The sequence below is a fragment of the Rhipicephalus microplus genome, chromosome X, assembly GCF_043290135.1.
Source record: "Rhipicephalus microplus isolate Deutch F79 chromosome X, USDA_Rmic, whole genome shotgun sequence".
Classification (NCBI taxonomy): Eukaryota; Metazoa; Arthropoda; class Arachnida; order Ixodida; family Ixodidae; genus Rhipicephalus; species Rhipicephalus microplus.
Window position 1 is genome coordinate 172,586,199 of NC_134710.1, and position 72,089 is coordinate 172,658,287.

The following is a 72,089-nucleotide window of genomic DNA, read 5'->3' on the forward strand; positions in this document are numbered from 1 at the left end:
ACCTCCGCTGGGAAACCTTGCGAAGTGATTGAGAGAGCTCATTCAGGTTTCGTCAAATTTGCGGCATAAACGATTTCCTGTTTCTGTTAGGAGTGGCGTCCAGCTCCAGGCTTATACACTTTGCAACATGGAATGGTTACAACAATGTACAACTGATGCTAACATGGCTGGTATACACTGGGGCATGCGAAAAACGTGCATAATTGCTGCGATACGTACGTGCACCGCAAACTTACATATGCTCGGGATCTGTTAGAATGACATCTATCCATGCCGTTGAATCAAGCGCTTCATATTCAACGACACCGAAACATAAATGTGCACGCTGCGCTGGTAGAAACAGTGCATGCTCCAGTATTCGCCAGCACTTGCCAGTGAAAATATCAGCGCTTCCCAGTAGTGTGCACAAACATCACACCGGTTAAGCCAGTGCCTTTACCAGTGCGACACAGCTCATTCCCAGTGCGCCTAGCGAAGCACCAGTAAATACCATCGTGTACCGGTGTCTCCAGTGTGTACCAGTGCCAAAAAACCTACTGGCATCACGCTGGGGGTGCTGTTTTTTTGCAGTGGGGAAAACTTGCAGCAAGCTGTATACCACAATTATTATACGGTGGTCCTTAGCTTGAACGCCGCTAACGCCACCCATAAAAGATGACCCTTTTTCGGGGTGACTTGTTACCATCGTGAACATTGGTGTAGCAAGAGTGGGATGTAGGCGGGGGGGGGGGGGGGATCAAGCTCTCCAGATATTTTTCTGCCGCATGCGTAAAGTATATATACATGCACTCATACATACACAGGCTGGAACATACATCGCGGGATCGAATCCCGGCTGCTGTGACTGCATTTTCGATGGAGGAGAAAATGCTGTAGGCTCTTGTGTTCAGATTTGAGTGCACGTTAGAAACCCCGGGTGGACAAAATTTCCGGAACCTTGCGATATGCCACTCATATCGAAAGGTTAGAACGGGTACAAAGGAAGGCCATATGGTTTATCTACAACAAGTATAAACGCACCGACTCGCCCACTAACCTTTTAGAATCTTGTGGTCTTCTTTCGCTAGGAACAAGAGCAAAACTGGCACGATTAAAATTTTTGCACAACCTACTTCATAACCGCAGCCGCATCGATGCATCAAAATACATCTCCCTACCAGAATCTAGATAACTAAGACACAAACATGCGTTCACCATTACAGAATACACCTTGAACAACGATTGCTTCAAGCATTCATTCTTTCCCCTGTCAATAAGAGAATGAAATAGTCTAGATGCCTCGATTATCAGTATACAATCATTGTCAGATTTCAACTAAAAAATCGAGGACATGTTCTACAAATAATTTTCCAGTTACCTTTTTCTCTTTTGATGAGCCGTATATCGTTTTTTCTAGCGGTTATTTTTGTGGAATAAATGTTCGCGTTCAATTGCGCGTAAACAAATTTGTTTTGCTGGGTGCAGTAACTGGTTCAAAGTTACCTAAGTGTGTATTTTTCTGGTGTATTGTTCCCAGTGCTCTTGTGTTTGTGTACAACTAGTGTTGTATTGTCTACTAGATAAGAGCTGTCTTCTATGCCGTCTCTAAGTATGTACCGATTGCTCAGTCTTTGTATACATTTAACGCCATTTTTTTAAGAATGTACTTATTGAATTTTGCCTTGAGGCCGGTACAGGCATTTCTGCGTCCAGCCACTCTTAGACGTTCTGACAAATATGCCGCTGTATAAACGTGAAACTGAAAACTGTATAGTGTATCCAAGAACTGATGCCCTTCTGCTTTGGTCTCGTATGAGACTGGCAGTATCGAAAATAAATAAATAAATAAATATTCATATGGTGGTTTTTGCGATGTAACCCCCCCCCCTATCAATCAAATAAACGTACACACTTATGACACCAAGATAAGGCCTTCCTGGCAACCCTTCCAGGTTTCTTTCAGCTGCGTGGTGAGAATTCATAAGCAAAAAAAAATAGTTACAGTAAGGAGGAACATCGTCAGAACCAAACATGCCAATGTAAATCATATATCACAACAAAACTTTCAAGGATCCAGCTGTTGCCGAAGCACATTCTCCAACTTCTGCACTGCATCATTTAACACAAGCAGCTGAAAAGGCAGCTTATATTACAATCATCCACATTTTTGAAGGGGATGAACTAGACTGACAAAATAAAATTATAAATGATGATGTTTCAAGTTTCAAGTTTCATTATTTCCAAAAACAAGGTACAAAATCTAAGATATACAGACGAGGGTCCCAGAGCCAGAGACTTTAGTGGGACCCTCGGTTTGTCGATACCAATCGACGGTAAAATTTATACAGAGCAACAAAAAATTCTTACAATATACGGACATCAAAATGCACTTTTATATCACAAATCAAGCCAAAACACGCAACATGGTATAAAAAACGAAGAACAAACGAGTCAAACAGGGAAACGATCACAAGTAAGGTTACTCGAGAAAATGATTTTTGACGGATTTTTTAAACAAAGGAATTGAAGTGCAATGCTTAATGCTAGAAGGTAACGCATTCCAAAAGAATATCGCACTGAAAGCGGAAGTTTTTTGCCCATAATTAGTATGAGCGGGTGGTAACAGGAAATTTTTATCAGCCGCAAACCTGGTCACATTATTATTCTGCAAACGATCAGATGTAATAAATGGGAATACGAGTTGGTTATACAGCAGTTTGTGGAATAAGGTCACAAGATTTAACGGGAACAAAAGATTTACTGGCAAGGTATTGTAAGAGCGTAGTAATGTGTAAACGTTCGATTGCGAAGAACTAGAAGTGACAATGCGGATTGACTGATCTTGAATGTGCTGTATTGATGATAAATGACAAGCATAAGTGTTGCCCCATGAGACTACCCCGTAAGTAATATGACGATGAATTAACGCAAAATACAGTGCCAGTAGAGCTTTACGGGAAAAGAAAGGGCGAGCTTTGATTAATGCGCGGATACCAAACGCCGTCTTCTGCTTTAGATGGTTAAAGGAACTGCGAAAGGTAAGGCATGGGTTAAAATGTATGCCAAGAAAGATGACATCAGAACAAGCAGAAATAGAATGAATACCAAGTTGTATTAAGGCAATAGCAGATAATGACCTCTGAGGGCTTTTAAACACCATAAATTTAGTTTTTGTGGGGTTCATAACTAAGTGATTACTGCTTCACCAATTCATAAGGGCACTTAATGTAAGATTTAACTTTGAAACGAAACTTTCAAACGAAAGAGTTCCTCACAATCATTTTAAAGGACTGTGGCTTTGGGGTCTGCACATTAAATTTGAAGTATTAGTTCAGAAGAGCTCATTTAGGATCTAGTCTATTTTTGGAAATGGCACACACATGTCCTCAAAAATTTTAAAACATGTACACTAAATAATTCAAAATATGGAGTTCATACCTTATTGGGCAGAGTCTCAAGGTTGTGGTGACTTCCACGGAAAAATATGCTTAAGGTTGACACGTCTACGTCAGAAGGTTTGCGTTCACCCTTCAGACCTGGCATGTGAACCAGAGAAGACTGGAGCTATTATCAATCACATCCATTTGAAAGTTTCATGCAGTACCTTGCATACTAACTTGCAAGCATTTAAGAACTTTATTATACAAAGTACAGTACACAAAGTACAGTAGACACAAGTAAGGGGCAGGATTGGCAAAAAGGCAAATTAATGCCTGACAAGGTGCCGTAACCCGTCCCAGACTATAAAGCGCAAAAAAGTAGTAATGTACACATAATTAAAATGTTTTAACAAAGGAGCAGCCGCATTTAAAAGTTTTTTGTAAGAACCTATAGAAAACGTTAGATGAACATTTTATTAAGTACAGACCTGTCTGCAAGACTGAGTTTATAGCAAACAAAGCAAGAAATATGTGAAGAAACCCAAATTTATCGAATAATAAACCAATTTATTAGAACTCAATAATGAAAATGTCGCGAGTGTATACACTTCAATTATAAATACAACCTGTGTGATACCGCAGAAAGAGGAAAAATTATTCTTGGAGCCCTACTAGATATGTGTGTATCTTTTTTTTTTAAATGAAATAATGAGCGGCTCTCTTGCACTATGGCGGTAATTGCGGGATGCGCATTTAATAGTTTAGGGATCATATGCGCTAGCTTTTGCGAGCCGTAGTTAGTCCTTATTCTTTCGCTGCAGTATGTTATGCGTCTAAATCTGTTTGTATGTTGACTTTGCGAATATGCATCATGAAAAGCGACTGGGTCAGATTTCAATTTATCCCATATGATTATGGCTATTTTTTTTATTTAGGATGTTTTGAAACTTTAATATGTCATGTTTGTTGAAAAGTGGAGTGCAATGTGTTCTAGGCCGAACCCCCTTCAATTATCCGAACTATTCTTTTCTGTAGTTTATAAACACATTCTTTGTTTGTGTTTGTAGTGTTACCCCATAATAATAAACAGTAATTTATACGTGAGTAAACTAAGGAATAGTACAGTTGCTTCGTTATCCAAATTGGCAAAAAACATCTGATTTTCCCAATTACACCAATATAGCGCGAAAGATTGGTGCGAACTTTGTTTATGTGATATGTCCAGTCGAGTGTTTCATAAAAAATGATACCGAGAAATTTTTGGGATGTGGCCTACTCAATCGATTCCCCTCTAAACTTCACTTGGATGTCACGGAGTATAGTTTAATTTTTTTGGGCAAAAAATAACATATTTTGTTTTTTTTTGGTGTTTAGCTCAATCTTATTTGCTATCAACCATATTGATAAGTGCTTAAGCCATTTGTTTGCTTGTTCCTCTAAGCTGTTGATGTCTTTGCCAGGGGAAAAAAAAACGTTCGTGTCATCTGCGTATAGAACCATGTCCGGGGTTAGTGACATATTAACAATATCATTAATATATAAGAGGAACAGGAGTGGGCCTAATATAGATCCTTGAGGGACACCGTACTTAATTTTATCCATTTTAGATACTGCACGATGCGTATCACAATACTGAAATTGATTTGTTAAGTAACTGTCTAATAATTTGAGTGAAACACCCCTTATGCCGTATTTGTTTAATTTGATCCATGCTTTAGCCTCCTACTCCTCATCCTGCCGTGTTTGAAATCCTTGCACATGCCGTTGACGCAGCAATTTACCCCAGCTTCCTTTTTTACGGCAAATTTTCTTCGCCACCGTTGGCATGTTACAATGTCACTTTAGATAGCGATTCGCCAATCCAGGCGTAGCTTCCCTATGACTATCGGATACGTAGGTACAGTATCAATTATTATGAAAGCGTACACGGGAGCGCGTGGCCTTCGCACTCTGGCGGCGGCTGGCAGCGCGTTCAAGCGAGAGTGATAGCAACTGCGGTCTTTTTTCGCATCATCTCGCGGCAAGCAAACCAACCATTCGTTACTGATATGGAACCAGTAGCAAGATTGCGACCCCCTCTCCCTTCAAGGCAATTACGCGAGAGCTGGTAATCACCTTGAAAGGGGAGGGGTTGTTCTATATCAGCAAAGAATGCTTGTTTTGCTCGCCGCAAGATCTGGTATAACGAAATCTGGTATAAATAACTTCTAGTGACCATGTTGCGCATCACTGTTTATTCCAGCAGCATCCTAGATGTGCGAAATCTCAGAATTTAGTCAAGAGTTTATTTTATTATGCAAACAAAGGTTTCTAAAGCTTATTGCTGTCGCGTAAGTCGTATCAGGCAAAATCGGGATACGTGGACCGCTAAAAGATACGGTGGCTAGTGCATCCGCCATCTCATTGAGATATATGGCAAGATGGCCTGTAACTACAACAACGCAAGTTTTTTAAGTTTGTAGGTATGAGTTGTCAAAACATATGCACAAGTGTTAAGTTGGCTGCCGAAGACGGTGCCACACATATCAAAAAAGAATCTGCAATTATGGCTGCTTACGATTCCCCCGAAGGAAGTTTCCGCAGTGCCGGTACAATAGCAAATAATTCTGCTATGAATACTGGTGCATAATCTGGAAGCCTAATTGAAAAGGACCAGTCAAGAGAATGCGAGAAGATACTACCCCAGCCTTTTTATTTCATACGGATGCATCAGTCGTAATTATGTTGTTCATGTTCACATGTGCCGAGTAATCTTGTAGTCGATCAATTAAATATTGAAATGGCATTTGCTTCGCGTTAGAGGGGTAAATATCCTCAAATTATATTTGAAGGCCTAAACTAAGCTTTCTTGTTGAGAAAATATGTTTGATTTTGACGTTCAGTGGTTCTAGCAGTGTTTGAACGAACATAATCGGGGGGTGTGGAATCGCGACCACTGAGTTTCAAAAAATAAGCTTGGCTCTTTAATAAACGCATAAAATGATTCTCTCTGGGGCGAAGCGCATAGCTTCAAAATATTTGGACTGTAAGTATTTAAAATAGATTTAACAATGAAGGCAGTCTCGCTTCCATGTAGAGCACATTGTTGGCAACAAACTTGGGCAGTCCAAGGCACAAACGCAAAGCTTCCCTTTCTAACTGTAGTAGTGGTCTCACTTTTATAAGTCACACTTCTAGAAAATAACGCACAGCCGAATTCCATGATAGGCCATATGTACACTTTATAGATCATTACCAAAGTTTGCCTTCGCAAACCTGTTTTTGTATTGCTGAGCTTGCGTAACCACACCATGGCTCGTGTTGCCTTGGACCATATTTGGTTAATGTGACTTCTCCAATTTAACGAGCAGTTATATATGATGCCCAACTGTTTGAGTGAATCCACGTGGGGAATAAGCTCTGTGCCGTACATCAGGAAGATGTTGACGGGATGCTTGAACGAGGGGAGTGCGCTTTTGTTAACGTTTAAAGGCATTCGAATCTTTTTAGGTCATTCCTCAACCATGTTTAGGTAATTCTGGAATGTCTGGTAAAGCAATTGCAGATCCCTGTTTGCTGCAAAGAAGGAAATGTCGTCTGCATACACATATAAATGATTATCGCTTTGTGTTTGAATCGAGCTGAGGAAGATGTTAAACAACACCGGTGAGAGCACTGGCCCGTGCACAGTGGTACGCCGGGCTACTGCTGATATCTGTTGGAAAAACAACCCTTTTGAAAGCAATAAAACTTTCTCTCCCTTAAAAACTCTGCCACCCATGCTGTCATGTAGTTTGGTAAGCGATACATTTCCATTTGCTGAATTAGTATTTTATGCACCACTTTGTCATATGCCTTGGCCAAATCTAGAGTAACTAATGCACAATACTCTCGTCTACGCCGAGCCAACTGTATACGACTCTCCAAATCCACGTGCACACACCAGATAGAACATCCTGATCGAAAGCCAATTTGACTAGGGTTCAGTATTCCCTTCTCCTCAAGGTATTTCATTATACGTGCATTTAAAACTCTTTCAATTAGCCTAACCAAATTAGATGTAGTGAAAATTGGCCTGACATTGTCAAGGGTAAACCCAAGTTCCTGTTTTTTAAGTATCAGAATTATTTTGGAAAGTTTCCAATCCATGGGTATCCAAGAAATTCTCAAATAGTAATTAACCATATTATGTAGTTCATGTGGGGAAATGTCGTGTAGTAATTCATCATATGAGGTTACCTCGTCTGATCCAGGTGCTGCAGGAGGTAAATGCCTCCCTACATCTGCTAGTTCCACTCATATCACTTCATTGAAAGCGTCCCCAGCAATCGCTTTAATTATGTGTTTTGGCATTATTGATATAAATCTTTCTTTTAACCCTTTAGCAACGTTTTATAATTATTTGGTGAATTCACGAGGCGATGGAATTAGAGAATCAATGTTCTCTGATGGCAGTATCATTTTTCTTGAACGCAAAATTCTGAAAAGTGGTTTTCTATTGTTTGATTTTGAAGGATCGCTGATTTTGTTAGTGTCATAGTCATCTTTTGCTTTGCATACTGTACATTTAAAATCTGCAGCCATGTATTTATATTCACACCAGTTGTTTGGGCATTGGTTGTGAATAAGTCCCTTCTACGTCACATTTTGTTTTCTATACCCCCTCAGACATTCAGCAGTCCACCGTGGGCTAAACAATCCTTCTGTGTCTGAACTTATTGTAGAAGTTGACTTTTTTAATGCTCTTTTCAATACAGCACACAGACTCATATCCTGAACGTCTTCCTGCATGTCCTTGCGAACAAAGAAAATAGACTTTAAGTCTTTTTGTAATCGTTCATATTTTCCAATGAGCCAACTTTGTCGGTTAAAATATCATGGAAAAGTTAACATCAAAACTAATAGGAAAGTGGTCACTATTTGCTGCGCATTCTAAAGTTTTCCGCGAAGATATCTTTAGTGAGGAGCTCGAGAAAGTCAGATCTATAGCCAACCTAGATGGTCCGCTATTGAACGTAACAGTGAGGAAACTCACACAAGATAATTGATTATCAACAGTCCGTTCCCACAAGCGCTTTCCACTTACATCAGTCTTCAAACCCCAAGACACGTAGTGTGAACTGAAGTCAATAGTGAATATTACATCCTTCCTGCAGGAAACTAACATCACATCTAAGCATCTTGTGTCATGTACTCCTGCTGGGAATTATGCATTAACAAAAGGAAAAGGGGAGCAGCCTGGAAGAGTGGTGTCTAATACCATAATTTCATTGTATCCATACACAGGTAGTTGATCTTTGCTCTATGACTAAGTTTAGGTTATACAAAAACGGCAAATCCACCACCTCTGCTAGGTCTATCTAAATGAAATAAGGGATAATTTTGAAGTAAAACTTTTGTCCATTTGTAAGCCAGGTCTTTTGGAGAGTAATTATATCTGGGGAAATTTGCGAATATATAATAAATCTGTGGTAGCCGACCCCTTTGATCAACAATTTCACTGTAATATTTTTATAGAACCTATTTCGGCATTATAAACTTGTCGCAGAGACTGCTTTATCCAAAAAATCTTTCTTCAAAAAGTCTTTTTTGGATAGGTTCTCAAAGAAGCCTTTCTTTGACAAGTACTTTTTATATTTTGATTTGTGCGAAGACTTTCTCGAGAGGGGAGATCTGGCATGCTCCAAGGACTTTTGAGATTCCGCGTCCGTATCTGTGAATTCGTCAGAACCATCTTATATAGGTTCTGTATCTTTCCACACCATCTGTTTGGAAGGTCTGGCTCTAGGAGATGCACATCGTGTAGGAGCTATTTGGCTTTCTGTCCCTGCACTAATTGAAACCACTGAATACCGGGAACTCTGATTTCTCACAGACACTGGAGCAAGGATTTTGGTCAACTGAGGAGGAGGAAGGAGAAGGATGAAAGTTGAAGCGGAAAGACAGGGAGGTTAGCCAATTCTTAGACCGGCTGGCTACCCTGTGCTGGGGAAAGGGGTGAGGGGAATAAAATATGTTAAAAAGAAATGTTGCGAAGAGAGAGAGAGAGAGAGAGAGAGAGAGAAATCACAAAAAAATTGCGACAGAGGAAAGGCAACATCAAAGATTATAAGACACTATAGTCTGTCTCTGAGGCCAGTTGTCCGCAAAAAGTGCAGCAAAGCTTTCAAATTCTTCTGGGCTGAGGATGGGCTCGGCCAATGACCCAGAATCCTATGTTCCGACAAAGGACGATCAGCCAGTCTATCCAGAGCTGCAGTCAGTTCTTGTCTTTGCGCGTTGAAATGGGTGCACTCGCACAGAAGGTGCGCGATGGTTTTTTCGCAGCTGCAGTACGTGCATGTAGAAAAGCTGGCCATTCCTATGAGATAAGCGTATGCGTTCGTGAAGGCCACTACAAGCCACAGGTGGCATAGAAGAGTCTCCTCAGCTCGAGATATCCTTGAGGGAAAACGAAGCTGCAGATCGGAATCCAAGTTATGCAGGCGCGCGTTTGTGAAGTCTGTTGAGTTCCACTGTACCAGTTTGAGGTCACGTGCAAGCGCACGAAGTCTTATAGCTGCGTCGGTTCTTGAGAACGGGATGGCTGTGTATTGGGTACCGTCGTGTGCAGATCTAGCTCAAAATACTACCACGAGCGACATTCCGGACCTTGGCGATCTTTTTAAAGTGTGATGTGGCTTTCCGAAGCTCCACTTGAATCACCTTCGGATTCTTTATCGGTATCGTACTTCTAATGGTCGGTACCAGAGCCACAGGGACGGTCATAACCCCACTGCATAAAAAAGGATCAATTGGCCAATCCTTGGCCAATATAGAAGATGGCCAAGGGGAAGGCTTTTGGCCAGGTGAAGAAACCGACATCGAGATAGCCTGAGTCACTTGAACTCAGAAAATGAAATAGCACAAACCACAAACTGCCAAAAAAGCACTACAAAGCCACAAACAAGCAAATGTTAACTCAAAGTGCTATCCTTCCACCCGAGCGAGCCGTCGAATTTGGTCGGTTCTTTTCTTTCTCCTTTTCTGCCAATTTCATTGATATTCTTGACAAAGAGAAACGAGGGATGGCGCATGGCACGAGGAGCTCGGTTCTTTTTTCGCTGAAATAAACGGCAGCGTTGAAACACACTGCTCGATTTCTCCGGGAGGATTTGTCCTTAAAGCCGGGTTATTTACAAACAAAGTCATCACATTTTACACACGATTAACAACGCTATATGTAATATATCATATCAATATTGCAAGGTTGAGGCGTACATTGCCATCGGGAGTCAGAACATGTGATTTTCAAAACGATATTAATGTTTCAAACCAGCCACCCATTACAAAAGCTGCATTCGTTACTGCACTTGTTCCTTTAAGACCACTTAGTGGGTGAATATAGTAAGGGCAAAAAATTTCACGCGCATAATTGCTCGTTGTTTAAAGCATCCTATTCACAGAATGAAGCCATATGCGAAAAATTCCACAATACAAGCCACTCTCAACTTTATCGATTACATTGCAGTAATACACAATTTAAACTTTTCGAGTAACATCATACATGCACGCAGTGGTTGAAGTACGCCCTAGAGACAAGATTTCACTGTCGCGTTCAACCCTGAAAGGGCAAGCTAAGGGTCCCCCTATTTTTAGTTAGTTAACTAGCAGGATCCCTGTAAGTCAATGTGCACGCAAGATGCATGCAGGTGAAGCAATACCAAGGCCAAGCATTTGCAGGAATATCGAAACTCTGCTGTTCACCATTTGAAAGATTTTTATGTTTTTGCTTTGAACTCATATGTCAAAAAAGTGAATACGCCTTCGATTCCCTACCATCTTCATGAGATTCATATCGTTCATTCGTGAAATAGTATGTAACTTGCACGTCCTAACTGGTTACAAATTTGAAACATTGAGTATATACAATATGTAAAGCAAACGAAAAAAAAAGAATGTGACTATGTTGTAACTTTTAGTGAGTGCAACGTTAAAAAGTGGCGTTAAAAATATGTACAAATGAACGCACAAACATACCTTAAACAGCCACATATGTTTTATATGTATAACCAGCTGTTTACCATTGCGTAACGATGCCAAAAGCAACATAGATCACCAAAAGAGGTCACGAGATATAAAAAGCTGATGCTCGCGAGGATGTAAACCCTGGACAATGCTACATAAATAAACTTCAGCGGATGGCATTTAACCACAAATGACGTTACCCATTATAATGGCTGTATCATAGGAGTACATATTTTATGTTTATAAAATTGGATAGCCAACACTGCAACCGCATTTGACATTTCCGAACATTAGTATCAATTTAAAAAGCAGTTCCGAGACCTGTCATGGCTCTGTGGTAGAATACTTGATTGTCACGCAGAATGGTGGGGTTTGATTCTTTCTGGCACTCTGGCATATATTCTTTGATTTCGAAAGGTCAACGCTGCCTTTGTTAGGTTCTTCTTAACGCTGACATGATAAAGTACATGTTTCTTCTCGCCATTTCTGGGTAGATACAAATCATCAATCACGTGTGGCACATACCCGCCCTTGGTTATGTGCCACACGACAAGCGGATAAGATTTGACGACGTACGCAACCGAACTGTGACATTAATCACGTCATGACCAGTGAGTCATGTTCGTCAAACCATCTTACACTCTAACACAAATTTTTCTTTACCCCAAGTTAAGGGGCTGATCACGAGAGTGCCCAGACGTAGGCGACTAGATAGATAGATAGATAGATAGATAGATAGATAGATAGATAGATAGATAGATAGATAGATAGATAGATAGATAGATAGATAGATAGATAGATAGATAGATAGATAATAAATGTGCCTGCAGCATACAAAGAAATGGTTCGCATTATAAAAACGCCAAGATTTTCTTAATATTGTTGATTTATTAACATTACGTCAAAACCACGCAAAACATTTCCGCATGAAAACACGTTTATGTGTGGAGTAATTACCAATAAATACGGCCGTGGCTCATAAGTATAACAAAAAGCTTGCGATACTTGTGAGCCATGAACTTCGCCTAACTCGCTAGGTTAGATGAAGTAGATAGCGTACAATGTCAATATCACGAAGTTGGTAAAATAATCCTGGAGGAAATGTGCAAACCTTCTTCGAAATAAACAGTAAATATCATTTTCACAAGGGAGTAAGTAGCGGCAGAATAAAGCAAAGAATGTCATATAAGACCATTGCAAAGTGACCTGCAGGTGAACCGCCAATTTTCATACAAAATTGTTCTTTTTTCAGTTTGCTATGCAGAAATTTCGACCACCTGGGGTTCTTTAACGCGCAACCAAATCTGAGCACACGGGCCTACAACATTTCCGCCTCCATCGGAAATGCAGCCACCCCAGCCGGGATTCAAACCCGCGACCTGCGGGTCAGCAGTACCTTAGCCACTAGACCACCACCGCGGGGCTAGCTTTCAGAGCCCTCGCAGGAACGACTGGATAGAGAAAGCTTCTCGAGCTTGCGACAAATCTATTGGCGTTATTCATTGGCGGATTCGGAGTGACCCGCGAACTCTGCGCCGCAGCACTCCACTCTGACGAAGGGCAGCAGAAAATCTACCAATGAGACACACGCGCTCCCTCTGGAACAGACGGCAGGTTCAGAATGGAACGCGATTCGCGCAGTTTCGGGAGGGGTCCTCCCTTCATCAGGGGAGCTCATCCCCTGATGAAGGGAGGACCCCTCCCGAAACTGTTGGGAAATAAATATATTTCTCCTTGTTGACAACGCTCCCGTTGTGCCATATCTCATACCTTCACGAAGACTAACTGGCCCATTGAATTATTACTCCCACTATATATATATATATATATATATATATATATATATATATATATATAACTCAGCTCGTACTTGACGGGTTATAATACAGTTTGGCAGTCAGTTTGTTCGTCAATAAGCCTGTATAGGGAGATAATTTCATTTTCATTTGAAAAAAAGTTGCAGGAATCCTTTAAACCTACCTAGTTTATTCGTAAATGCATATTTAGAGCCAGAAAAACGTGTTCGCACTGCACCTGCTACGAATATGGCGTCGAGTCTAGTGATACTAATGAGTAATCCCTCCCTATACACTCGTCATAGCATCCCTTTCAACGAAAAAATGGTGACAGTAAGAAACGGATGGCAACGGGATCCCTATATAACAGCGGACGAGAATATACGGTCAAGCGATCGTTGATAGCGAGCAAAACTTTTCTCAAAGATAATTCCCCATTTGAAGTGGTTTGCTTCGGGGTGTGAATAGCGAAAATTGGCTCTGCAGCATTATAAAATTGTTTCGCAATTTCTCGTCATAAATGGGTTTCCGAATGTTCAATTTCGTCATCTACGTGCCACAGTTCCATGACGCGGGGCGAAGCCATGCACCATGTGTCGGTTACAAGCGCGATGAATGAATTCAAAAATTTCGGAGAAATATGACTTTTCCAGGATAAATTGCAACTGATATTGCGCCAATGCGGAACTGGACGAGTGAGGAAAAGTTGAACAAATGATAGAAACAGCCTTGTTTATAAAACACCAACGTAGACAGCGAATGCGCAAGCGGTCTGACGCAACAAGCGTATTCGGCAATGAGCTTTGAACTCGGGAGCTCGGGCCCCCGACGCGGCTTTGCGGGAAACGTGACGGGTGTTCCTAAGTGCCACGCAAACGGGAATTCCCCAACAACAGCAGCCACGATATTGCACCACCATACACGCACAAAAGTGAAAGTGAAATCAAAGGTTGGTGCTTTCTCCACGATTAAAATTCACGAGATGCAAGCGACTCTGAATCCGGGACTATGTTATGACAGATCATAAACCACAAAGACTCGGCATTACGTGTCCGGTGTCTGTGGCTGCCGCCGTTTAAATATTGAGAGTGAGGGCCTCCATTCAAAGAGATTTCCACATACGTAGCACGCCCAAGAAACATCCTGAGCACCTGGTCCAGAGAAACACGTTCAGCAAAATAATACAGATCATCAGTAAGCCACGTTCATTGAGTTCCAAGAAAGGTGAGAGATACGTAGAAACAGCAGTCTGCCCTTTAGTTTCTCACCGAAACCTCACTATCATTGATTAATGCGTCAGACAGAACCAACGTTTCACCTTCTCACGTTGTGAGCTTGTCTTGATTGAGTAAACTTGCACTTTTTTTTATGTAGTAATACTGTTCCAAACTGACGATTTTGCAAGTGCTGTCTGACCAATAAGTCTGATTTATCAATGCCTGGAAGTCGCTAGCGAAAAGGCTATAGAGTAAATTATGCATAAATATTTCTTTAGCTATGTGCGCTTAAGATTTTTCCTCCTCATGAAGAAAAAGGGAAATGGAAGTGGGGTAAGGTTGGCGGAAACGTGCTTGCCTACATTGGCTGTTTTGATGCTAGTCTTCGGTTACATCACCGAAAACAAAGTCCCGTAACCCCCCCCCCCCCACCTTCCCCCCAAAATGACAAATACTTATAAACTGAAAATCAAAAAAGAAAGATAATACAATAATTGCAGGGGGCTAACATACCAAAAACCCCCTATGATTTTGAGAGACACCGTGGTGGACGGCTCCGGAAATTTCGGGCACCAGGGGTTCTTGAACATGGATCTAAATCTAAGCAAACGGGCCTCAAACATTTTCGCCTTCATTGAGAATGTGACCGCCACGGCCGGAATTTGTTCCCGCGACCTGCGGGGCCGCAGCCAAGTGCCTTTGCCACTAGACTACTGTGACGTGTAAGCTAAGCCAATAAATTTAACGCACAATGCAGATGCGGCTCACAATGCATCGTCGAACGCATTCACTCTTACAGTTGAACTAGCTTGTTTAAAAATGTCTAACAACCCCGACGCGGTGGTCGAGTGGCTAAGGTACTCGGCTGCTGACCCGCAGGTCGCGGGAACAAATCCCTGCTACGGAGGCTGCATTTCCGATGGAGGCGGAAATGTTGTAGGCCCGTGTGCTCAGATTTGGGTGCACGTTAAAGAACCCCAGGTGGTGGAAATTTCCGGAGCCCTCCACTACGGCGTTTCTTATAATCATATGATGGTTTTGGGACGTTAAACCCCACACATCAATCAATTAAAACGTCTAATACAAAGCGACAAAAGATGGGACAGAGTGAGCATGCCGATTAGACACTGCTAGCTCATTTAGGTCAAGAGCAAACAAGAACTCACAGTGTCTCTTGTGGAATTGCCTAACAGTAATCGAAGGCGATAGGCTTCTTCTTCTTCTCAATCAAAGTATTGATGACTCCCATCAACCTTCTCCGAAAGCTTTTCGTACCCACCCTGGTTTCGCACTGCCTCCGGGATCAGAGGCATTGCATGCTTTCTGCCCCTTACACGGTTTTGAACAGCCTCCGTGATCGGCTCACCTTAGACCATGCAATATCGGGCGATTACGGTCACAACATCATTGTGACCTCATATTTTGTGTCATAACGCGGTCGCGACGAGGTAAAAAATTCTGGCGATCTGCGACGTCGGAATTATTTCTTAGGTCGACGCCATTGGTGGCGTCATGTAACGTTGTGGTCCGTGCGCACGCACACACACACACACACACACACACACGCGCGCGCGCGCGCGCGCACGCATGTATTTGTTGGTGAACTTTTATTACCTAGTTGTTTTTTGTTTTTTTTTTCTTTCATCCAACGACACCTGACGTCGACGCTGGCCTCACCAGGTCTCACCAACTTTGCAAAAACATCGCCAAAACAAAGGATTATTTTCGCGTTTGATGAGCAATCTTCTTCGCATCTAACTTGAAAAGGAAAACACTCGGTTAAAAGTGAAAAAAGTAAAAGTAATGTAAAGGTCACATTAAAGAATTAGGTTAAGGGGTTTGTTAGAAGTGCACACATTTATTTTGTGATTGTCTTTCATTACTGAACTAATGTATACATGTAAACATTTGAAAAAAAATGATCCAGAATGTGCTGAATGTTTTCTTCCAAATAAACGACAAGAAACTGGGGTATTACAACAACAACGCTTCTTGTTGTGTCCTAGTGCTGACCAAACACCGCTAGAGATCTATGAAGAATTTCAACACCGATTACTTTTGATCGGTATCTCTATAAAGGTGTCCAGCTCAGTAAGGAAGCTTGTGTTACCAGAGATCCTGCGAGATATGCACCAGCGCTAAGCACTTCGCTCTAGGGAAAAAAAAAACAAGTACAAGACGTAAAGCCTTGTTTGACAAGTTCTTTCACGCGAAACAGTTTTGCCAGTACTTAGGGTCAGGTCAAAGTCTGCGCAGTGTGCGCGGAATAGCAATTCCCCTCAGACGAATATCGGATCGTAAATCACAAAAGTGGTTGATTCACTTCGGCGTTATTTACGCGTGTCGTTTTGAATTTCAAAGTGAGCATCCAAGCGTTATCATCATGAAAAAAGTAGGGTTGAGCTAATATGCAATGCCAATACACGCAAAATAAACAAGAAAGTTTATTGTTCTCTTTTTACTTCTAGGAGCTGCATGGCGAAGAGGACTGTTATTTCGCTTCTCCATACTTTATTTTCAATAAAAAATACAAGGTAGACATAGTTACATATTCGGAGGTTCCTGAAGTGAAAACAGTCGGGGGGCCCTCTTAACGAAAAATAAATGGAGTTTACACTAATCTCGGCAAACACTCAGTTATGCAATTTATACAACGTGAAGTGCGTCAATAGCGATGAAGAAAAATAATCATAAAAATATCCATATGATAATCACAATGATAGAGAGATTGAAAAAGCAAAATAGAATAACGTGCACATAAACTCAGACAGGGATAAATGTTGCGTGCGACCAGCAATGCGAAGACGCCGCAAACATAAGCAAAATTCAAACACTGAAAAATTGTAAAAATAACATTACGAAATGTTTTTTTTTTTCGGAAAAGAACGTAATTTGCTTCATTCGACAATTTTATCAGCCATTTTGCTCTTATTGAGCGTACTGCTAAAACGGATCCAAACATGCGTATACCTGAAATGCTTTTACACTTGAAAATACTGGCCCTTTGAGTTTTTCTTTAGCGTATGGTGGCCATGCGAATGATCTCAACGGGCTTGGACGTACATCATGCCTGGAGGGACAACAAACGCCTCAAAAATGGCGTTAAGTGTATTATGTAATCCTAACGCTCGTACCAGACATTTCATTTACATTTCTTTAAAAGAAAGCTATAAAAGCATTACGGATATAGTATGCAGTTACATATTGACAAAGTGGTAAAAGGCACGCAGAGGCTGACATGGCAGATGTGACCATACCTCTAAAACCTTTACCAAAATCCGAACAATTGAACTTTTGAGGTTGATTATGCATAGTCATACAATGCATGCGTGCGTGCGTGCGTACGTGCGTGTACACACACACACACACACACACACACACACACACACACACACACACACACACACACACACACACACACACACACACACACACACACACACACACAAACAAACAAACAAACAAACAAACAAACAAACTTTCAAACAAACAAACAAACAAAACGGTTACTGCAAAGAAGCAATTGCGCCGACTATTGTTTTTGACCATAACTTTAATGCTTTCACTGCTTACTAATGCTATGGTTGACAATTAAACTATGATGCCGACTGCAAAGCGGTCGGTTACAGTAGCGAGAATTACGCCGGTTCCGCTTTCTTAGACGGAATGGCCCTTCGTTTACCTGAAGACCTAGAAGTACAGGTCGGCGAAAATTGTGGAGCTCGCAGAGACTCACTCTTGTAAAAGCATATTTTTCAATTAGCCCTGACTCAGATTCAGACCCACCAACACTTTCCTAAGCTGTACTCACTCAGATTCACACTAACAAATTTTTCTACGACAGGGTTCACACAGACTAAATCGCACCAAAAAATTACTCACTCGGGCTCACTCAAACTCTGACTGATGGCTCGATTGCATTCTGAGTGAGTCCGTTAGTTTAAAATTTGTTTTATTGGCCATGGTGTGAATGCTCTTTGACACCAATATTTCACGTAATCGGTGCTGTTGTGTCTGAGGTGGTTTGAATGTGCCGACTGCTTCGATTTTGCAGGGATCCGGCCTGACACCATCTTTGTCAACTTGGTGACCGAGGACTAAAGCTTGTCGTTCACCAAACCGGCACTTCTTAGAGTTCAAAATGAAGCCAGCCTTTCCAACACAGTCTAAAACAAGGCTTAAACGCACGTTGTGCTCTTCGACCGAAAACGTCAATATGATTATGAGAGACGCAGTAATGGAGGGCTCTGGAAATTTCAACCACCTGGGTTTTTTTACCGTGTACCCAAATTTGAGCACACGGGCCTGCAACACTTCCATCTCATGCAGCCACCGTAGCCGAAATGCAGCCACCGCAGCCGAGATTCGATCCCGCGACCTGCGGGTCAGCAGCCGAGTACCTTAGCGCGCTAGATACCACGAACACTTGACATGCATAGGCGCTATTGGGTGTGCAAGGTGCATGGGCGCTTTGCACACCCAACACTAGGCTTAATAATGTACAAATAGTCCACCCACCCGGTGCGATTCTTGTGTCCACAGCGTCCCGATGATCTTAGAAGTCCGTTGCGACCCTATTTCGGGTGAATGCAGCCTCACATAATCTAGAAGCATTTTGCTAATTACTGCATAGTTCCGATATGAGCCAAAATAATGTTCAGTAGTTTCTGATTCTTCGCAAAACGGACAAATGGTGGAAAGTGTCAAACCAGCTCAGCGTAAATAAGAATTTACGCTTATTTCAGTAGCCCGAGTAAAAGAACCGCTTTTCCAGTTTTCTCACCACTGTTTACCTAATGCACCAATGTTCCTTCTGACTTGCACACCTAACACAAATGAACCTTAGAGTAGAAGAGCCTAGTGTTGGGTGTGCGAAGTGCCCATGCACTTTGCACACCCGATAGCGCCTATGCATGTCAAGTGTTCGTGGTATCTAGCGCTGTTACTACAGGGAATTCATTGTGCACTCCACTTGCAAAGACGCATTACATTGGCCTAGGAGCCGATGTAATGCGTGAACGAGACTTTGAGTCGAACCATGCACTGCTTCGCATGCTTGACATGATTCCAATTAGTGACGATTGGTTGGCTGACAATAGCTGTTGCCAAGCACTGCCCACTTGTTTACTACCCACCATCAACCATGGGACAAATTATTTGGGTATAAAGCACACTGTGCCCTCTTCGTGGTCTGTGTTCTTGGTGCCTTTTGATGTAGTACCTTAGAATACAAGTTATGAGTGGTTGCGAACGAGATATATCAGGATATTGAGTCATAAGACTCTAGGAATACCATCTTATTCCCGATAGATCACGTGACAAAATGTGCGTGGTCGAGAGTGTCTCTATCAGAGAACGAAAAGTGCAAAGGACGCAAGCTCGAGAAAGAGCGTTTATGAAGCTTATACCAGCTCCAGGAACGCTGTTGGCCTAGCCAGATGCATCGAAAAGTGTGGTGCCGAGTCCAATGAAACCTCGCGAAAGTGAAAAAATCCCCTAGAATGACAATGCGAGTTGTTTTAGGGAAAGGCTTAATTTTGCTTGGCCTCGCCGTGGTGGTCTAGTGGCAAAAGTTGTCGGCTGCTGACCCGCAGGTTGCGGCATGCGTCTTTGACGGCTGCATTTTTGATAAAGGCGAAAATGCTGTAGGACCTAGTGCTCAGATTTGGGCGCACGTTATAGAACTCCAGGGGGTCAAAATTTTGCAAGCGTGCTACTACGACGTCTCTCATAATCATATGGTCATTTTTCGACACTAAACCCCACATATCTATCAATTAGTTTTACTAGGCCGACTACCACCAAAGCAACATATAAAACTGTGCAGTGCTATAGGCAAAAAAAAAAAGCTTAGCTTTAAAAAGAAGAGAGTGGCAATCAGTGGGAACATTCTTCCACGGCAATGTTCAGTGGCGGTCGCAGTCGGTCGCCGTCGGCCGTTAAGCCATATCCAGAAACTTCAATAGTGCTGTTGTGACCTTGCGTATAAAAATGTGCCTTGTCCAAGGCCTCGTGATCACTGCACACAAAAACGGTATGTCATCTAAATAGCTGAGCACATCACTGAGCATCGAAAGACAGACGTGGCACAAAAGGCAATCAAACGTTTTGTCCCTGCCGAAAGGACAGTATGCGGCGCTGTTGATCATTGAGACGAGGAATGAATGTGTACACGTTGATGGGATACCCAGCAATATGCGGCACAATAATGCCTTTTGGCGGTGGTAATGGCATGGGTGGTCGGTGAAACTACTAATAAGGATTTGTCTCGAATGGCTACAGATCCTCTATTTTGGCATGCAGCTTGCGAGAGCATACCAACTAGCGCATGTTAGTCCTTAGGCGGAATGTGAAATCACGCAGATCACGTGATTTTGATCACGGAAGTTTTAAAGAGGATGCATTCTTTGGATGTCATTACTCTTCAATAGAAGTACATGAAACCGGAGCTGTAACTGTGAGTACCGGAATGCAGATAACAAAATTCGCCTATCATAGTCAAGTTAATTGTCCCATATTTACAGATGCTATGCACAAGAGGCGGCAAACTGGGGAACGTACAGATATTTCTCCCTTATCAGGAACGTAAATAATAAAAAAGAAATCTTTCTTCGACGAACGGTGCCGTGAGAGGCGTGTGGAGGAATAGAAAACGAAAGATGCGTGAACGTGCTTATTTTATGTTGCCATACTCGGCTTCCGAAAAATGCAGCTGTAGCTTTGATTCAATGTATGTATACTACTTTGCGTGATGTGTAATAATTAAAGCACTACGAGAAACACTCGTTTCACTGACTTCCTAAGTCGGTCTCCATCGCAGTGCTGCAGCGGTTACGAGACTCGATTACTGACCTGAAGGTCACCAGTTTGATCCCGATCCCCCGAAATGGCATTACGATAGATGTCAAATGCTAGAGGTGCGTGTGCTGTGTGATGTCTGTGCACGTAAAGAAGAACACCAGATGGATAAAATTTTCGGAGCCCTTCACTATGGCACCTCTCATAATCATATCGTGTTTGTGAAACGTTAAACCTCAAACATCATTATTATGAATTCATAGGTCTGACGCAGTGTTTGCAGTGAAAAGCAGCATATTAACGGCTGCATTTCGCTGTTTATTATTTCGTGCTATAAAAGACGAACAAAACGGGGCAATTATTCTGCAGTTGAACTCTATCTTTAATATATTTACTGATTTTGTCAGTTTTGTCTATTTACTTTACCTAATCGTCGGACACTAAGGGATCCTCATTTTGTTTCACCTCTTAGTTTTTGCCTCCACGGTAAAACACAATAAAACAACGAGTGTTTTTTAGGTGCAGATGTGTTTGGTAGAGATGAAGGAGCTTAAAAGTCGAAAACCATACGAATGCCTCCAGGTTCACGGGCTGCGCGGGCTGTGCCATGTCCAGGTAACGAAAGAATCCTCTCGAAGTCAAGCGCAAACGATAAGAAACTAAAGAATGTTGCACCTCTTACGAAATCTCGACAGGCCACGTTTAACGGGAGCCAGTGTCTAGTCCAGCGTTAGAAGCATCCGCTCTGTTGAGTTAACGTGTGAACGGGTTCCGTCTCGGAGGTGGGAGCGGACATGCGGATGGAGGAGGGAGGCGTTGCATAACGGCGAGGCGAGCTGCTCCGGAGCATCGGTGGCAGGAATGAAGGGGGAAAGGAGTCACTTTCTTCAGGGGCACAGGGTCCAATAGGGCACGTGGTTAGGCCAAGGATGGATGGCGCGCAGCAGCCGCCATGCACGAAGGAGAGAGACGCTCTGGGGGAGGCGGCTGTTTGGAAGGTTAGTGGAAACGAGAATGACGACATTTTTTCACGCTAACCCTCACCTCACTCGTATAAAAGGGATCTGATCGGCACATGCATGCCGCACAGACCTCACGTCCATCCCTTCACCGGTGAGTTAAACGTTTCTTGCCGCGCAAACCGTGAAACACTTGCACTTAAAAGTGAGCTAGTCGTCGTTATTTTAGCATGGCCCTGGGAGCTTTTCATGTAGCTCGCTCCATGAGAAGAGCCCATGGCACACTGCTAGTTCCGGGGAAGAATGGGTCCAGTGGCGTTTGCTGCCTCCGCAACCGTATTTCTTTATTTCCCCGAATCACTCACCTTGGTGGGCACCTCCGAACGACTACATGCGAGTCTTAGTTACGAGAGGAACGACGGAGTTAGCACGTCTGCACAACACCTGCAAATTGAGATTCACAACAGACCTCTCCAAATTATGGTGTATCTCGATTATGCAGGAAGCTGAAATACAGCACAGCGATCAGGAGACTTGCGGTATATACCACTGAAGTTTTGTGAAGTCTTGATTGCTTAACATGATAACTCTTGTGTAATTTATAGGTGTTCGCACATAATTCTAGAACATTCAAATATTTAGCAGCTTTCTTGCGGGCATAGATGTATTGCCAGTGTGTTATCCTTAAGAAAATCATGAGATGCGTTTATCCTAATTATTGAAAGGTCAACCGGCTTTTCTTAGTTTTCTGCTTGATTAGAGCTTCGTAGCCGCATAACAGGCCCTCCCTCACACACGAGTACTAAATTACCCTACGTATACTTCAACATCATGCACATATTATTCACTCCTCTGTTCCCACAACGTCCAAAACTATTTCACCATCTTGTAGCCGCTTACAGACATCTGCTCTGAACAGCATCAGTAGCCTATAAAAAACAAAGTGTAAGATTTATTCATTCCAAGAGTGAAGCGCTCTGTAGTATACCATGGAAGTTTGTGAAGCTTTCAGTATTGACGGTTTCTTTTACACCCTGGATTGTGCTGCTTGGTTCACTTTACGTTCAATGCACGAAGAAGAGCAGCGGAATACGCGGCAATACCAGCTTCAAGAAATTCACAAGATGACACTGGATACTTCACACCACCTACAATATGCCCTTGACTGTTCTGTACTGCTCTTTTTATTTTTGTTTATCCTTATAACATAATGATTCAACTCACATTCATCTCCGCTCCAGAAATATTACGCTCATTTTGTTTTAAAGCGATAAAGGCACAATTTGAGTAAGCGAAATTCTTATACCCATGACTTTCCAGTTCATATATACTAAACACATCAATTTTCAAGAAACTTTAGATATGTACCTGAATTATTTGTTGGGGTGTGAAATGGAATTTTTTTTAACAGCGTATTTCTGATGGTATAAGTTTCACCGTGACAAAGGTTGCAGTTTTCAACTATTTATCTAGTGAATAAGAAGAGTACAGCGTTTTGATGCCGCAGCCTTCGCAATGTTGCACCCATGCTGTAACCGAAATCGCAATTCGTGCTGCACTGTAGTGTTCCACCAAGAATGTAAGTGACTTGGTGTGAAGTTAGAGCTCGTTGGTTCTGTTGATACTTTTATGGTGGCATAGCAAGCATAAGCCAGATTCATGATGTCCTCGGGACGCTTTGCCCAATCTTATTCCCGTTTTGTCATGACGTAGTTCAATAACCTGCTCCAGTATGCCAAATGTTTTTTTTTTTTTCGTTGTAATGCAAAATGCATACGTTGCGTTCTCGAAAGCAGGTGCTGTCCATTTTACAACATGAAATTGTAGTCAAATGTGTACTCTCTGAACATCATGCGTAGATTTTGTCCTCCAAATTTTTCCAAACTGTGCTATGCACAAAAGTATGTACATGTAGCTAATACGTTTTCAGCCACACTTAACCTGAGGACTTTTTTGTGGCACTACAGAATAAACCTGAATAAAGTTGTTTTACCACTGTGTATCTGTTATGGAATCACCGAGTTTTCGAGACACGGAAAAAACTAATGCTTTTCTAGGCTCACATAAAGCAAGTCGTGTTTGGTCAGCGAAATTTCGTGTCACTGAAAAATAGTTCACTTGCTATCCTTCTCACGTACGCAGTGCCTACGTTTCTGCCATTGGAGCTCGATATCATTCAAGATGAAGTACCTCATCGTAGCAGGTAAGCGGAAACTCACTTTTATTGCGATTGGCCATTGTCCAGAAAATGAATGTGCTAGAAGAGGCGCGTACATCGATAGAGCTGCGCGACGTACACTACAAGCAGATATCTCTTAAGAAACGAAGCAGACTCACTAAAGCTGAAGACTAGGGAGAGCAAAAAAAAAAAACAAAAAAAAAAAACGAGAGTGCGTGGCGTGCATTTTCGAGTGAGGACCAGAACACGATAGAAATCTACTAGTTCCGAGTGCGACCTTGCTCTAAAGAAACATGCGCGCTTTGGTACAGAAGATGTAAACTTCCCTTTACATACATTTTGTGACGAAAGGCGAGTTTTGTTTACTTGCGCAGCAAATTCTCGCAGCGCAAGTAGCCGTATGGTGACAGTCGAAACTCTATGCATAAGAGTCGTCTTGAGCCAATGGTGACGCACTTGTTGGCGCATGCATATCTGCAGAAAAGGTGCGGATTCATGTTGTATATCAAGTGACGCCTACAGAACTTCGATTCTCAATCGATCCGCTGCATAACAGCGAATAATAAATTCCAGATCTAGAGACCTTGTACCGCAGCAACCTATGTAAATTTAATTACAAGGGTTAGGACGCGGGATTGATGGTACTGCTCCATTACGGGAAACCTAGCGACAAAAAAAAAAAAAAACACTGGGAAAGACGAGGGGGAAAATTTGAAGGGTTTCAGAAAAGTTGACACAACTCTCAGAAAATAAGAAGCATTGTGATGGTTACATACTCTTATAAAAAATAAGGACATGTCTAACGATGCTGACTACACACGAATTTCTGAAGAGAAGGAGTTAACACTTGAATGAATGCTCATTGTCCGCGGCCTGAGGTCAAGACGGTAGTATAAACAAGAGACGAAAGGGATACGCTAATTTTAACGCGATAGCATTAAAGAGCTCGTTTCGCGAAACTTCTAGCGTTGGCGTCGGTTTTCGCGTTGGTGTCGGTGTCGTTGATTGTGAGCTAAAAAACCATCATCTTGTCCATGACTCGAAAGATCTAGGAAAGTGCAAATAAAATAAATATTTTTTTAGGTTTGAAGCGAGAATCAAACCCAGGATATCTGCGGGACAAGGGGGTGTTCTACCACAGAGTCACGTCATGTAGTAGAAGGAATCTCTTTAACGCACGCTATATTGCGTGTATGAATCCTCGAATTGCACGAGGCGTCAAAACATGCGAATTGAGCAGGAGGAAGGTGCTTTTTTTTGTTTAAAGCTAGTTTCCCAATGCAATGCATGCAGCCACGCAAGTGCATCTGGGCATTTTCCGGACGGGTAGTAGGTACCTACCCAATCAGCAAAAGGAAAAATTATAGCGCAATCGACACTCAGAAATAGTACATCCCGTACACATTCGAGGATTGTTTAAAACGACTTGTTTTACGCGCACGAAAGTTCCTTTCGCGTTCTACTCTAGAAGGCGAAGATCGAGCGTCCTTCAAGTTTTAACATCGAGTGCAATCAAATTGTGTTTTTTTTTTCATTTGGTTGGCTTCGGCCAAACAAATGTATACAAATACAATGATAAATAATCTGTCAAGTATGTATATAGATAAAGTTATGAATGCATTCGTTCTTGCACCATCTACTTTTTTTTGTTGTTTGTTCGATGCTACGTTGTTATAGCCCCACTTTCTCAGAAATTGTTGCCGATTTCTGTGTATATTGTCTTTTCGTGATCGTTTTATTTTGATGGCTTCATTACTTGCTGAATTTCACACACATACAACAATGATAACTCGTTTATTATGCGCATGAAGAAAGCCAAAAAATATTCCGTCATTGCAAGCTTTTATTCTTTCCAAAGACGTGTGTATATCTAAGTGCGCTTAAAGCCATATTAAATTTGGATTGCTTTTTTCTCACTCTGTTACATTTTACATGAGGTACTCATTATCAAAACATTTATGTAAACTTATTTATTTCCTTTCGCAACGCAAGCATTCATGCAATCTGCCGGAGAGCGTATCTTGTCCATGGGCCACTTTGAACTCACGAGCGACAATGCTAACGCCTTCTTGTCGGGCGAGCATAGGGCGTTGAGATGACAGCTTCATAAGGATTCTCTCTTCACGCTTGCCGAGTCGTGAGGTGTAACCTCTAACGTCAAGTGGAGCTGGAACACTTAACTTGTACTCTATTAATTAACTAATGGTGTGGTAGGCCAGATGAAATGATGTGGTTGGTGCTTTCTGCTTATCATCCGTGACCATACATAGTCGTTGCTGACCAAACCTTTTGAGGCGACGCAAGTTCACTAACCTTAATGAGCGCTGCAAGACAAATTCCACTATCGCAAAAATATCTTCACCTGATCTTATCATTTTTTTTCAGCTATTGCCCTATTCGCTGTCGCCGTTGCTCTTCCTAGGGTGAGTAGACTTTTTAAAAGTATTCTCAGTACACGTAGCATCTGTGAATATTATACATCTATAGTATTAGCTTCATCATTATTAATGAATAACAGATGAACACGATCTGCGACACGCGCTCTTTTATAACACTGGAACACTACACGAGAAAGAATTTACGCTTCACTAATGCCTTTCGTGTCGTATGTTTAAGTGCGTAAAATGGATATTTCCCTCGATTTATTTCCAGTGCTTCGAGCAGGCTTGCATGTGAAATTGTGGAAGACCAAAGCTTTTTAAAGGGCCCTCAAACCGCCTCTAAAAATACAAAAAAAAAACGGGTGCTTCTTTCCCCTGGCGTTTCTCGTCTTTCTTGCGCACTTCGTGGCGCAGACTATAATTCCCGGGATGTCTGTAGTGCTCATGCTCTCGATTGGTTTATACAGGTAAAAATCACACGTGATTCCTCTCCTGCACTGCTTTTACATGCAGCCACCTATCCGTTCTCTTTTGTCTCGGACGACTATTGTGCAACATCCACGCGTTTTGTGTTTACGACTGCGAAATCAGCGATAACAGCGTGTGGCCGAGAAGCGAGAAATCCTGATACGCTCGAGCGCTCAGTGCCAACACTGTTCACGTGCTTTTAACAAATAAGTGGCGAAGAGGATACATAGTCTGTGCGAAAGGTAGCGAAAAGGCGAAGCAAGCCACTCCCTCTTGTTTGAACGGGGGGGGGGGGTGGGGGGTGGTTAAATGGACTTTTAAGGAGCTGCTAAACAAACTCTGAGAATACAAAAAAAAAAACGAACACGTTATTCTCTCCCTGCATGTCCCTTTGCGGCACTATTCGTGACGCCAGTCATTTGTTCACGAGACGCAATGAGGAAATAAACTCTGGACTGGTATTTACGCTAGAGATGTTAGTTGTGAATTGTTTCTCATCCTGCTTTGTCATGCAGTCACATATTCATGCGAGCTGCCTCGTCTCACATGAATACCGTGCGCGATCAACTCATTTCCTATTTTGTGTGTGCGCGCTTTCAACTGAGCAAGCGGAAATAATAGCGTGCAGCCAAAAAGCACAAAATCCTCGTAGGCTCAACCCGATGAGAGTTCGTAATGTCAACTGTGCCTTTTTTTTCAAAAAAAAAAACCGAAAAAAAATCTGATTAGCGCTGACATTGTTGGCATGTTCTACGAAGAAATAAGTGGTGAGGAGGAAATAACACAGCCAGGTAGGGTAGCGAAAGTGAGACAGAAACCAATCTGTCATCTTTTAACTTGGAGTGCTTTGGAGGCCCTTTAAGTAAGGTGCACAATGTTGTTTAGGGAAACGAAAACAAAGAGAAAAACATTTGCGCATTGAATTATTTGGGCAGCCTCTGCATCTGTCAAGTGTGCCTTTTTCACTCAAAAGAAAACAAAAATAATTTTTCTTCCAGAGCAAGCGAGCTGCCTACGAGCTCCCGGATGGCGTGGAATTCATTGTGGGATCAGTGAAGACCTCATTCACCTGCCCCGCCAAGAATGGCTACTTCGCTGATGTAGACAACAACTGCCAGATCTTCCACGTGTGCAACGTCGTGCCCAAGGAGGACGGCAGCACCGAGGTGCAGCAGTACAGCTTCTTCTGCGGCAACCAGACGGTGTTCAACCAGTTTTCGCTCACTTGTGCTTTCCCTGAAGACGCCGTTCCGTGCCGAAGCTCCCCCGACTTCTTCTACCTCAACGACAAGATCGGTCAGGAGAAGGTGTTCTTCCACGACGACTCCGATGTGGCTCGTGCCATACCGCTCATTCCACGGTATCAGCAGGCCGCTTACAAGGCGTAATGAATACTCGTGCGCTTACAGGAATTTCTATGAACGAATCCCCACAACACGCACCCTTATCAGGGGTCGCAACATAAACGTTCTGGTCTAATGTGGCTCGCAGAGCTCACAGTCATGTAATGTCAAGACATCAACTCACACGTCCGATGTTTCTTAATGCCGAAGGACACGGAATCGGGCACTGTGGCCTCACTTGGCACTTAAACTCGCAATCTCAAAGAATGTTGAGTTTTATTCGCAGGAAGACTGCGATACATTTCAGGATATTGCTTCATGTTACGGTGGCATAACGATAAACGGGGAAGCTGATATGGGGCGAGGCGGAACACGAAAAAAATATCCGTGCGGGAAAGTAGCAAGTACATTCGATTTTGCAGCGTCCTACAATTCCAAGAAGGCACAGTGAATTGAGCGCTTTCTTTGCGCACATCGTTTGATTACCACTTCCAGCACTGACAGTCTTGTATAAATGCTAGCCATTTGTTTAAAAGACACTTTAGGCCCGGACGTTAATGTTGAGATGCCCGACACATGTGAAGCCTTTTGTACGCACTCCTGGATGGGAGAGCAAGTATTTAGTAGCTTTAATTCATGTTCCTTTAGGTGGCGGTCGATAAAACTTCTTATGTTACAAGTCGAACCTTTCGTATCCTCTGGTGCGGCCAAAACTATAATAATCACGTAACATATATGGTCCTAAAGCGCGCTGTACTTTTATTCTTTATTTCATTTTCTCCCATTATACGCATTCGCAAGCTTCCGTAGCGGTAAGAATGAGCCCCACATCAAAAATGCTGAATTTACGTTTTTACTTGTAGGTGTGTGCTTCTTTTACACTGCTATGTGAAATCTACCACTTCATGCCAAAACCGGCATAGGCTTCGCCGTGAGTTTCACAATATTGCAGCTTCTCTGCCACAGACAAGATTCTTGCTCGTTTTGGGTACTATGCTGCATGTAATCACTCAACGGATTCCAATTGGTCGAAATGTTTATCCATGTTCTTTAAGGCGTCCGCCAATTTTAGTCCACTATACGTTTACGCGAAGACAGTAGAGTTTTCTTAGCACAAATGAAGCTTCTTCACAGTATTCAAGAAAGTCTCAACCAAGCTCCTTTCGGAAGCTTCAAGTTCTCGGGCATTCTTTTTTTCTTCTCTCGAATGAATGTGCATGACAGCGCGTTATTACGCATCTGTGGAGGCATAGTTTCTGGGGCCCTTGTGGTGAAAGACTGCGCATGCATTGTTCTCAGTCCTGTGCTTTCTGGTCCACTCTGTACAAGTGTATATAAATTCAGCGAGGAGCATCACCGCTACGAAAAGATCCTCTAGTTTGTGTACATATTCAAGACGTTGCTCTCCATCCTCAGCTTTCGTAGCACTTCGAAGATCACCCGTCATAAATACTTCTCAATGTAGCCTATATGTCGCCAATAAACAGCAAGCAGTTAACATCTTTGTATTCTTCTTTTTATTGAATAATGCAGGATAATAATGCCGAACGCTCAGTAAAACTGTCGCCAGTGATAACACTCTCGAAAGTTTCGGTGAAGCTTTCATAGACGAGACATACAACATGTAAATAAAGGAACACACCTCACAGAGAAATCAAGAATAAAGTGCTTCACAATAAACTAATACAAAATAAACTTGCTGTCATTGTCGCACTCTGAAGCTGCCTGATAAGGCATAATGGCACAACTTCAATTTCGTAAACCATTTATGGTAAGTTCGAGTACGTTCTTTACTTTCGCCTAAACAACTTTACATCGCCATGTGATCAGTATCAACGAAATGACAGTGTGGCATAGATAAATATTATCATTCAAGCATGTCCTACTCGGCTTTAATATACTTAAGAACAACTGTATAAACTCATCAGAGATTAGATGTTGCTGTTACGAACTCCTATAGAGTGTAATGGCAGTTGTGGTCATTGCCAATTTTAACACACGATGCCATAAAATAAATCTTATAAAGTGTCTGATTGCCCAATATACAAAAAACAGACCCGCTCCCTTTGTACTCCTTTAGGGAAGCTATGTGACAATATTTTTTACATAAAAAATGATGCTGACTCAAAAACTCCCAAGCATTTTCCCGAGGGTGAATATGGTTAAGTGCAAATACATGGGGTGATGCTATGAGAGGTATTTATTAATTCGCACTATTATATTTATTAATCACACTATGGTGCCTTTATGGTGTAACGGTTCCTGGGAATCGCAATTTGATCACACGAGGGAGTTTACGTTAACTCACTGGCGAATGCCAACGGATTTTAACTTTACTCCCCCTCACGACCCGCTCTCGACGGGAGACTGAGAGAGAAGGCGGGCGCGCAAGAGAGAGGGGTGCGCGCGCAGCTGCAGCGAGCGAGGAGAGCGGAGGAGTGAGCGAAGGAGGAGGGGGTATAAGGCGCGTTACTGACACCGATATCAGCGTCGCGTCCGTGACTTATTAGGTGGAGCGTCGCGCTGCGGCCCGCCAAGTCCTCTTTCTTTTAAAGATAGAGAGAAGACTGCGGACGCCGCCGACGGCGGTGGATGGTTTGGGGTCGCTTATAAAGTGTATTCACACTTGATAGCTTCGTACGTCTGTGATGTCAATGGCCCCAGAAGCACATGTGTGCTTCTAGAGGTACACCAACTTACACAGGAGACTGTGACTAATTGTACGACGGATGCTCGTGCTTGTGTGAGGGCTCTATACGTTTACTGCGTACATTTCTTCTATCCTCATTTCTATCTTTAACTTTCCCTTTTTCGGAACTGGGTGACGAAACAAGCTGAAGCAGAATCCCGAGTTGGGGAAGCCGGTTGATGTTCATCGTGGAATATTTTACAGCAAAACGAGTTAGAGATGAACAGAGAAGGTTGTGTCTCTGTTAGAGACAGGCAGACAAAGAACACAGCGCTGAACAGAGAAGGACACAGCCGTCTCTGTCCGTCTCTAACCCGTTGCACTGTAAAATATTCTATGGTGACGAAACAGGCTCAGTGTTTATCCTTTATGAATATTACCATACAACATACATTTACCTTTATTAATATTTTCTTGACTTCTAACGAAACTAACCACACATAGTGAATACCTGATAAATATAAACTTGTATTTTAACGGCCTTAGCGGAATAGCGTGCTTAGGGGAATAGCGAAATCAAAATGCGCATGCACAGTACGCTACAGTACCCGAGATGTTTATTATACGCACGCTATTTTTTATATATTTAGCGTCACCGTGTTTGCGTTGTCAACGCAGCGCACGTAAATGATAGCGGCGGATTAGGACACCCGTTTAAAACTGCCGGTAATTTAATTTAATTGTTAACTGTTACTTTATTCAGAGCACCTGAATGCGTCGAATAGCTTCTCTCGTCTTCAGGCAGCTTCGACGTGTAAGTATTATAGATAACTGAGTAGATTTTTCGAGATAGCTTTCCATTTCAAACGTTTCTAGGCTTAACAAGAAGATCAGTATAAACAAATCTGCAACATAGAAACTTTCGGCTTTGGTGCGTGGTTCACGGTTATTCACTGCTTTTACTACTTTAAAAGTAGTAACTGTGATGCCTGAAGCTTTAAAGACGAGATCTTGAGTTTTTTTCTTTTCACTTTGTTTTAACGCACTCACCCTCCATGAAGTAACGCCAAAGTCAGCTTGGCCACGTAAACGTTATCCCGATATGCTAAAGCACACTGTCCGCAACGAACGTTTGCAGCATGGTAACCTTGACCCCGGTTATCACGATAACGCTGTGCTAAAATCGTCTAATACTGTTCATGTTGCAGAGGTGAAAGTGTATTAAGCATACGGCAATACAGGCACTTGAAGATCTAATGAAAGTCACAAATAGTGGGTTTCACTCTACACCCATAAATATCTCAATCATATTTGTTTATATTGATAGGTATATTATACGTATACCACCATCATACACATATATAACCTAAAGATAACGTCAATTATTTCTCCACACACACACACACACAAACACGCACACACACACACACACATATATATATATATATATATATATATATATATATATATATATATATATGAAAGTCAGGGACGTTAATCAGAAGAAAAATCCGGCTTGTTACCTTGTGTTCGGAAAAGAAGAAGAGTTTGTGACAAAGAGAAAAAAAAACGCCAGGTCTGCGCGAAAGACGCAGCACAGTCACAGCGAAAACTAAAAGAGTGGCCTTTCAGAGCCTTTTTCTAAACACTCTTTGGGTGACTGCTGCAAGCACACTTGCTCGATGCTCACTACGGCATTAATAATAAAAAGTTTAGGGTAGTAGGCTGGCATTCGCTATGCCATTTTTCGTCATTATTTTGAGATGCGTGGTATCCGCTAAACAATTGCGAGGTATTTTGGGTCAATTGTTCATGCAGTGGCTGACGACAATAAGGAATTATGCCTAAAGTGGGCATGCGCCACAGTTAATAGCTGAACAAAAACAAGCTTTGTAATGGCTTGGAGCATTGGACGACTCACTCGTTACGCTGTTCGCATTGTGCGACAACTGCTTGTTCTTTCGCTGTTTTAAAACGCTTTAGTAAGTCATATTAACGCGATTGCTTTCCCGACATCAAGCCTGCCTAACGCAAGTTTGCCAACAAGTCCCAAGCACCGGCGTGGCTCAGTGGTAGAATACTGGGCTAACTAACACCCAGCGTACCTGGGCTCGAGCACCACTGTGTCCTTGGTACTAGGTGTATTTTTCTAATATCGCGCGATGTGGCTACGGACACCGGCGGCGGCAGCGGACAACAACGGCGCTGCGTGAGACCCGAGTTGTGATCTCAAAACAGCTTTCACTGTAAAATGTACCAACTGAAGCACTATAGGAAGCAACGTTATCCGCGAGCAGTCACAGTTTGTCTCTTAGTTCGGTTGCTTACAGAAACCGCAACAACGCCCTCAGAGCAACTCGTTATGCAGGCGGTGTAAACCAGGACCCCAGTATTTTGTTCTTTCTTAGTGGTGGTTGTCCATCTGACCTAGTGTAGTTGAGGGGGGTTGCTCTTTCGCTGTTGAAGCAGGTGCAGTCACAGAGAAGGTCCGCGATTGTTTCGCTGCACCCGCATACTTCACATGACGGGCTGTCAGCCACTACGATCACAAACGTAACGCCACTTCAAGCAACAAACTGGACAGCAAGGTAGTGTCACGTCCCGATAGGCTTAGCAGGAGACGTTGCTTTAGGTTATGGTCCAAAGTATGTAGCGGTGCATTTGTGAAAGTCGGTTAATGCCATAAATCTAACGTTAGACGACGGGCTACCACACGAACTTCTTTTGCGGTGTCATATCTTGAAAGGAGAAAGGCGACAATGTTGTTGCCATGGATCGAGCAGTGCTTTCTGCTTGATCATTGCCCTGAATACCACAATGACTAGGCAGTAACTGGAATGTAAATATGTGCTCTATTTCAGTTATTTCATGGTGGACTTGCCTGATTTTCACTATGAGTTGATCATGACAGACATGACGTAAAGCGGATGTTCGACTTCGGAGAGCTGCTTTGCTATCGCAAAATTTGGCACTTGGATTAGGTGTCTGCACTTTAAGAAAGGGAAGGGCGGTGCGGAGGGCTACTATTTCAGCCGCTGTAACTGAGGTTGTATGAAATAGTTTTAGTTGTATTGTAATGAATCTTCCTGGAATTATCACGGTGGCGGTTGATCTTGTAGCGTTTAGTGAACCATCCACGTAAATATGCGTGTAAGCACTGAACGCTTCGTGTAACTACAGTAGTGCGGTCTGTTTAAGTGCAACCGATTACATTCTTGAATTCTTCGTAACACCTGATACGTTAAGGCACACTTCAGGTCAATGTAGGCACCATAAAGACGAGGGACGTCTTGCTGCAGACGTATAGCTTGAGGGAAAAGAAAAACTATGGGCAGCAATATTATGACTGAATGTTGTACGCAACCTTTCTGCTCATAAAAATGCCAGATGGTGTGAAGGTACCTGGGCGAGGTGTCAAGTCGGGGTCATAGGATGATCTCAAGCCATGCCAATTGTTGCTGCTGTAGACGCACAATACTAACGTGTATTAGTTGTAATCTATGCTTTTGTCTCCTGTGGATATCCAGAACTCCGATAAAGTACTTTTGATTCATGTATACTGCACTGCCATATTATGACAGCGTGAAAGATTCATTGTCACATGTCGACTTGAAGGCAGCAGTTCAAAAGTAAAAAAAGAGCCACCACGTTCCTTTTAAATCTCTCGGTGTGGGCAGGCCGCCATTGCAACCTGAACTTGGCAACGTTTAACGGCAGAACCTTATCTAGTGAGGCAAATCTATCTGTGCTATTTGAGGAGCTTGAGGGTGTTAAGTGGGATGTATTAGGACTCAGTGAGGTAAGGAGAACAGATGATGCCTATACAGTGCTATAAAATGGGCACGTCCTTTGCTATCGTGGCTTGGCTCACTGAAAAGAACTGGAGATGTGGTTGATTACCCACAGAAGTATAGGTGGTAACGTAAGAAACATTATAGCATTAATGTAAGGGTAGTAGGTATCGTAATTAAACTCAGTATAAGATACAACATGAAGATAGTACGGGCCTACACGCCTACATCCAGCCATGATGACTTATTAATTAAAAGCTTCTATGAAGACATGAAACCGACGATGACTAAGGTAAAAACAAAGCATATTTATACTGATGTGTGACTTCAATGACGATATAAAGAAGCAGCCTGGAGACCAGGCAGTAGGAAATTATGACATCGGCACTACAATTGACAGAGGGGAGTTATAGTAAAACTCGAAGAACGCCAATATTTAAAGATATTGAATACCTTCTACCGTAAACAAGTGAACCATACGTGAACCTGGAGAAGCCCTACTGGTGAAAGTAAAAACGAAATAGACTTTATACTGAGTGCACACCCAGGCATCGTGCAGGATGTGAAAGTACTTGGCAAGGTAAGATGCAGGGACCATTGAATAGTAAGGTCCCCGGTTTTCCTAGACTTGAAGAAGGAACGACAGAAACTGATACGCAAAGAGACAATCAATAAACTAGCAATGAGAAAGAAAGTACAAAAATTCAGAGTCTCGCTTCAGAACAGATTCTCGGCTCTTATCGAGGAAGGCCATCTTAGCGTTGACGCCATGAATGATAATCTGTCGAGTATCAATACGAAGCGTGCAGCGGAAATTGGAGGTACGGAATTTATACAGGACACTAGGAAGCTGTCTCAGGAGACGAATAACCTCATTAAGAAGCGTCAAAACATGAAAGCCTCAAACAGATGATAAAATAGAACTGACAGAGCTTTCCAAGTTCAATAATAAGCATAAGGTATCTTATGTAAGAAGCAATAACATGGAGAGAAATGAACATGCTCTAAATAATGGAGGAAGCGTCGAAGCGGTGAAGAGGAAACTTGGCGTAGGCAAAAACCATATGTTTGCACTAATGGAAATGAAAGGCAAAATAAAACTATTTATCGGTATGAATTGGATAGTTAAGGTAGCGGAGGAGTTTTACAGATATCTGTACAGAAGTTGGGACAACCACAACCATTATGTAATAACTAGGAGTAACCCAGATGACATCCCACCAGTAATAATAGAAGTAAAGAAAGCCCTCAATGGAATGAAAAGAGGCAAAGCTGCTGGTGAGGTCAGGTAGCATCAGATCTGGGAAAAGAGCAAGGACAGATTGTGTTCGAAAAACTAGCTGCCCTGTTTACGAAGTGTCTATTGAGTGAGAAGGTACCAGAATCTTTAAAGAAGGTTAACATCATTTTAATCTATAGGAAAGGAGACCACAAAGACTTGAACAATAACAGGGCGATCAGCTTGCTCTTCTTATTCTTATACAAGCTATTTACAAAGGTCATTGCTAACAGAGTTAAGACAACATTAGAATTCAGTAAAGCAAAGGAACAAGCAGGCTGCTCAACAATCGATCTCATTCATACTATAAACCAGGTGATAGAAAAACACTCAGCATACACCCAACCACTATACATAGCCTTCATGGATTACGAGAAGGCATTTGATTCAGGAGCGATACCAGCAGTCATGCAGGTACTCCGAAATAAGGGTGTCGATGAAACTTATAAAAGCATGCTGGAAGAATTCTACAAAGGATCTACTGCCGCCATAGTGCTCCATAAAGAAAATTCGGCAGATCCCACGTACCCGAAAATCGACGTTATGCGATGCATGTGGAGGGAAGGTGACCGTGTTGCAATTTTTTCATTGAGTGACACGTCATGAAATGACATAAATTTATGTATGTACAACTGTTGCACACACAGACATATGCTCAAGAGTTGCAGAGGTTTATACAAGCAGTAGTTTGCGCTTGCGCAACGATCCCAACTGGAACATGCGTATTAGCAACACCATGAAGCCGATATGAAGCGCTGACGCTCGTGAGGATGCTGGCCCTGGACACTGCTGCATGAATCAACTGCAGCGCATGTCAACTAAGCACCATTGATGTTAACCCGACGTGACGGCTGTATCAAAAGAGTACATATGCAATGTGTATAAAATTGGGTTTGCAGCAGTGCAGCCACTATTGAGTTTCACGAAGATTAGCGTAGATTTGAAAATTAGTTTTGAGACCTAGCGTAGTTCTGTGGTAAAGTGTGTCATTGCCACGAAGAATTCTTGGGTTTCGATTATATCTGGGACCCTGACATTTATTCTTTGCATTGGTCACGTCGACACTAGCGATGCCGGGTATTGCTTAACGCTAGCGCGTTAAAAGTGTCCCTGTATGTTCTCGTCGCTGCTGGGTAGATACTAAATGTCAATCACCTGTGGCCCATACCCGCATACCAGCAGCACATATCCACCCATTGGTATGTGTCACTGTCATGCGAGAATTGTTTCACGACGTACGCAACGAGATTGCGACATTATTCATGTCTTGACCAGCCCGTCATATTCATCAAACCATCTTACCCTTCAATGCTAATTTTGGTTCACACCAAGTTGAGGGGGTGACCACGAGAGCACTCAAACGTAAGCGGATAGATAGATAGATAGATAGATAGATAGATAGATAGATAGATAGATAGATAGATAGATACACAGATAGACAGATAGATAGATAGATAGATAGATAGATAGATAGATAGATAGATAGATAGATAGATAGATAGATAGATAGATAAGCTCAAAGTCGCCAAACTTTGCTAAGCAATGCTTCGCATTTAAAAAGTGGCAAAATATCAATAAAAAGGGTATAAGACAAAGGGGTACGATTTCCTCAACGCTATCCCCGCGTGCTTACGGGAGGTTTTCAGAGGCGTAGAATGGGAAGATTTAGGGATACGAGTTAATGTAAAGTACCTTAGTAACTAGCGATTTACCGATCACACATGCATTGCTGAGTAACTAAGGGGAGGAGTTGCAATAAATGATTACTGAATTAGACAAGGAGAGCAGAAATGTACGTCTTAAAATTAATCGGCAGAAAAAGAAAGTAATGTACAACAACCTTGGAAGAGAACAGCGCTCAGAAATAGGTAGCGGTGCACTTTAAGTTGTAAACAAATATGTCTACTTAGCGCAGGTAATAACCGCGGAGCCAAACCGCGAAATTGGAGTAACTAGAAAAATACGAATGGTGCGGAGCACATTCTGCAAGCATTCTCAAACCTTGACTGCTAGATTGCCACTATCCCTCAAAACGAAGGTATATAACGGCTGCATCTTGCTGGTACTTAACTATGGAGCAGAAACCTGGAGGCTTAAAAAGAAAGTTCAGCTTCAATTGAGGACGACGCAGCAAGCGACGGAATGAAAAATGATATGTGTAACCTTAAGAGACGAGAATAGAGCAGAGTGGATCAGAGAAGAAAGTGGGGTTAAAGATATCGTAGTTGAAATCAAGCAGAGGAAATGGAAATTGGCCATGCATGTAGCGCGTAGACAGAATAACCGCCGGTCATTAAGAGTAACTGGCTGGATTTCAAGAGAAAGCAAGTGGGTGAGGGGGCGACAGAACGTTAGGTGGGCAGATGAGATTCGGAACTTTGTGGGTATAAATTGAAAGAAGCAAGCACAGGACCGAGTTGACTGGCGGAACGTGCGAAAGGCCTTTGTCTTGCAGTGGGCGTAGTTAGGCTGATGATGATCATGATCATAAATGCGAAGTAACGTCTTTCCGTTAGTCTCTCACGGTGTTTCCTGTTTTTGCGGCACAAATCATGATGCTAGCAGTTTGCTCACGGGACCTCATGCAGGATAAAAGAGCTCTCTATTTGTCGATAAACGAGAAACGTGTGTTGTGAAGCTTTTCGTGTTCCGCTTTCCCATGTATGCATGACCATTTTTACTTGTATCGCTTAAGTATCATGCGCGATAAACCAATTTCACTTTCCTTTTTCGCGTTTCTGACTGCGCAAGCGGAGATAAAAGCGTGTAGTCCATAAGCGCGATATTCTTACTGGCTAAACGCTTTTATATTCATCGTGTTTTGTGAAGAAATAATTGAAGAGGAGGAAACAGCCATTGTAAGAAGGATACTGGAGGCGAGAAAGAGAGTACTGTCTCGCCAATCAAATATGGATGTGGTTTAGGGGCTTTTATAACTAATATAATAGTTGCTGAGCACCTCTGCCCCACTAACAAAAAGATGTTCACTTTATCATAATATAATCAACAAATGAGAGTGATTTCCACCGGTTGTTATTGAAAATATAGATCTGAAATCAGTCTTTTTGCGTTACCTGCTCAATCTGTCTGGTAACTACAGTTTTGCGAATTTTATGGTGGGCTTTATTCTTTTACTTCTCTTAGCTAAACAAATTTCTCTATGTCCAATTTTTTCGTTCTTGTACATTAAGCACACTTTCGTGTCCTTATGTGTTGTAGCAGATGCACTGAGTAAGTACCAGGCGCCACGTCTCATTTTTAGTAATTGCTTGCATAACTAAACCTGAGTGTATTGTTCTTTTATGTTTTTTTGTGATTTTGCATGGCGGGGCCATTGTTGCGATTGTAGACTGGATATCATGTTTTTTTCGTTAACCATCAGGTTTTTGTTACTATCTTTACTGCACCGTCATCCGCTCAACAATTGTTTTACGCTTTTGTACTTCGTGCACATTGTTTTATTCCATGTACCACTCACCTTTCCTTAAAGCATGCCATACAGACTGTCAGTGTTTTTGCAAATAAATAAATATGATTATGACCTGCTTGCGTGCTTGGGTACGTGGGTGACAATGATGCTCCCTATTGAATCTTGAGTGGGTAGGTTTGAATTTCGCCTTGCTAAAGATTCATTTTACCCCAGAATTTCTCTCATTATCTCTCGCTCTTTCTCTCTCTCTCTCTGCAACTGTTCTTTCGCCCATCAATGTCGTACAGATTCAAATAAAATTCAATCTGTACAAAGGAAATTTGTTCGTTTTTTTTTCATCCCTATGACCATGATTTTTCTCCCTCATCTGTAATGAAATCTTTGAAATTAGAACCATTTTGTAATAGGCGTGATATCGACTAACTGAAACTATTGCACTCTTACGTTCATTCGTCATGCCGGTTATCGAATGACAATTACGTCATGTATGCCAGTACTCCACCAACGAGAAGAGGTCACAATTTTAACATCAAGCGATTTTTTCGCACGTACTAACACGTTCAAATTTAGAGTTTTTTCAAGGACAATTGTTCACCGGAGTGATTTACCTGGCTTTGTTCGTGAAATGAATATATCTGATTTTTAAGAGCCATTTGAGTGATAGTTTTTTTTACTCATTATGTACACAAATGTGTGCAGAAGACAATATTTATCTATAAGAAAATTGTTGTGATATAGTTATTATTTTTTGCTGATGTATTTTCGTACCCCATTCCTGCAATAGCAGTGAATTGGGCTGCAGTATTTGAAAATAAATAATGCGTCTCGCCCCAGATAAATCAGTGCACGTGTTTTGGGAACAAAGCAGAATTAGGAAAGGATGACGCAGAAGAAGTGATCACATGCGTCTTCGTGATAGCAATTTCTGTTCACTCTGTTTGGATTAACGATCAGCTTAAACAGCTTCGTTTTTAAAAAGTTGTACCGTGTGAAGAACCACGATTGTGAGAGCAATCGAGGTGAGACGTGGAAATTAAGTGAGACGTTATGAAACCAAGATATGAGATAGCTCTTATAAATTATCAACCTGCCTCGCCACGGTGGTCTAGTGGCTAATGTACTCGACTGCTGACCCGCAGGTCGCGGAACTGAATCCCAGCTGCGGCGGCTGCGTTTTCGATGGAGGCGAAAATGCCGTAGATCCGTACGCTCCCATTTGGGTGCACTTTAAAGAACCCCAGGTGGTTGAAATTTTTGGAGCCATCCACTGTATATAAGGGGTATCTCATAATAATATGGTGGTTTTGCCGGGACGTTAAACCCTACACATCATCATTAAATCATACGCTCTGCAAAAGAACCAAGAATACAGGCAAGGTGGTTTGATACATAAATAATCACTTATGTTATTAATGCCGTTAGACAGTGGGAATAAGTGATCGAGTTGGGCTGAGGGTGAGTTTTGACTAACCAGGGAGCCAGGAAAAAATAGCGGTAAATAAATGTGTGGTGAGAATAGGTCATGAGCACGTCAATTGATGAAGAAACCTATGTGATTTATGACAGCTGAAGAAGAAGCTTTGTTAATCAATGAATGTAGTAACTGTCACGAGTTGACAGAGATGGGTTATTAAAAAGGCAAAAAATAAAAAAATGCTATTTTTTGCGTCCCGTTGCGGAGGCTTGGCTCAGCATCTAAGAGTTGACATGCCGATGGCAGGAGCGTAGCCAGAAATTTCTTTCGGGTGAAGGAGGGGGGAGGGGGTCAGCTTCTTAACTTCGAGGAGGCAACCTTCTTCAAAAGGCTATCTTCACCTCTGTAGCCATGGCGAAAAAAATTGGGGAGGGGGGGGCACAAGCCTGGTCTGCTACTCTCTGGTTACGCACCTGGCCGACAAATTAGAAGCAGTCGTAGTCCCAAAGGAGAGCAGAAAGTTATGATCATACCTCCGACAAATAAACATGAATAGCTTTCTTTCTTGTAGGGATGTCATCCTATTCATTTCAAGGTGCTTGTAAGAGTTCTAGACCATCGCAGCATATTCTAAGAGCTAACGGACGAGCGGTGGTCAAAATTCGAGTGTCTTCAAGCTTCAAGCGTGTCGATGCCATATATATATATATGTGTGTGTGTGACAACTTTTTAAAGAAGAATTTCTTCTAATATGTATATCTTATATATCCACATCAAAATCATTCGATAACACGCCAAAAAAAAAAACGCATAAGCCCTTATGTTTTAAAAACGATAGTCGTTTTTGGGGAACTTCGACGCAAAAATTTTGGTCTGTCTGTCTGTACATTTGTCTGTTTGTCCACTCTTACCGGCATCGGGAACTTGAAACGGCCTACCCCATCCGCAGCCCCCACCTAGGTTGCTCAAGGTTGAGGGTTCATGCTTGTGCAATTGTCGATTAAAAAGCAATTATTGCACATGTCTGGGGCACCATAACAACACGTATATATTCTGCATGTGCGTCTTATACTAGAAAAAGCACACACAAGTAATTTCAAGGACCGTAGCGCTTATCACGCAGCGCTGACCATGCAACGCTTGCACGGAAAGGCGAGGGCTTCCAACGCTTTGCTAAGACGAGACGGTGGTGGCACCTACCCGTCGCCTTGCGTTCTGCACCTTACCACCTCTGAGATGGGCGCGCACACCTGTCTCAGAGCCACGCGTTTTGTTTTCTAAGACAATTGCCAGATGGCGCTTATGTCTCACGTATGACATGACTTGATGCGCTCGTTCGCCTCCGCTGCACGCTCGAGGCACTCTAACGCAGCTCCTCCAGAATACCGTTCACCGATTTTCTTGCGCAGAACATCAAATAAATGTCTTTTTCAATCTCTCCACACGCAAGACTATCGTCTTTCGACGATATTTGCAGATTACATGCAGATACGGGGCCAATTTTTTAACGGCGAATAATTTCTTGGAGAACCAAGAGCACTTCCAGCGTATCTATCTATCTATCTATCTATCTATCTATCTATCTATCTATCTATCTATCTATCTATCTATCTATCTATCTATCTATCTATCTATCTATCTATCTATCTATCTATCTATCTATCTATCTATCTATCTATCTATCTATCTATCTATCTATCTATCTATCTATCTAAACATGATTGGAATAATTCCATGCAAGTCACGTTCGTCATGATTTACATGACACTTTCGTGTTGTCGAAGCAGTTTCACTGCCTTGATACATGACAAAGTTGGCATGACATTACGAGAGTGCATGGTGAACATAAATAACGTGTCATAAGATAAATATCATGTCACACATATCATGCACGTCTAAGTTTGCATGAAGGTTTTGGTGCACTCAAAGCCATTTCACGAACTTGATATATTAGAAAATTGTCATTACAAGGCATAAGAGTGTATTAACAGTATTGGTAAGTCTTAACTTCAAAATCATGTCATGGGTGTACGTATGTCATGATTTACTTGACATGGTCTTGGTGCAGCTCCGGCTCTTTCATTAACTTGATGTGCCCTAAAATCGGCATGTCATGACATGAGCATATGATGAACACGAAGGACATGTCAGAACGTGAAAATCATATTATGTGTGTCATAATTTACACGACATGGCTTCGGTGCCCTTGAAGCTTCATTAACTTTGATATATGAGAAAATTAGCATAGTACAACAAGTGTATGTAAAGCTCCTTAAAGGTCCTGACATAAAAATGAGGTCATGCATATCATGTACCAGATGATTTAAATCGCATCATGTCAATGCATTCGAAGCTGTATCATTACCTTGATATATGCAAAAATTAGCATGAAATATCATTACGTCGACAATAATGTCAGTTGGTGAAAATTACTTCATTACTGTTATGTGCGTCATTATTTACTTGACACGGTCTTGATGAACTCGCCTCCTGTTCACTTAACTTTATATATGAGAAATCTGGTATGACAGAACATTAGTATGTGATAAATAATAATATAACAGTGTTTTACATCCCAAAATTAAGATAATTTATGAGAGACGCTGTCGCGGAAGGCTTCAAAATTTTTGACCATCTGGAGTTCCGTAGCATGAACTGACATCGCACAGTACACGGGCCTCTACCATTCCGCCTCCACCGAAGCGTGATCGCCGCGGCTGGGATTGAACCCGTGACCTTTGGGTCATCACCTTAGCCAGTGATACACTTCAGCAGACAGTCATAAACATAACTGATAAGTCATAAGACAAACATTCTTGGACCAAAGCCGCATTTGGATTATCAAAGGCGCGGAGTAAGCACCCTCCGCGATTTTTTAATGAACACAAATCTACTGAACTGTCTTTAGTTTATATCATAGCTTGACGCTATCTGTATGAACTCTATCCGCATTGTGATCCCGATATATTGACTGGACAATGATCCTACATACTGTGATTATTCACGCATTATATGCCCTATAATGCATATAGTATTGTACATATTGCCTTTGATTAGTTTTTTTCCTATTTTATTTCTAGTTACGCTTTTTTGTGTGTTTATATTGTGCATTACTGTTATGACGTCGGGATAGCCAGATCTAACGTAGTCTACCTTCCCATATCCCGCCAAATATAAATAAACAAACATCACGTCTTTATTTACATGGCGCGATCTTGGTGAACTCGCAGGCGTTTCAGCAACTTGACGCATACGAAAATCAGCATTGAATGAACTGAGTGTGTGACGAACTCAAATGACAGGTCCATGACATCAACGTCATGTCATGTTCCCCATGATATGCGTGATAAGGTTTTAACGCGATAACGCGATAAGGGTAAAGAGCTCATTTCGCTGAAATTCTGGCATCGGCATCCATGTCAGCGTCGTTGGTTGTGAACGAAAAATCATCATCTTGTGCGTCATAGAAAAATGAAGAAAGATGCAAATAAAATATCTGTGTCCGAGAGAGGATGGAACACGGGTCGTTTGTGCGGCAAGTGAGTGTTCTACCACAGAGCCACGCGCCTGCTGGTGATGACCGTGAAAATAATTTCGTCTCCTTAGAAATGCCGTGAGAGTTTCTTCCATTCTTTACAAACGCACGCATCCTCTATAGATGCTTCATAATGCAACATGAAATATTGCAGTACTAATGCGTTTTACAAGTGCTCATTGCCGTCGGGCGTCATCACATGTAAATATGATTATGTCATCATAGCTTAAAGCTAGACATTCACTACAAATAGCACACATGGTACTGCGCCTATTTCCTTGAGGCCACGTAGTGAGTGCACATCAAGTTCGAAAAGATTTCATGCACGAGGTGTTTGAATTACGCACTATAGGGGCAGGATATCGCTATGGCATTCAATTCTATTGGCGAAGCTTAAGGGTCCCCCAATTTTTCATGCTCTCGTATCCACTTCAAGAACTTGATATATACAGAAATAAGCAATGCATGGGTGTATGAGAGGCCATGACATTATTATCATGACATGCATGTCATGTTACATTATAAGGTACATGGCAAGGTCTTGGAACTTGGTGGCCAAGGTCTATAGCGAAACCTCTTGCGCTGTTTGCTTATTATAGCGGCTTATTCTAGGCAATAATGTTTTATTATTTTGCAAACCCACAATAAAGAATTATGCAGAAATAGCCAAATAAAAAAGTTCTTGTGTTTTTTACTTAACTTTTGGCATGTTGGCTCTAACTGCTGCTTTTCTATACAACAATAAGTTCCACTTGTATGTGAACAAAAACCCAGTAACAATGACAGCTAACAAAGCCAGGCTCGATCTACACTTGCGGAGTGGCTGAAACAGCCGCGTACGCGTTTCCAGGCTCTCGGTTAATCAAAGGCATCCCGCATCAGTGGGCGTTGATGTTAGGCGTAGGCTTGAGGAAAGAACTTGTTTGGGTTTGCATCGAGCTGCTAACTGAAAAGCAGAGCAGGTGGCTCGGAAAGGTCGGCGCCGCGCGTTCAGCCGCTTCTTTTTGTGCACTTCAGGCATGTTCTGTTTTGGCAGGGTTATTTTCGCCGCTTCACTCTTTGTTTTATCCTCACTTCCGGATTCGCTTCGAGGAAACGGCTTCTCTACAGGTTGGCGGCTCAATATGAATGATGCGTACGGAAAAATAAGGCGTTCACTTTTATATGGAGTGGACATCTAGGTACCAATATTTTGCGTAATTACGTCTGACAAGAATTTTTCTAACCTGCGGTAAATACTAAACGAGCGCTTTGTTGAGGCAACCTTTCTTCTTTTTTTTTGATTCGAAGGTGTAGCGTAAAGAGCGATCAATCAAAAACGGAGCCCCCTGACGAGCCAGCACTTCTAAACCTCTTCACACCACTAACTGTTTCCGTTCCGCCGGTGAGTAACAGATGCTCGGGGCCGAGGCTTTTAATCCCAGGTGCCCATGGGTGGGGCCCCTGCCGAGGCGTCCACGGAAGCAGCAATCACTCACGAGACATTGAGACGCTCCAGGAGCCGTCACTACTGCGGCCGCTCTGTTCTAATCCTTGCCCACCTGTTGGAGTACTTGCGCAGGCAAACCGGTCACCACGCCCACTGGTGCAATGCTATCAGGTACATCCCAAAGAAACCGTGAGTCAGCTAAGCACCTCGGAGATCCTTCTTTAGAATGTCTGCAATCCGCCACTCGATGCTTACGCCATTTTACGCACTCACGTAGGCGCGCAAAAACCCAAGCAGATGCTTCGCGGTGCATTTGACGCAACCCGAACAGAGGGAGTTGTGCAATGCGCACACACGAGCGTGTTTGCCGCACCACGCACGTACGGTCAAAAACAATGAGTACTCTAGGTTCATTTCTCCCTCAGTTTTGCGGTGAAATGAATACTTTAAAGTGAACACATGATATTTAGGTAGAGGTCAATTCAAATTTAGTTCAAGTCGCTTTGTCTAGATAATATTGACCAATATTCCCGAAGCAGCTTGCACTCTTCGGTGGTTCATAAAAAGCATGCATCAGAAAACTTAACGGAGAACTTATTAAAACAAAGGCCAGGGGGCCGACCCTAATTAAGACGCTCTGTCTTTTGAAGCTAGACAAGGTTAATATGCGTAGAAAAGCATTTTTTCTAAACATTTCGGCAGGTGCTCAACACTTTTACAGACCAGTGATTTCGTATTCGAGTCCTTTTACGGCAACGTAAGCGGTAAGATCACATAATATATACACTCGATAAAATAGTTCTGTTCTGCTTTACATCGTAAAACAAATGACTAACGACGAAAAATTTCCGCGTAGAAAGCTGGAAAGATATGTCGTCTCGTGCTGGCTGACCTAGCCAAGCTAGAGATATCCCTGGGCAGCTATAGTGAGCATTATGAATAGAAGTCCTCGATTATGATTGCCCATAAATATTCTTTCCCTTCGTAGACGAATGCAAGAATAGAAAGTGATTATAGACTCTGCCTTCGCGATCTTTCTTGAAACTTTCGAATACACATGCCCCAATTCCGTGAACCTAAAAAAAAAGTCTCAATGATGTGTTTACGAATTTATACTGCCAACTTGGTTACTCCTTAGTTCTCAAGCTGTTCTTTTGAGCTATAAAATTGTAAAAATGTAACTTATTTCACACAACAACAGGGAGGTACACAAGGGAAAAGATCACGCACAAAAAAGGCAAGGGAACACTTCACATTTATACCGCACGATCTATACAACTGACCATCAAATCGCTTTATAATTAAACATCCCGGTACTTCCTTTTACCTTCATCTTTCAACTTGCTTATTCTTTAGCCTTCAAGCTATTTTTTTCGAGCTGTAAAAATGTAAAAATGTCACTTATTTCCCGCAACAACAGAGGTGTAAACGAGGCAAAACATCACGCACAAACAAGGCAAAGGGACGCTCTCTATTGATCTCGGACAATCAATACAACTGATATTCAGATACCATCAAATCGCTTCATATTGAGACATCATGGTACTTACTTCTGTGTGTTGTCTGGCCTTCATGAGGATCCTGATGAAGGCCAGACAGTTGAGTGACAATATTCTAGATGGCGCTGTACCACTACTCTCTGATTGGCTGCTGCGCGGGCTGTGCCTGGGGGCGTGGGGAATGCCTCTCTGTCTCCTGGATTGGTGCCGTACGTGTCGGATCATTGGTGAGGCATGGACAAAGATGTGCGGTAGACGCGGAGAGCCGCTGTGGCTCGTGCTCGTCGTCAGACGGATGGACGGTCGCACGCACGCACGCACGGACGGTCAGACGGATGCTTCGCCCCACTCATCATCAATCACTCTGTAGATATGTCGTGATTTTTTTGTAGAGAGAATACAGTTCGTTTCTTACCCTCGTAACGCACTGCACGCACGGCGGGGAAAGTGGTCTGGACTATACACTAGAGGGAACTCTGGCGCTAGTATCTATGGGAGCTGCAACGCACGACGCTTCGGTGAGCATGGGAATGACGGGCAGTACACGAATTTGTCTAGTCTTCGCACTTCTCGCTCCACGTGTGTTCGTTTGGCTTAGAGTGTTTTCTCACGGAACAAAAAATAGCAAATGTTTAGTGGTCGCACTTTACTACCTTATTCTTTTAGGCTTTTAGGCTACTATAGTGCTTCATAAAGAAAGCAACAGAATGCCAATCAAGAAGGGTGTAAGGCACGGGGTGACAATCTCCCCAATGCTATTTACCGCGTGCTTACAGGAGGTTTTCAGAAGCCTAGAATGGGAACAGTTAGGGATAAGAGTTAATGAAAAATACCTTAGTAACCTGCACTTCGCTGATGACATTGCAATGCTGAGTAGCTCAGGGGACGAATTGCAACTCATGATTACGGAGTTAGACAAGGAGAGCAGAAAGGTGGGTCTTAAAATTAATCTGCAGAAAACGAAAGTAATGTACAACAACCTCGGAAAGGAGCAGCGCTTCGAGATTGGTCATAGTGCACTTGAAGTTGTAAAAGACTATGTCTACTTAGGGCAGGTAATAACCGCAGAGCCTAACCACGAGATTGAAGTAACTAGAAGAATAAGAATGGGGTGGAGCACATTCAGCAAGCACTCTCAAATTATGACAGGTAGATTGCCACTATCCCTCAAGAGGAAGGTATATAACAGCTGTATCTTGCCGGTACTTAGCTACGGAGCAGAAACCTGGAGACTTACAAAGAGGGTTCAGCTTAAATTGAGGACGACGCAGCGAGCAATGGAAAGAAAAATGGTAGGTATAACCTTAAGAGACAAGAAGAGAGCAGAGTGAATTAGGGAACAAACGGGGGTTAAGGATATCATAGCTGAAATCAAGAAGAAGAAATAGACATGGGCCGGGAATGTAGCACGTAGACAGGATAACCGCTGGTCGTTAAGGGTAACTGACTGGATTCCCATAGAAGGCAAGCGGGTTAGAGGGAGACAGAAGGTTAGGTAGGCAGATGAGATTAAAAAGTTTGCGGGTATAAATTGGCAGCAGCAAGCACAGGACCGCGGGTTAACTGGCGGAACATGGGAGAGGCCTTTGTCCTGCAGTGGACGTAGTCAGGCTGATGATGATGATGATGATGATGATGAAGCACAGGACCGGGTTAACTGGCGGAACATGGGAGAGGCCTTTGTCCTGCAGTGGACGTAGTCAGGCTGATGATGATGATGATGATTCCGAGCATAGGCATAGCGGCACCTATCTTCAAATAGCCCCGCCGTGGTGGTCTAGTGGCTAAGGTACTCGGCTGCTGACCCGCAGGTCGCGGGTTTGAATCCCGGCTGCGGCGGCTGCATTTCCGATGGAGGCGGAAATGTTGTAGGCCCGTGTGCTCAGATTGGCGTGCTCGTTAAAAAACCCCAGGTGGTCAAAATTTCCGCAGTCCTCCGCTACGGCGTCTCTCATAATGATATGGTGGTTTTGGGACGTTAAACCCCACAAATCAATCAATCTTCAAATAGTCGAAATGCGAATGAATGGTGGTAATATACACCCGCGATATATAAGCCACCGCGCGTCCCATTTTCGGAGTCTGGGCGGCTACGAAGTGCTGGCGGGATTGATTGTGCAGCTCGAGCGTTTCTGTTACACACTGAGATGTGCTTAATGACGCTCAGGCGTGAATAATGGAAGTTACCTAGACTGATCACACCTAGAGATTGCCATCTAGTAGAGGGGAGTGGGTGAGTGCGAAACCAGAAAAAAAATTATCAGTGGCTCTTAGGTTCCTCGGAACCCACATTGAGAACCCCTGGTGGCAATCTTTTGAATACGTGCGTGTATCGTAGGGTTCATACCGGCACGATTTGTAAGATCCCGGGTCAGCACGGCGACAACAGTGGTTAGCCGAGATATACGGAGTTAACGAAGTCGCTAAAATCGAATGTGGACGCTTTTTCGAAGAGCGCGTTGGCGATGACGTATTTCCAGTGAGATTTAGACGTTCACTCGGAGAGGAGGGAAAGCGGTTTTGGGCGAGGAAACCAGCCGATGATTGGAGGCTAGGGAAAGAAAGAGTGAATCAAATGGTCACGACGTTCAGTATTCTGACTGATGAAATACAGTGCTTTACAAAATGCGAGAAGAATTCGAAAGTTTGGAAGCAATTTTACCATCCCTGACCCAATCCGCACATCATTTCATTGTTAAGATGTAGGCGCCACAGCAAAAATTGAACATGTATTGTAGAACTGAGCATAGTCATTGCAGTGTAGAGAAGAAAATTATCACTACATATGTCATGTTTCTCTACTGCACTAAAGTGAATTAGACAGAAAATATAATATAACAATTACTCATCCCCACATTTTCTCTACAAGGATGTATCAGAAAAGTTCTTTCAGAGAAACCATACGCTATTATAGTAACGAAATGCTAGGTGAAACAAGCTCTATACTTGTATAGGGCGTGGCAAGAATACATTAAGAAATGAACCTTGCTTAGAAAGATGGGCAGTAAGAGGCCACAAATGCTATGAATGACTCTGGGGAACTAGCACTCTCTTCCACTACCTGAGGGTTGCATGCGTAATTCAGAGAAGACAGCGTCACTATCATATACCCGTGTTCTGGCCAACTTCCTAATGGTGCGTGTAAATTTATATTGCTTAATGAATCCTTGAAACTTTATAGGAAGCGCAAGTAAACCAGCCAAAACTCACTATTGTAAAGAGAGTTGGACATAAATCGGGTGTATGGCGAGCTACTTGGACAGTGGTGGCTTTCACCAAGCGTCGGGTTGTGAATTGCTCCTCTCGAGAAAACGGGAGGTGCTATGTACAGACGGCAGCAGAATTGATTTTTGTTTTTTTGCTTTTTTATCGCGAAAACCTTATATGTCGTATGTTGAGACCATCGGTAAAGTTGTCGACGTCAATGCGAATGTTATCAGAAATATTATCACGTCATACGACAAGTGAATAAAAGACGACATCATGCCATCATAGATTGTAAACATTTTTGACGTCATTGTGACATGTGTCGACGCAGTCACATGGCAGCAAAAGGGAGATTTGCGCCAATATGAACGCACACAAACTAGATAGCGCTCATTTTGCCAAGTCGTTCGTTGTGCTTCGTCTGCTGCGCTGCTCCAGTATGAACGCAATCGCACGGTATCATCGCTTGGTTAAAGGTCGACCCATCCCTGGGGCAGTGTGACACTAATTGATGTGCAGAAAACTTTCTGGAATGGGAGAGGGGACAATCAATACGATCGAATAATGAAAAGAAGATGATGATTATGATGATGTATTTCGTCTTCGAGTCGTCTCATGCGAATGTATAAGGAACCATGTGATTTTTTACTTATCCGCAAGACAAGCGTAACATCTGGCACATCGTAACCTTTAGTATAGCTGAAAAGATAGTCAATTGAAGTAACCAAAATTTTCACTAGCAAATACGACTATGCAGTGCGTGTTCAGGTTCTTTGCTTGCCCACCGACCCGGTCAGCAGGGTGACTCTACGAAGGGATAGCGTACAGTCGAAAAGGTCCGATGGCGCTCGTGCACCACCCGCGCAGCTGCGGGCATGATCCCCAGTAGCCGAGGGCCGGAACATCCGCCCACCAACGTGTCGGGGCACCGTCAGCGTGTCAAAGCTATTATTGGAAGAAACACGCGCGGCAGCGATCGTGGACAGAACCACGACTCTCGCGTCGCCGAATGAATATTCAACCGGAGCTCGGAAGCAGACTGACCCCAACAAGCACGCATGATGGACGACTTCGCATCGGCCAGCCCTCCTTCGAAAAAGGCCAAGGCGAAAGCGGGCCAATTTGCCCCGGTCCTCCAAGAGGCGTTCTTCCGATTGCGAGAACGGGTTCTGCGCTTTCCGTCTCCCTTCGGCGGCCGATGCAAGGAAAGTACGCATTAACCTGACCGCTTGATCTCTGATCGGTGGCTAGGGCGTCCGTTCAGCTTCGAAAGGCCGAGTTGCTTCAAGGACCGACCCCCACTATCGGCGCTCATGTAGTAGCGGAGCACGTGCAAGCATCGTTGCTTCGGCTTTGCGAAGTGCACAAATATCGAAGCCCCGCTGATACGACTTGAGCGGTTCGTAATACCATCGCACGCCCTTACGCGTCGTTGTTTGGTCTCCTGCTGGGCTCTTTAAAGCCCGTTTAGGCTCACTTGAGCTCCTAGATGTCTCGCCATGGGAGGATGATCATTTAAACGAACGGAAAGGCCGAAAAAAATGGCTGAAATGATAGATGATGTTTAATGTCCACATCTGCTTGCAAGGCTCAATGAAGGTCGCCAAACACAGCGAAAATTAGTTTTTGAGGGTTAATCTTCATGAGCAACAATACGCAGTTGAACAAACAACAGTCAATATTTTTTGACTCTGTACTTAACAGTCAAGAAGTATTGTTTTTTTTTTGCTCAGCCACATTGTTAAGAATTGGAAAATAGACAACCACCTGTTTGTGGCACGAAGAGACATGGAAAACCGCACAGACTTCTAAAAGAAAAGCTTCTTAGTTGCCGAAAAAATTGTCCTGTTGAGAACTGAACCCGGGAACAACGTCTATTCGGGGTGGACACTCTTCTATTTGAGTTAACCAGTAAGCTAGCAAGTGGCAGCGCGAGGGCGAGGTACGTTGTTGTATGACACGGCTACTAACCCGGTGCAATTTCACACAAGGAACGCTGCATTTGTACAAATAAAAATGGTTCTTTCAGGGATATTAAGGAGGGCACCTTTTTTTTTTTTTTGCTCTAAAGGAGAGAAGTTGACAGTTAATACCTTTGAACTGAAGTTCACAAGCAATATAATTACAGGGAATAACCAAATAAAAACACGTTCAGGGGCTATATAGGTATATAATATAGTGCATACATTATGTTTCACTTCACATAACAATTTAAAAAGGTGAAAAATTCCGGCAATATAGTTCTAAAGTATCCCAATCGTACGCGACAGTGGTGGTCACAACGAGTCCTACTCGAAGGTAGCGACAACGATGAGGTCAGCGTGTCGACCGCCGTAATGATGATGGCTACCGAAGTGGCTTGGCGACTCTTCGCTGGCTTACATCCAAGAAAATTAATAGCTGCAGAAGGTCCGGGTAACGTTTACGATGACTTCTGAGTTGAAAGACACGCTTGAAGCGACGTAGCACCGTGCATAAGCTGTGCTAGGTGAACTTCTTGTAAAACTGCCGTATCTTGGCCTATTTCACGAGCAGAACGTGAAGCGCAATCTTATGTGAGAAAAATTGCTTCTTTCGCACACTAGTATCGCTGTCACTGGAAATTGTGCAGTAGCACAACTTCAATTTTATGCATACTCTGGTACGTAACTGCCCATATGCAAAGGTACACAAATTAAGTTTCTTGTGTTAATGATGGGTTGTGCTTTAGTTTTCGCCATGGATACAGAATAAACTGAGAATATCAGCTGCCGGGAATGACGGCAGCGTGATAACGGTGGCATAAAGACACTAGTAGCATAGTGAAATATACTTACATAAAGAGCGGACACTCCCATAGCGCCCTGCGACCCAACATACTGTGCTGCTTTCAGCGCCACGAGTGGTCGGTCAGACCCGATAATGCCTTCAGCACAAATAAAACTACCAAGTCCTTTTCTTTCTGACGCTGGGATTTGAAGCCATACCCTCATACTCCGAAAGCGAATGCCTTTACCACTAGGCTGCACACCCATGCTTCCACAAAGGAAATACATGTACAGTACATCTAAACCACATGAATGTGCCTCTTTGTGCAAAACAAATGCAGAAAGGCATCACTATCTAGTCATACATCACTGTTTTGTGTTTTAAGGCATTACATGTCTTAACAAGGAATAAAAGCGAGCATGCGTACGTTATCTATCGGTTGGTAAGACCCTTGCTTAGTTGGCTGCGAAAAGGCTCCAAGGGCCATTTTTTATATATTATATTTCTCTATGCTACTAGTACGAGCGCACTCCAACACTGCAATTTTTAAAGACGATTCTTTCTTGGGGACCTTCGACGCCAAAATTTTGGTCTGTCTGCCTGTACACTTGTCTGTTTGTCCGCGGTAGCGATACTCTCAACGACATTAAACGATACTCAAAACTGGCAACCTCATCCGCAGCGCCCACCAATATTACTCAAGGTTCAGCGTTCATACTTGTGAGTTTGTCAATTAAAAACAATTATTGCGCATATCTGAGGCAGCATAACACGTCAACATTCTGTATCTCTGTGTGTTTACTACAAAGGCATACATAAGTGATTCTAAGCACCATAGCGTTTATCACGTTGCGCTGACAATGCAACGCTTGCACGAAAAGGCAAGTGTTTCCGACGCTTTGCTAAGACGACACGGTGGTGGCACCTGCCCATCGCTTTGCGCTCTACACCTTATCGCCTCCGGGCAGGCGCGGATCTTTCTCCGTGGTCGCGCACGCTTTTCTTCGTTTTCAAAGATAACTGCCAGATGCGCTCGTGTTTAACGTGCCTTGATGCGCTCGTTCGCCTTCGCTGCACGAATTCAGACTCTCTAACACAGCGCTTCCAGAATACAATTCACTGATTTTCTCGCACAGAACATGAAATAAACGTTTTGCTCACTCACTCCACACGCAAGACTATCGTCTTTCGACGACATTTGCAGTGAAACATGCAAATACGGGGTCAATTTTTTACGTAGGTGCAATTTTCGCATTCAGATGTATCATTTATAACGACCCATTTAGGTAAAGTAACAATCCTGTTGTTTTAAAATTTTGGTTGTCGTTTGCGCAGGTTTAGGATAATATGAGTGAAAGAGGTGTTACAAAATAATATAATATAAGTAAGTCAAATTAGTATATAATATAAGTAAGTCAAATTAGTATCAAATTAATATAATATAAGTAAGTCAAATTAGTATCACGTCGAACCGAATATCCACGTTGTTACTTTTAGTTTAGCGTGGTAACATGGCGTTGCGTTTACGAATAACAACCGCCTTTCAAAAAAAAGAAACCTATAGATTTAAAACGAAAAATTCTACTTACATACAATCAACGAAGCCGATGTGCATGTTGGAAGAAATCGCGGGTCGCAGCTTGCATGCTGTGTACTGGCGTTGCCCGATTTTTCGCTTTATTGCATCGACACAGTTTTCGCGTTTTGTGCTCTAAGCCATACGCTGCTTGATGCAAAACGTACGAGCGCTAGGAAGGGCTATACTTTCAATGGTCGCGCACCAATGCCGAATCAGCTTCCTACTGCCCAAGGCAATAAATAAACGTCCAAAATCAAAGAACCACAAAACATTTGCATAAAAAAAGTTATAACTATAGAAAGACGCACGCGCAATCCCTAAAGCCTAAACATCGAAAACCCATCAGGCTTCAGCGCCGTCGAGACTAAATGAGCAGAGAAAAATGGAAGCGTGAAAAGCTGGGCTGACTAGTTCAAGTTTAGATGCGAGAAAAGCAATAAAATTCACAAGAAGCACGAAATAAGAAGACACATGCAAGCACACACCATTCATTTATGCCAACCGTCTCAACAACCCTGGGCAACTTCGAGAAGTATTAAAAAAATTACCGGGAACGGTGTGTGCTTGAATGTACCTTCTTCTTTTACTTTGTTTTTAGTTTATCTGGTTTTCTCGCATATAAACAAAAAAATCAACCTACCAATGTGAAAACAAGCTACCCACCATTCAGGAAAACAATTGCCTAGAATCTCGAACAAGTGCTGAAAAGAACTCTGAAAAAACTTACCCAAGAGGCGCGTATATGTAAATTAAACAGTCTTGACAACAGCTTATAAAGCCCAAAAGCAAAGCTTTATCCCATAGGCGCGGTGTTAAAAACCACAAGAAAACCAACAACAGATCATCAACAATGCTTAAACAAGGAGCTGCGTCTTTTCCTGGTCCTAAGATTATAGATCTAGCATGAATGATTGCGCCTAAAAATGAGTTTTATATCTAGAAATTGAATAGCGTTTTACTTAAGTAAACCCAAGTCCTTCTGCGGAGCTTTCGAATAAGACCAAAATGCCTGCAGTGATAATGTCGGGTACCGGTTCTTCTACGTCACTGAATATCAGCAAGTAATCATCAATGTATCTAAATGTTTTTACAACCTGAAAATTCCCAATTTCGGATGCAATACGCTTGTTTACACAGGATAGAGAAATGTCGCATAAGACAGGTGTGAATGAAGGCCCAATACATATTACAGATCTTCGCACACAATCATTTAATACATAATGTTGCTCATAAGCCATACGCAGTAGTCTTGGTGAGCCCTTCAAGTAGCTAAATTTGGGCTGCAACCATCACACAACTTTCTGCCCTAAAAAGTAGCGTGGCGGCGAAGACTCACGTATCATGCAAGAGTACTGCAACCAAGTTAGGATATCCGTTCTTTTTAGGTTAATTTCTGGAGTTCTGGATTTGACGTTAAAAGTGCGGCGACAGTTCTTACGGGTGTACACTTTTGACTAGGCATATGAAAAACTATTTCTGGCTTCACTATTTCGTTTCTGAATATTTAACGGCCAACGTGCACCTAAGTTCGTGTTACTTTGTTCTTGCTTTTTTTCACTACAGCGTAAAGTGCATTAAGAGAGGAGTTGTATTGGTGTGTGTGAAAGCCTTCATTGAAGCTTTGTTGTGGTGTCCCGTAAATCTAAAATGTCCAATTCGCTCATGTTCACTTTTTTTAGTGAGGCTTGAGCGTAGTTTTAAGCATGAGATGTTCTGTTGTTGTGTAGGCGGCTCATTACAAACGTTTCTTTCACGTGCACTTCAACTTCACCAGTATGAAGTGCATGAAACTTACTTTACGTCATGCTACAGCGAGGGCAGCGAGCTGGCTACATAAATTAACCACCTTACACAAGACAAGCCTTGGGGGGGGGGGGGTGAAGGGAGGACAAACAGCAGGAGGAATTTCATCTATGCCATCAACAAAGCGATTTTATTTCTGCGTCAAATCAAGCAATTAAGCCCTGATTAACACATGTTCGGCAACTGATACGAATTAATATGCCCATTATAGTTACCGCGTAGTTTTTTTTATTTCTACTGTCAAGAATACTCACCTCAGGAGAATATGATTCACTAGAGAACAATTTGAAACCCACAAGAAGGCCTGACTTTCGTTTAGTTTGTTAACGCACTCCCTTATTTGGTCGTTCATCAATGGTAGGCTTGTCCAACGTTCGACCTTTCATACCGTACTTGTACCTGACATGAGACTTTAACTACAAAGCTGTAAAAGCAGCGATATGATTGAGTACGCGGATCTTTACAAAAAAGAAATAAACGCCAAGGTTATGCACACATTGTCTTGCCACCGAGAACGCCGATATCTATATCAGCACTAGATGATTTTATAAGCTAAACCATATATCAGGAAAACAAACATACATGTACGAATAGCATGAAAAAAAATAGCATCGTCTTCCTGTCCACTTTTTCTCTATCAGTCATTTTTTCCTGCTCCCATGTTTTTATAGCTCAATAAAAATTATGTCGTATTGATATCTTCTGTTTCTATGATGCGACCAGGCTAAGGAACCTCAACATTTCTCTTAAATGCCCACGAATTGGACAACCTTATCCTTATAGCACGTGCCCTAACTCAGTGTAATCTTTTGACAGTAATAATAATAATAATAATAATAATAATAATAATAATAATAATAATAATAATAATAATAATAATAATAATAATAATAATAATAATAATAATAATAATAATAATAATAATAATAATAATAATAATAATAATTTAATATACGTGGTGTGCAACGCCCAAAACCACAATAAGATTATGAGAGACGCCGTAGTGGAAGACTCAAGAAACTTCGACCACCTGGGGTTCTTTAACCCCAAATCTGAGCACACAGGCCTACAGCATTTTCACCCCCATTAAAAAATGCAGCCGCCGCAGCCGGGTTTCAATCGCGCGACCTGTGAGCTAGCAGTCGAGCGCCATAACGGCTAGACCAACACGGTGGAGCCAGCGGAACTTTTATATCCTGATGTGAACAATTTTGTCCACGCCGTTGTATTTTACCTGAACTGTGATAATTTATTATGATGCTTGCAGAACAACTATTTCTTATTTTCTATTAATGATTTTCTCGGTGTATATACTTACAAAGGACTCTGGGCTGCTTTAGACCCTCATAGGAAGAAGGAAGGAAGAACAAAAGAGAAGGCAGTGAGGTTAGCCAGGCATATACCCCGTAAGCTATATACAATACACTGGGAGAATAGGAAAGAGGAGTATAAAAGTGAGATAGGGTGGAGAGAGAAGAAATAGAGGGAAGAAAAAGTCAGTAAGTCAGCTGACACGTACGAATTGGTGGCACTCTACAAAAGTAGAAAACATTCACACAGGCCCGTAGTCCTCAAAAAGCGCAAAAGGGCTTTGACTGCCTTGTAAGCCGACGAAAGACAAGGATGGTGCTCCCGCAACATTTCACGGAGCATGGCCGATCGCTCGATTGTCGCGACGCATCAGAAATTTTTCGTGTCTCAGAGGCAAAACAAGGGTAACGACATAGCAGGGGATCGATGTCTTCTTCGATGCCGCATACTTCGCATGCCACGCTATTGGTCCCTTTGAAACGTTCAAATATCAGTATGTGTGTTAGCTAATCAGTTACACAATAACTGAATGGTAATACCAATACTGTAGTGAACTTCAGTACAGTGACTGAGCTGTCTTGTTGGTATGTACACATAGTTATTCAAAATAGCACAGAAACGGCACACAGGATAGACCACACAGCATAGATGCTGTAATGCGTACTGTAATGATTTTTTGACCACGGTAAAGAACATGCTACAGATCAGTGAGTCATTAATAATCGCTAAGGCTACAGATTTATGCACTTTAACAAGCGATGATGGTACTCTTGGATATTCAGTTGCTTCATAACAACACCGACGAAAAGAAAGCATTCCATCAATTGTGGTCAAGGACATCGCGAGCTTGTTGTGATGCAGCTTTCTTTTTTTACAGCACAGCGCTTACGCGCCCATTTGTGGGTTTCGTGATGCCCTAGAGAGCAACCGAGCGAAAGATCGGTGCAAGGCCGGATTAAAACGAAGCTGCGCATGCAGTGCGCAGCTTGTGGAAGGCCGAGAGTGGGTAGAACTTTCGAAGGCAGTGGCGATTGCATCTCAAAAGCACATACACCTCACACACGGGTGGCACGCAGTCTAGACCAACATCATGAACCAGATGGCCGGTGATCCTGCCATTGGAGAACGCGACCGAAAACATGTGTCGTTTTCGTCGGGGTTGGAAACCACCGCCGAAAGAAGACTACGGCAGTAGAACTGAACGTGGTTTATTCCATGCCAGCGCGCAGTGGCCAACGGCTGCGCGGCCACATGTCTGGGTTTATATAGTCAACGATCGCCATAAACGATCCGCTGCTATCGCTCTATGGCGGATTATAACATAACAACATGAGCGAGACTATTTGATTGATATGTGGGGTTTAACGTCCCAAAACCACCATATAATTATGAGTGACGCCGTAGTGGAGGACTCCGTAAATTTCGACCACCTGAGGTTTTTTATTATGCACCCAAATCAGAGCACATGGGCCTACAGCATTTCAGTGAGCGGGACTACTTATTTGACAATAATATCTGGGGTTTTGCATCCCAAAACGATGATATAATTATGAGAGACGACGTAGTGGAGGGGTCAGGAAATTTCGACCATCCGGTGTTCTTTAACGTGCACTGACAATGCACAGTACACGGGCCTCTACCATTTCGCCTTTATCGAAATGTGACTGCGACGACCGGGATCGAACCCGCTACCTTCGGGTCAGCAGCCGGGCACCATAGCCACTGATCCACCCTGGTGGACGGGGCTATTTCATTGTAGCTTGCATGGCTGGTAGAATCACAGCATACTGCTGTTGGAAACAAGGGCAGAACAAAGAACAAGAAATGGACACAAGCGTTTCTTCCTGTGTCGCTGTTTCGCGTTGTGCTATGCAAGTCATTCTATGATGAAAAAAACCAATAAGCTCATAATTGTACCTAGGTTGTCTATTTCTTCAGACGCGGAGGCTATTGGCCACACTTCGGACAAATAGACGGGTCTCTCCTCTTCTCTCAAGTTGTACCCAACTATAGCACATTTTAGCGCAGGAGTTCACGCTGCTATGACGTCCACTAAGTTGGCGTGTTTCCAACCATTTCCACACTTTCAAGCGCGACCTTTTTACGATTTTGCCCATATCCTCTTAACACATAGATGGCGGAACTCGCGTTGGCGCAGTTTGAATGCAACTGATGTAATTTTTCGTCAGCCATGGCTGGTAAAAGAAGAGGAGATTCTCAGTGCCGCTGACGCTTTGTCCTGCTGCTCTCGTAGCTTTGTATTAGATGGTATCTTAATCGTCGGTGATTGTTTTTGACGAAGGGTACTTGCTTAACAGAAAGAAGTTATTAAGAAAGCGAAGAAAAAATAAACCACTGAACTAAGACTAAGATAATTTATCCTTGTGCTACGTGACGCCACACAAGCTCATAAAAAGTGTGCCACACTCGCCGCCATGGCTACTAGTGGCGCTGACTGACACTCCCGCGTTTAAATTGACATAGATACCCCATAAAGTGGCTGAGGGGATAGCTGTCGTGGTAGCTCAGTGGTAGAGCATCGAACGCGTTATTCGAAGGTCGCAGGTTTGTATCCTGCCCACGGCAAACTATCTTTTCAACCACTTTTCTTTCTTCTCATTTACATAACAATTGGCCTAATAACTTCCCCTATTGTCTGTTAGATCTCACTAACATATATATATATATATATATATATATATATATATATATATATATATATATATATATATATATATATATATATATATATATATATATATATATATATATATATATATATATATATTTATCGCACAAATCAACGTTAATGGTCGTATTTAAATGTGCAAACGCACAAAGAGCAGCAACACCAGAGAAGAGCTGACTTCAAGTATAAGTTGATATACAGAAACCCATCAGGTTTTACCGATCGTCCAAACGTAAATAACTGCGCCAAAACGAATGCCTGCGAAACAGTGAAACTGACAACAGTCAACAACTATCGCATCAATGAGAAAGGCCACACACAAAAAAAAAAAACTCTTCATGAAGGTCCATCTTATGTCCTCATGAATCCTTACAAACTCGGCCAAGTACTTGTTCTTTCAAGCTTCGTCATGATACGTACAAGTCGCAGGCATGTTCTAACAGACGATCGTAGGAAACGTTAGGAACCATTGACCGCACTAAGAGCCAGCTGAAGTCATGTGTGACGGATGTTAATGAAAGCTACACTTGAGAACTAAGTTTTTTAAATTTTTGGTTTGCAAACGAATGTCTCAGCTCACGGAAGCTCTAACTTCGTTTTCATTATACATCAACATGGGGACACTGCAAGTTAATTAAGCTGTGAGGCACTTCGGTTTTTCAAATACATAAAAAAATCTAGAGTGTTATGTGCCAACCGCCGTATCATTAGAAGACACGCCTGATTGGGAGCTACGGATTAACTTTTATCAACAAGGTTTATTAACGTGAGCCGAAATCTAAGCATATGGATGCTCTTGCATTACGCTCCGACCGAAATGATGAAGATGTGTCGAGGAACAACTGCAACAGTAGACAAGGAAGGGCAAAACGTCTTGTGATGAGAGCGTGTATATTATAGAGTTCTTTTGGTAGTGCTTCTCCTGAAGCCCCAGCGTGATCCTGACAATGAGGTTGTAATAATAAGCGCCAGATTGGTGAAGGTAACCTTGTGTAAATATCCACAGAATTGGGTGCCACTTAGAGTCAGCAGACACGTCATAATATACTTCGTCTTCTCTTTTCTCACAATATGATTTACACGATCAATTACAGATGAAGTGAACATACAAATACCATAACGCTTAAAAATGTCCACTGTTTTTGTGCTCACAAAGTGCGACAAAGCAAGATGCTAGAAGCTGTTTGTATAAACGCCCTTTTCTAGGTTGCAAACTATCATGCTGAGAGTACTAACTCCCTTTTCAAAGAGTCTACACGCAAAGCCACGATCATTTTTTTCTCATTTTCTCTTAGCTATTGTTCATGGTCTTTCTCGTTTTACAACACGATGCACGTCTACACCGTCTACACGTGGGAAAAAAAGTACCAGAATTGAGACACCACCGCAAGGATAAACACGACGCGAAGTTGGTGTAATAGTGTAATTTGTTTACAGCCTCGATGGGTCGCGATGATCGCTTCTACTTATTAAACTGAATAAGTCGCGTTACTAGGCATCCGAAGGAGGTGCTTATTTTTATTGACTTTACTGGTGCCCTGTTTATCGTGCTTGCATTTTTTTTCTCAATGTTTTTGTGATGTCAGGACGGCAAGCGCATTAGGTGGCTTCAAGGTATAAAACTGCACGATGTTTGCGCTTCAGCCACCAATGAGAGTGTAATTTTTCATGGATAAATGAATGTGTGAAGGGTGATATACGAGTTGTGCAAACAATAGATCCCCCTTTGGAGGCAGCTTTATGCATAAGTGTTCCGAAGTGGTTCATGAGCGTGCTTTAGTTCCGACCACCGGTTGGCGCCGGTTATAGCCTTGCGGATTGAATGTACACGTCACCGATCGTGCCATCGCATGCCCCTCACTTCGGGCCCTTTTCGTAGGGCGCGCAACAAAGGAACGTGCATGTTGTCCTCACGGTTGAGCCTCGTTGTACTGGTTTCTCGCACTCTGAGCTTCACGCTGACTGCTTCCCGGGCGGCGCTTTCTTGTGTCTCTTTACACGAGACAATACCGCGGAGGCGGAAACGCGAGGGCAGTTTCGAAGATGCTCACGACGTTCGCTGACCCCGCGCTTGACCTCTGCGAGAGAGCTGCCCCGCTCGCTCTCCGGCTATTGAGAAGGAAGCCCCGACGCCCTCCGCCTTGAGGGCGTTGAAAGGAAACAAAGAATTGAATTTGAACGTGAGAATAGCGAAGCTCACCTCGCTAGCGCGTCTGTCTATATTACTACCAAGGTTAGCGCGTCGTTCGTGGCGCGCAAATCACTCTCTAGCGGGCGCCGTCTTGAGGCGGAGCGCGGTAAAATGCGCGCGAGTTTCTATCGCCCAATCTATCTCAAGCGCGCCTGTTAATGATTGCCCAAAGGGTCATGGCAGGTTGCCAGAAGCCATTATAGCAACAAAACATTGTTGGCCCTAAGGTCACGCACATTGTCGGGATGCCATGCTGAAGAGCTACAGCTTCGCCATTGACTGCTCACCTGCAGTGTTCATAGATCTCACAACAGTGGTGTCCACTAGCGTTATACTGTGGCTATATTCCAAGTGATGTACCGAGAAGAGGAAGTGACAAAGACATACTCCAATTTCGTTTATAAGCGAGCTACGTAACTGTGCTAGGGTAGATCCATAAGTGTCTTTCGCGGAAAATTGTTTAATTGTGATTGAATAGAACGTGCTAATCAAGTCGCGTTTGCATCAAGATTAGGATGTCAGAAATTTCAGAAAGTTCCATGCAAAAGGGAACTGCTCTGAATGCTTCTGCTATAAGACAGCCGTGGTTCTCGCACGCGGAGACACCATAACTAGAAATGCAAATAATAGAATTTTGTTAACTAACAATTTTACTGCAAATTCACACTGCAACTACCGACGTTTATTATTTATAACTTCATTATCAAGCTCCCCGAACAGGCACATTCTCCGTAAGAGTAACGTAACAATCTGTTGCTTTAGAAAACACAGTAACTTCAGTCACGATTTAGGCGCAAAAATACACTATTGATTTGTTTCAGGTGTTCACAACATGCAAAGAAATGAACGATTTTAAGGTTAACTGCATCACGAATGCCAGGGCTTTGACGCGCAGAACACAAAAATAAAGAGAAAGCAGTTTGCTTTAGTAACTTCTTGTTGTGTCCCATGCGTTCGAAGGCTGGTTTAATAATGCAGTCTTGGCTCTTAGCCCGTCTTAATTATAGCTCTGTGTCTTCAGATGTCTGAAAGCTGTCACTGTGCTTTTTCGTTTATTGCTAAGAATGACTTTTACGAAGCCATTCTTTTTTTGAATTGGAAGGGCTGACAACTGTTCTTATGGAGACAATACATCGTCACATTCTGTGCGACTGCCCTCGCTATACAACGCGCAGAGAAAATCACTCCCATTAGCTTTTGCTCAGAAAATCACAGACCGATGAAGGCAGGCACCATATTGCAATGCCGTCCTGAGAGAACATCGTGGATGAAGGTGACGTAGACAGTGCTTGAATTCTCGAAGGCATCCGTCTTGCACCGGCGGTTATCGACCGATGGCGTTATCATGACTGGAAGGCGTGAAAATGTCTGGTGTGCGTGCATCCCCTCTTTGTTTCTTTTTAGATCGGATTCTCCCATCACTTTCCCATGCGTAGGCTATAGCATACCAGTTCGAGGTAACCGAGTTTCCCTTCTCTCCTGCTCTTTTCCTCCCTCATACTATTATACCCCATTCATTTAAGCATACACCCTACGTGTATATAATGACACCTTATCTAGGCACTGTCAGAGTTATGCTAAAATAGTTAAATTAAGTCATGTAATTAGATAAGTCTTGCGTCTAAGCTGACAGGATAAATGTTTCGACTGAACTACAACAGTGTGTGTAGTATAAAAAAAAGGCCCCTTTAATACAGCCAACACCTCCTCTATTTTATTAAGGCCATCCAGATGCGCCCGATCCAGCCGTTCAACACCCTCGCTTTTACCCCTTGTTCTGCTCTCGCTCATCGCCTTGCCTTGGCTAGTGTTTTGCAGTCATGGGGAAGAGGACCCCTCTTACATTGCCTAGCGACGGAAATCATTTGTTAAATTGTGTACAGATCCGTGGGGTGGCCTTTTTCATTCCTTTTGTCCACAATATTGACGGTCACTCTGGCTCTGTAAAATATACAGAGTTTTCAGATATCGTGTCGCCGTTGGTGGCGCTGCATGCGGGCAAGCAATGGGGAAGCGCCACTGCAACACTACTGCATGCGCTGCGCTGTAATGCGTCGGCGGCATTGCTTCGAGTTAGAAAGAAAGAGCACGAAGGAACAAATCTGACAGACGTATGACATTGCAGTGAGAAACACGTCGCATCCCAGGGCGAAAGCACTCGAAAGCACGTGTGACGCAAGCAGCGCGACCCATCATGGGGCGCCGCATCACGACCACTCTCTATAAGGCGGACCGACAACTCCCGCTGAGAAGCGTGCGCTCGTACAGGCATTGAAATAAATAAAGTAGGCAATGATACAGGAAATCCGTGTATAACTATAGGTTCCGTCTATTTTTCGTAAGCTTCAAGGAAAATGACCCTGCCACACAAATCGTCAAACCACCAGGTCGTTAAAAAAATGAACGAAGGGACAGACGTGCCACAAACATCAATTACGATCGCGTGCGATACGCTAAGCGCATGCAACAAGCCAGATAAAAAGATGGAGGTCGTGAAACTGGGAATAAGACGGATGCACGATGCTTTTCAAACGAAAAACTTTGAAGGAGCACATGCTAAATTTAAAAAGGGGCTTTCTGAAGAGACATTTAGGAATTGGTTGAAGGGTGTGCCATGGTTTGAAATTCTGTGTCCGCTTTGTGTTGTGTCCTAAATAGCTTCACCGGTCATCATATTCACAGAGGGGAATGGATCACAATCTCTTTTTCTAAATGGGCTTCCTGCCAAGTTTCTAAGGTTTTTTTAGAAACTAAATAGTATCTATCACTTCATTTGACATTTAAAGTTACTTTCCACAAATATTGGCCCTGGAAGTGATGTGTAAAAATTCCTTCTCCATAGAAGCTTTAATAATGATATAACATTTTACTACTAGATATATACGATAGGCGAGAGTTAAAGTCGGAAAGTGGAACTGGCATCACAAAACTCTTTGCAATTGTACTGCTGCATTTTGCGTCAGCGTTTCAACAATTACAAAGCAAGTGACCAAGAACTCGTTTCGAAGGCTATCACGGCTGAAAAAGTGTATTTTATGGGCCATCCATGAGGAAAAAAAAAGCTTTGACACACCAAAAACCAATAAAAATTTGACACAGTTTGTTCCATCTTTACCACAAATTATTAATAAATAAATGAATAGTTACAGGCGCGCTTGCCTCAAGGCGATGAAGATCGCATGTTTTGTCTGGTTTACTTTTCTTCACAAGATCATCTTCTCTTCTACTGTGTTTGTACATTTATACAGCGGCCACTTTAACATACTTTACACACTGATAGTCATCAACTCTGCTTAAAGGTTTCACAACAATCAAGCGAAAATGTGAGAGTGTAATGGGCGAAACAGTGAAATGCGAATGGTTGCGTTACCACCACGACAATGCCCTAATTCACACTGCTCCTGCTTTGACGCGATGTTTCACTTGTAATGAACGGGCGGGCATTTACCAGGCACCCTATTCACTTGCCTGAGCTCCTTGTGATACTCTTTTTCTCCCCCCTCAAAAAAAAAAATACAAAAAAGATTTACCACAGCAGAAAACAGCAACCTCAAGGGGCAACAAACAGCATTTGAACAGCACATCAAAGACTTTCTTTTGCGAGCGTTATTCTTAGCCACCGTAGCCTCTCCCAAATGTGACCTCTGAAGTATGGATTTGTACATCAATCAAACAATAGATCACTGCTTATTCTATGAACAATACACAAAAATGATTAAAAACACTTTCATAGTTACTAGCCTGATCTAATACATGAGTACTGCTTTAAATGTCAGGAGCAAAGGTGCAGTTATATACTACGAATATGAATCTATTACAAATTCAATGTCCAAGTAGGTTCAATGGTATACTATGTGTAACTCAATACATAGCGGAATCAATATAAAATCGCTGCAATATTGTAAGTATACAAGCAATAAATAACAACTAAAGGCATACAAAAAATACAGAGAAAAGGAACATCAAATAAAATGTGCATATTTTGTGCACAAGACTGCGCTGAAGAATCAAAACAATCAAACTTGCATTAGAACTAAATAAAAGAATGAGGCGTAAAAAGACGTGGACTTTACTTTAGTTAGGAACATGAATGATTCACAAAATGAATTATACGAGTCAAATAAAGTTGCGTGCAAGTTTAATTTCAAGTGAAACTGCTGTCCAGATTTTATCACCTGAGAAATTCATGGATTGACAAAAGTAAATAACTATAGAAATACATTTTCAACTGGCCAGTATAGATAAAGTGTAGCATCACATTGAAGAAATTACGTCATAAAAAATTTCTTTCCAAAATGCCCACTCAGGTGCATTATCGGGGCACAGCGTGGGGCGTCCCCCTTTCGATAAATGTTTTCGCGCAAAGCCCGGAAGACCTTTCAGATGCTTCACGACCTTCGATTTAAAGCTGACGTGACTCCCTAGCCATCAGATGAATTTTCGTGGTGCAGAGCTGAATGGCAATAAAAAAAAACGCGAATCAATAACACAAAGGTTATTACTATTAGTACATTGGCGCAAGGACCGTATCGGCAGCATGTTCGAGGCTAATGGCATGTTATTCTTCTTGCCTTCCCATTGCACGCTGATGCAGCCCCGCAAGTTTTACCACGCTATAATGCGTTTTATCAGTTATGAAAATGAGCCGGTGAGTTACCAGGCCGAATATTGAGTAACAAACGCTTTCCTTTGACTTGCCTCGCTTCGTGCGCCAGATCCCAGCTATCTTACACGTAGATCTTAATTTTCAACACCTTTTGCGATTATGAACGCGTGTGACGTAACACGAATACATTCTACCCCGTTTACGTGGGAAGACAAGTGCTGCCGTTAACCGCAGATGTTACATAACGCTTACTACCGCTCCTCAAGCCGTTCAAAGTGGCTTGGGCAGGTTCTTACTGGAGCACGTTCGCTTGTGGGTTAAGAGAACGCGAAATTATCGACCAACAAACGCGAATTGTTTTGGGCAAGCGAGTTTGAGGCACAAGACGTTTATCGCCGTTGGACTGATACGAATCCGTTCGGAGCTATCAGTCCTGGAACAAAACCTGTCGAGCTCCAGTCGGAGCGTCATTATGGGATCGGTAAGCGAGCGTTTAACACGGCGAAAGCCACGAGGACGCAGCCTGGCTGGCTTCAGGCCGGAAATAAAGGGGGGCTCCGCTCCAGACAAAAGGGCATTCTCTCGCTCTCGCGGCCCTAGAGGAATGCAGTCGACTGCCGCGGACAGTCGCTGAAGACGATCTCTAGGTCGTGAGTGGCGAGGGTTGCGACCGTCCACACGTCATGCTCCCGTAAAGCTATTCGGGGCGAGAGAGCGCCATTGTCGACGCCGTATACCAGTTGTACGAGTGAACCACGTCTAGGACAGCACTGTCGCGGGATAGGGACCTGTGTGGCCCTGGCGTCACTGGTCAAAAGCCCACGCGGGCAAGAGCACTGGGATGAGAAAGCGCGTGAGAGATTTTTAGAAACTTCGAAAAGAAGTGCCCTTCCCTTGTTTGCGAAGTTGAATGACGTCGAAGCTGAGAGCGCAGCACCGCTTTTTGCTGCTATAATATCTCTCGGTCGCGTTATTTATACGCGATGAGGAAAGAGAGGGAGAAGTAGACACATCTTGTGTTTACTGCTGCCAGTACACAACTTTTTTTTTTTCGCGTCGTGTAGCGAAAACATTCTCAACGAACGTAACCGACTCCCCAAATTGCCACTTTGCTTATATCTTACTGCAAACCTGAGTTTGTTATTCCAACAAAAAACAAATGGGTCATGATTTTAACGTGACAGCGCTAAAGCGCTCATTTTGTTTGAATTCCACTGTGGCTGTCAGTCCCGGCGTCAGCGCCAATGAGTTGAGCAAAAAATAATCTCCTCCATGACCGAATAATTGAGAAATATGCATGTCAAATAAATAATATTATATTTGATTGGAGCACGAATTTGACCTGGGCTGTGCGCAGAAAGCACGTGTTCTATGGAACAGCAACGCCATTGCTTGAAACTGTTTCGGAATAAAAACTTCGTATGAATGTCATGTAGTACAAGCACTTTCTTTAACTCATGTAATATTGCGTGCCAGATGAGTAGAATTGTGCTATGCGTTAAATATTGCTTCACGTGACGAGTGGGTGCTTCAAAGATTCATCCTTCACAAAGCACTCACGAATTGATGTTTTGTACTAATTGCTGTGGTTTAAGATTCTAAAACAACGATAAAATTATCGAAGATGCCGTAGTGAAGAATTCCGGAAATTTGGACCACCTGGTGCTTTTAACAGGCAGCTAAGTCTAAGTACATAAGACTCTAGCATTTTTACCTCCATTGCAAATGTGGGGGCCGCCACAGTCTTAATTGAGTCCCGTGACCTGCAAGTTGTATGTCGGGCCCCCAAAGTACTACACCACAATGACGAGCGGGTACTAGACATACCTAATCATCATCACTTGCAAATGCACCAACCATATGAGCAGCTGTGTATAGAATCGCGTTGTTCCTTACGGACTTGCGCCCTTCGCTTATTCACAAAAAAGATTGATTATTATGTAAGGTTTAATGTCACAAAACCACCATATCATTATGAGAGACGCCGTAGTGGAGGGCTCCGGAAATTTTGACAACCTGGGGTTCTTTAATGTGCACCCGGATTTGAGCACATGGGCCTACATCATTTTCGCCTTCATCGAAAATGCTTATTCAAAAAAGGAAAAATTCAGATTCGGAATCAGAGAGGTTCTTGTTTTCCAATGAAGTTTTTGGCGGTCCGTCAAGTGAAAAGCTGCGTCGTACAGCTGGAATGTGCCTGAAGGCCCTCACATAGCAGGAGTAACTTTAAAATCAGCATACATACACGTTTTCACTATATATCGCGAAAAAAAAGGACGCAATTTTATTGAGAAAATATAAAACATATTGAATAACACTTACAAATACATAATATTTATAAAAATAGAAATGTAATACATTTATTGGAAAGAAAAGTCAAAATACATTTCTATACAGAAAAAAGTAGTGTTAGTTACAACGCTAAGAAAATCACTAGTATAAACATGGCTGTGATGTACATACAATGATATATTACACTGTATATTGAAAAACTGAGGGTGGAAAACATTTTAGGAGATACGAAAATGTAAGAAACCTTTTCTTTATTGCTTCATTCATTCTTGAAAAAGTATTCTCGAATTTGTTTGTGCGTCAAATATTAGGAATAAATCTTTCCTTTTCCCAATTTATTTAGCAACGAAGGTAAGCTACGTCTCTGCGACTGCATGAGAAAATTTGTGTGCCTGTATGGTACGGAGCACACGTCTTGGCTACGAGTGCGTGGGTCACTTTTATTTCTTTTTGTATTCAAGCCCTGAAGTGTGTTTTAAGAAGTATTTAATATGGGCGGAGCCGAAACAAAATAAATATAGAAGTCGGTATCCGTAAAGGCTTGTCCCACGCAATATATAATATTTTTGAAGAAGTGTCGCAGTGGAATAAAAAATGGGGCACATTTGCTATTTGTCGAAGCGCGCGTTTTTTTTAAGCTTAAGAAGTGCACGAATGTTAGTTACCCTCTGTGGTTGTGGCACACACCACCACAATGAAGGCGTAGTGGGCACTAAAAGCCAATCGCTACAGAAGCATGGCCACCCTTAACAGCAGTACTTGCAGTAGGCATCCTGGGATCATTTCAAACGGCCAATGCTAAGCGTACAGTCGCTCGTTTCCTTACTGCAGGTTTGGCGAAACGCACGCAGCTCGATCCCGTTATCGCGTTCTACACTTGGTGGCGAAGCTCAAGTGTCCTCCAAGTTTATTTCTCGTCTTAATGGCATGGCCGGAGAACTGGTACAAATAAAAGTGTTCTTGCACAAGAAAGCGTCATGTCATGCCAAATATATGTGCTAAAGGAAGCAAGAAACTAACAAAAATTAAGCCCCATTGGGACCGTCTCGAGGAGACACACGAGCTGTTGGGCGGGCTACAAATTTCTTTCGAACATCGGAGGTTTTCAACACATAGCTCTGCTTAGGTGCATGAGACTTCCCTCCTTTCGCCTCTATCAGAATGGAGCAGCCGGGAACTGAACCCGCGACCTATTGCTCAAAAAAAAAAACATCATTCCTGAACCTCAGTGGTGTGCTTATCGAGAATAGCTGTATTGTCAGAGAGAAACAGGCGAAAGGGAAGCTGATATATGTCAACCAGTAAAACAAATTACGGCCACTGCCTGCATGCCCGACGAAAAAGAACAGCGCACTATTGCGCGCAATTACACGAGTGAAGGTGATCAGAGAATGCAATGTCATGATGGTGGCAGTGCGCTTTTCTTTTGACAGTTCCGTAAATAGTATTCGCTAGCCATAACCGGACTTTGATAAAGAAAGCTATTGTCAGGCAGTCAAATAACTTTATTGAAGTCCTGAGGGGCCAAATCCCCTCAAGGGGGACGTTCGTCTGCGGGCCGCACCCACGTGAAGATGAGCGGGGCGATCCCCGCCGCCAACTCGGAGGCCTGACAATCAGCGCTCACCAGCACAGATGAAAGTCATTGAGGTCCATCATATTCAGGGCCTACAAACCTTGTACATTGGGCTTCTTAAACACACTTTAGACCCCTGAGAATGCACAAATATCTGCATTTTGAAATTTAACAGCGAAGCTCTTTAGCGAATCATTTTTCGTTCACGCAATACCAGAAAATTGGCCTCGTATCTACATGTTACACTGCAAATGTCGTCGAAAGACGATAGTATTACGTCTGGAGAGAGAGAACAAAACGTTTATTTGACGTTCTTCGCAAGAAAACTGGTGAATGGTATTCTAAAGGCGCAGCTTTAGAGTGCCTTGAGCGTGCAGCTGAGGCGAACGAGCGCATCAAGTCACGTCACATGTGACATGAGCGCTATCTGGCAAATTATCTTAAAAACAAAGCGCGCGCGCCCTGCATGCTCATCTAGGAGGTAATAAGGCGTAGAACGCAAGGCGACGGGTAGATGCCACCATCATGTCGTCTTAGCAAAGCATTGGAAACACTTGCCTTTTCATGCAAGCGTTGCATGATTAGCGCAACGTGA

General features: G+C 42.7%; 1 protein-coding gene across 1 annotated transcript; it reads left to right on the forward strand.

Moving 5' to 3' along the window:
- Window positions 1-22,186: 22,186 nt before the first annotated feature.
- On the forward strand, window positions 22,187-29,984 carry LOC119177162 (U-scoloptoxin(01)-Er1a). The gene is made up of 4 exons (XM_037428561.2): window positions 22,187-22,269; window positions 24,258-24,318; window positions 26,680-26,717; window positions 28,142-29,984. Exons 2-4 carry the CDS (start codon window positions 24,297-24,299, stop codon window positions 28,529-28,531), a joined length of 450 nt encoding a protein of 149 aa, XP_037284458.1. The 5' UTR covers window positions 22,187-22,269; window positions 24,258-24,296; the 3' UTR covers window positions 28,532-29,984.
- Window positions 29,985-72,089: the final 42,105 nt, after the last annotated feature.

Bases quoted from the DNA above. Each gene is read 5' to 3' on its own strand.
- LOC119177162 (XM_037428561.2), top strand. From the start codon at position 24,297: ATGAAGTACCTCATCGTAGCAG. The intron at 24,319-26,679 runs GTAAGCGGAAAC...ATTTTTTTTCAG, and splicing joins GAAGTACCTCATCGTAGCAG to CTATTGCCCTATTCGCTGTC. The intron at 26,718-28,141 runs GTGAGTAGACTT...TTTTTCTTCCAG, and splicing joins TCGCCGTTGCTCTTCCTAGG to AGCAAGCGAGCTGCCTACGA.